Genomic DNA, 57,838 nt, shown 5'->3' on the forward strand with positions numbered 1-57,838 from the left:
TCGCGAAAATGTCAAATTGCTGCTGTAGAAAGGTCTTAACGCAAAATAAAGTAAACGCGAAAATAAGTTGGTTTACATGTATACCACATCTCCTTATTTTTATTTATGTTTACATCTGTGTACCAAAAGTTTATTTTTTCTCATATATATCTTATAGTTTTGTTTGTTTTTTGTTTGTTTGTGTGTTTTCTTGTTATGTTACTATTTCGTTGTCTTCGTGTCTTTGTAGCCTTGGCCAATGTAGGAGAATAAATAAATAGAATTGTTTTTCTTTTTTTCTATATGTGTACATAATTATGAAGTGTAATGTATTGAATAAATAAAGAAATCTTATGTTTTACTACACATAAAAATAGTTCCACACAATGTTGAACGGTTTGCTCTACTGTCAGTAAGTTGGGGTTAGACTATACATAGAAAAATATGAAAAAAACACTTTATAAATTTCATGCGTCCGAAGTATCTTTTTTTCATTTACCTTCAAAGCTGAATAGTTGAAAGCTCGGCTAAATAAATAAACATATATATACATGTAATAGAAAAATATTATATGTATTTAGAATGAATTTTAGGTTTATATTGATAATAAAAAAAAAATAATACAATTAAATATAATATATATTTTTCATCGCGTATGTTTCATAAAAATGTTTTATTTTTTAATAAAAATTGTACGCACGTTTCTGTCATGAACTTTAAATATATTAACTGATTTTAATTCAATAGAAGACAAAGTTACCTCAGGAACAAAGGAAAGAATTTACAATTTACATTTTTGGTATTTTATATTAAAATAAATATTTTATTGGGAACATTTGTATGCTTTAATCCTCCCAACAATATCCTGTTTGTTCGGTATTATTCTGTTACAAGAAAATTTACTTTGCGAATTGTCACTCATAATTATCTTCTAACCCTTCTCTTATTTTCATTCCTATGTGCGTGTGTGTTGCATCCTATTAGATTTTTTCCTTCAGAAATTCACTTTGTATTTTGTTTCCGATCTTGTTTAATTTTTTAGGAACAAAAGTGATTACAGGTCCGTGGTTGGTGTTTAAAGTAATAAGAATACATTTGTCATGGAAAAAATATGTTGACCCGGCAAAAACGGATCATCGCTATATTGATTCTTTCGAATTTTTAAGAAACGAATTTCTGGGATACTTCTTCTGAATATCGTATTTTCTTGCCTTTTTTTTAGCAACAACAAAAAGTAACATATGCCATGAATTTTATTCCCCAAATTTGCTAATTAAATCTTCTAGGCTATATTTATTTTCAGTAATCTGTCAAATAGGCTCAAATCACTTAGAACAATTCGCAGACGCCTTTTTGCAGTTGGATTTGAAGGAACCAAATTTTTCGGTTTGATGAAGTTTAATTATCTCTCTATATTAGAAGCTATAATTTCCCAGCTTCAGCTTGTTACCGATACAATTAAATTATATCTTTGAATGTAAAACACATCAAAACTTGACAACATACATGTGAACATTTTTACAGTCGAGTGAGCTCACTCGGAGATGGAATATTAACTTGACATGTCCTTGTCCAAGAGAACAAGACATACTTCTGCAAAATATTAGGTCCATTTTCTTCGTCTTAATTTGCAATTTTACAAATTGCTACGAAGAATAGATACAAAATTAGCGCCGATGGTCAATATGTTAATTTTTTACAAAAATTATAAGACTTGTCTGATGAAATTAACGACATTTTGAGGTACATGACAGCTGTATCGTCTTCAAATTTTCAATGCATTAAAATGTTGCGCTTTTTTGTATTTTACAGATTTTTATTTATTTTTGAACATTTATAAATTATTACTCCGTTATCAAAAATTAAATTAAAATTTTTTAAGTGTTGTCATTACCATCCCATTAAATAATTTAACTTATTGCAAACCTGTTACCAAAGTTCAAATCTGAGAATTAAAAAATGCCTGATATTCAACATAAAAGATAATTTAATTATAAAATGAGATAAAATATTTGGTCGCGGTCGCTTTTGACATGGGAGTCACCGATAATGTCCTCGTTAGAGGGATCTTTGCAGGAAATTACAGATATATCTCTGATAAGAACACGACAAAGTGTTGATAAGAATTTGAAGCAAGAAATTAAAGGGTCACAAAATGTCACCCTGCCTCAGAAAATTGCCTCCGTGTAATATTTATGTTGCACTGGCTGATAGTCATGGACATTATTTCTGTTGCATTACATATTGGTCATGGACAATATACAAAGGGAGATAACACACTTGTAATATCGTGGACGTTACTGTTGATAGATACGCTGGAGTTGTCTCTAATAGGCTTTAAAAAATATAATTTAATTTGTAAATAATAGACGATACTATAGAAAACAGAAATAACTTAATAGTCATTACTTCGGTACTGATATTATGTTTAACAACCCTTTTTTCAAAATTGTCCGTTTATAAATTTTGAATTTAGAAGAAACTAAGGTAGATAAATTTGGCTGTAAATCCAGGTTCAGTCAACCATTTTCTACATTTGAAAATGGCTGTACCAAGTCAGGAATATGACAGTTGTTGTCCATTCGTTTGATGTGTTTTATCATTTGATTTTGCCATTTGATTAGGGACTTTCCGTTTTTAATTTTCCTCGGAGTTCAGTATTTTTGTGATTTTACTTTTTTCTAGGTCCCTTTTTGGTCATATAGCTAGCTCTTCGCTTTCAAATATTCGGGCTTTGAGCATTCCTGATGAAAGTAAATCCAGAAAAGTGCTTGAATGCTCTTAATTTATAGGGAATACATGTTAATTAAATGAGAAAATACCATCGTAATGGATAATTTTAGTTTGATATTAGACATGGGCTGGTTTGCTTTGAAACAGTGTTAGAAATAATCTATAAGGAAATAGAAGTTTCTAAGTTATGGGGTTCATATGCTTCACAAACTTGCCAACATACACTTTTAGCTAATTTTAAAGAAAAGCCCAACACCCTTTCCCTTATCTTATCGATCGTTGTTAGAAAGCTTTTAAATAATAACCCCGAACTTTATGAAAATACACGTAATCGAATTGTGTCGCAAAAACTATAATCAGTTCAGGTAGATTAGTACTATTATATTGAATTCAAAGACAAAACCTCAAGCCAAACCATGGTTTGAGTCATTTAAAAGTAGACAACACTTACTAATGACAACATGACTTTCGAAATTTAAAGAAGATGTGGGTAAACATCAACGAGACAGCAACCAAACAAAACAATGACAAAAAGGCATCTCGATGACAAGTCAGTCTTCAACAATATACCCACGCTGTCTGAATAATACCACGTCTAAATCGCCATCATCAAAGATATGGAACTCGCACATCCATGCGGACAGTTGTATTCATTCACATGCACTATGGATTTTACAAGTGAAGCAGGAACTGCATGACTCTTCTGCAGCACACGCCTTCACTTCACCTCCACCCCCGCAAGTTTTCGCAAAAGCCAAACCGCATATTCAGCTATAGGTCCCGAAATTACAAATGTAAAACGAGAAAACGAACAACCTGATTATGAACAAAACACTGAACGAAAAGAGATATATGATATACAGCAGCAAACAACAACCACTACATTACAGGCTTCTCAGTTGGGACCGACACATATATATAATGTGATGGGGTTAACATGTTTAAAGGCACCAAGGTACAACTATCTCCCTGAAGTGGACAGTGGAGTTATAGTACAGCATAAGAACTGAGACGGTCAGTATAAAAATTAGTTGAAAAGGACTCAACTCCTTAGATCGATTCAATGCAGAAACACACACACACACACACACACAAGCGCGAAGACCGGACGTGGTATAGCGTATTTATACATTTCTAAAATAAAAGACACAACGTAGAGATCAGAGGCCGCATTTTAACAAATCGGGGTCTTTATCTCCTTCTCCTTCTCCTTCCTTGCTAAGGACTTAATTCTTTAAGGGAATGAAGTCCACTAGGCGGAGAATGAGACAGCAATTCTCCTGTAACTATTTATAAATAAAACGTTCCGAATATATACAATTTAAAGCTATGTACACTTGGCTGCTGTCTATGGTGTTGGTTTCTGATGTGCACTATTGTTGGCTAGTGCACTCTGGAACCTCTCTATTGTCAGAGCTTCAGTTGTAGCTGTTGGAAGGTGGTTCTACTCTTGCATAGTCCGTGGAAAGTATGAGTACTTATATACTCTCTGGTTTGCCAGTGGTTGATATAGGATTTAGATGGAACTGGCATCAATGTTCACTAGCTCATGCTGGATCTTGTAAAGCATGACGAGTCGATGGTTACTTCGTCTGTTAGCTAGTGGTTCCCATCTGTGTGTCTTAACCATACTTGTAACACATCCAGGTGTTTTATCAGTGTAGTTGTTTGTTACAAACCTGGCGGCCCTCCTTTGCATTTGTTCTAAGCGGTTTACGTCCTCAGTTGTATGAGGGTCCCATGCCGCACGAGGATTTTCTAGTGTTTGTCTGACCAGAGACATATAGGCTGCATTTCGTACATTCTTGTTGCATTCTCAAAGGTTACGCCTAAGTAATCTGATGGCTTTTTTGGAAGTGACGTCAACATGATGTTTCCATTGTAGGTCCTTTACTGAAATTTACTCCTAGACATTGCTGGTTGGTACAGTTTCGAGAGTGTGGCCATGTAATTTATGGTAAGTCTCTTTTTTGGATTTACTGTTGGTGCTAATGCGGATGACGGTGCATTTTTTCCAGTCTTCTAGTGCTGAAAGGTCCTGTTGTAGTTTGGCTTCGTCCTGGAAATTCTTGATATGGTGGAATAGGAGGCATTCGTCAGTGAATAGTTTGACAGTTGAATGTTGAACTGTTTCTGGTATATAAGTCGTTAATAAATACTAAGAAGAGTAAGGGTCCTAACACAGTCCCTTGTGGGACCCTTGAAAGTACGTCTCCTAGTGTTGACTTACAGCCCCCAACTACCACTTGTTGTTTCTTGTTTTCTAAGATCCATTTCAGGTTTTCGTCTCTAATGCCATAGTGGTTAAGTTTGTTGAGTAATCTGCAGTGTGTGACTTTGTCAAAAGCCTTTGCAAAGTCGAGTAAAATTACGTCCACTTGATCTTTCCCTGATTTCAGTTGTTTGGAAATTCCTTCTATCGTTGAAATTAGTTGTGTCTCACAGGATCTACGAGCTCTTAATCCATGCTGACTGTCTGTCAAGATGTGATGTTTTTCCAAAAATGTGATGACTGAGATCTGCGTATGGTGTGATCGAGAACTTTGCATGAAATAGAAGTTAGTGAAACTGGTCGATAATTTACTACAATATATTTTTCTTCTTTTTTGAATAGTGGGACTATTGTTGCTTCTTTCCAGTCGTTTGGTATTTCACCGTTGCCAATTGAGGTTTGGTGAAGTTTGGAACGCTTTTAAAGCTGACTATATATATATTATTATATGATATAGATTTTGCTTTTTGTTGAAGGCTTTATGGTGATCTTTAATTAGTTAAATCCACGTCATTTTGGACTGTTGGTAAGTTGTCTCATTGTCATTCATACAACATCTCTTTATTTATATCAAACCCATATAAAATGTATATGGTAAATAAGAAGATGTGGCATAATTGCCCATGCGACAACTCTTCACCAGAAACCACATTACATGGAAGTTAACACTAGTACATGTCTCAGTACGGCTTTCAACAATGAACAAAACCCAAGGTCATATTGCATAGTCAGCTATAAAAGGTCCCAAAAAATAACAAATGCAAAACAATTCAAACAGTGAAAAAACTTTGTGAATAAGTTTTTTTTATCCTTCATTGAACTTTTGATGTCGTCCCAAACTTTGACAGTGGTGTAACAGTACAACATAAGAACGCACTTTAAAAATAAGTTGAAAATGACTTACAAATGTACCTCATCAGATCGAAACAAAGGAGTCATACATTTATAACTGACTATGCGATATGGGCTTTGCTCATTGTTGAAGACCGTACGGTGACAAATAGTTGCAAATTGCTATGTCATTTGGTCACTTGTCGAGAGTTGTCTCATTGGCAATTATTACGCATCTTTTTTTTTAATATATATATCCAACAGTCCGGGCGTGTCAGGGTACTTATTCATTAAAACAACATAAAAGACACCAAATACTGATCAATTTGAGAGTACACGCAGTTACTGGCAGCTAGTTCAAAGCCAAAAACAACTAATACAAAAGCAGAGACATATATACAAAAAAAAATAATTAAAACTTGAAAAATATAAACATTTTTGAACAATATAAAAAAAGTAAAATCACAAAAATACTGAACTTCGAGAAAAATTCAAAACAAAAAGTCCCTAATCAAATGGCAAAATAAACCCAAACACATCAAACGAATGAATAACACCTGTCATATTCCTGACTTGGTACAGGCATTGTCTTTTGATTGGATTGAACAGCCTGGTTTTATAGCTAGCTAAACCTCTCACGTGTATGACAATACTAAAAAAGTTTGATCTATAATAAAAAAGATTACTTCAATATAATTAACAGACTTAAATTTCAAAAGGATGTTTTTTTTGTCTTAAAATAAATCATGCACCTTAGTTTTTGATAGTTTAACCTCTTAATGATGCTTGGTAAATATCTTTAAACAAACCGAAAAGGTAATCGATCATTCAGTGCAATAAGCTTTGTTGTTTGCTTAAATTTTGACAAAAGGATAGCCTAACGTAATAAGACGCGACTTCACTGTGTTTTTTTTTTAATGAGGTACGAGGTCGGGATTGGTTGGTAGTTTTAGCTTCTCGCGTGGGTTTCCGGTTCCGACGAACTGATGATGAAACGTTAAAAATGTAAACAACTCATATTTTCAGTGCTATCGTATCCTGAAGATAAAATGCCGTTGAAAGCAGTATTATGCGAGGATAATAGGAGTTTGTGCTATTTATGAAATGGCTGACGACTCTCTTCTTCAGCGTCAAGAAGAGGAATGGCAAGTTTTGCAAGCGGTTTACATGGATGATGTTGTCGATCTAAGAAAGAAGGTAGCATGGAAGGTATATTGTACACGACATGGGCTATGCATTATAATTCATACACGTATTTACTTATTGCAATTTAAAGTAGTTTTACTTACACAAATTTCTCCTGTGTCTGTCTAGGTCCTATGTTGTAAGAGTATGTACATTGTATGTATTAGTAAGTTCCTCTGTTATCCGAAGAACCTCTCAAGAGCTGCAAGGGTACAGTCGAATCCATGTACACTCCCTATCAGGATTAATGGAGATATGTCACTAATGTATTTACAATGTTCAATATTTAAAAGGACAATCCCCAAACCCAACACCAGGGAGTGTTAGGAGTCTAGGACATCAGACACTGGCCGAATCTTTTAATATGGTGGAGGAAGAAGTACTCTGAGAGAACCACTTGACTGCTCAGTGGAAACAGACAAACCGAAGAGATTTTTGGCAGATTGATCTCTAGGTCAAAGTAGGGAGCAAATTCGACCAAGTTGGCAACTAAGGCCCCATAGTACCCATTCTAGTTTTAACTCTGGTCTGGGTACCAGAGATGTGTGTGAAAGGGTCAAAAACACCCTTCTGATTGATGTACTGATATTTTAAGCATCCCAAGTGAAAATCGAACTCTAGACCTTCAGCATTGTAGCCATAGGTCTTAGACACTAGACCACAAACTCACACAAGTATTAAAAAACCAAAAGCAAAAATGCACAGTTAAAAAATTATGCAAATAGATATAAGAAGATGTGGTATAAGTGCCAATGAGAAAATTCTCCATCCAAGTCACAATTTATGAAAGTAAACCATTAAAGGTCAAAGTAGGTTTATCGTATTTCACTATGAATCACCATATTCAAAGTGAAAAATCACTACAAAATTGAAAAAGAAGAAATTTTGAGCAAAACAATGTACTAAAAGTTCCCTTTTATCGTCCAGTAATGTATACATATATTGTACATGTATATTAATCTGTGTTTCTGTGTTTTTTAAGGTTGAGAGACCTTTGCATATATGTTTGATACTGAAACAGCAGCAATCAGAAAGTGTAGCAGGGACGACAGACAGTGATAGTATGATTCACATGGTTATTAAATGTCCAAATAAATATCCTGATTTGTAAGTTTAAGAAAAAAGTATTATAGATAAATTTGTATGTGTACGGACTGATTTAAATGTAAATGTACACGATGCCCAGGGAAGACACTTGGAAAATAGAGAAACAACACATACATTTGTGTACAAGCAATTTAAGAGACTTTCATACATTTGATGGTGTTAAGGTAGCACAATTCAAATATTTTTCATCCCCAATCAGACATCTTTAAACTGATGTAATTCCACTCATCTTTCTTTAAATTTTATAAATGAGGTATCAAAAGAAAAAAGAAGGATCAATCTTTCAAATTGTAATAATTTCATTATGAAATAATTATTACATCATTGATTGTTATGTAATTAGTTGCCATATTGTGATGTCTATACTTGAATGAATTTAGCTTCTTTGTTCTTCATAGCATCCCAAAATATTTTATATATTCTTGTACAACACAGCTTGACCTCCAAAACTGTGTCTCAGTTCTTTTGGTACCTCATTTATAAAATATTAAGAAGGATGATCTGAATTACATCAGTTTAAAGTTGTCTGATTGGGAGTGACAAAATCTTTGTATTGTGCTACATGTACCTTAAACATAATAATTCACACCCATTTATTTTGGTAAATTGCAGTTTACTTTCATGAAAACAGCTGCAGATGTTGCCGTACCAGCAATGCAACAAAAGTAAGGGAACCAATTTGTGCAGAAAGTGTTCAGTATTCAAAATCACAAAATTTAAAACAAGTGTACATGTATGACATGAGTCCGAAGGAATGCAACCCAACAAAGAAATTAAACAAAACAAAACATTGCCATGTACAAATGTACAGACTTCTGTGAGCACAACTTTGTCCTTAACATTCAGTTGATATAATTGCTAGGAGAATTAAATGACAAAAGTTAGCACAGCAGTTAAAACAAAATAATAGCTCTACAATTTTTACACTTCTAAAGATTTGTTAACTATAGGTATTTTCATTACATGTGTATACAAGGGAGATAATTTTTTGATAAATAACATACATGACATATCTTCAAAGATGTAATACTGTTTAAGACTTTTCTTTTTAAAGGGTACCAGAAGTAAGTCTAGAAAATGCCAAAGGACTGTCTAATGAACAAATTGCTGTGTTGAATACAGAACTTATAGAGCGTGCCAAATCAATGGTTGGAGAGGTAACTTATGTGCAACATAAAATAACCTACATTTTGTACAATAGCCTGGTCATGTGACTACAATTATTTATTTAGATTGACATTTTTTTTAAACTAAAGAGACATAATACATTTTAGTTCATGCAATACCCAAACATTTACATCCCATGCACTCTAACATATATCCTGAACCAATTTAGAAATGTTACATAGGAGGAGGAGAGAACCTGTACAAAAAGGGATAACTCTGTTTCTTCACTTTAACTTTTATTTCTCTTTCTCTTGTCTTGTCTGGATTTTTTTTTGTTTAGATGCAGACTAAATACTGTACTAAAGTCTAAATCTTCATTTATCATGATCCAGATAAGAAGTTTTTATAAATTAATATTTGCCAGATTTGAAAAATATTGACATTAGTTTTCTTAGATTCTAGTTTAAGTGAATTGTAAAAAGGACATGCTTGCAAAAAATGCAGTACTTTTCCTATTAACTTTTGTGAATAGTTTTTACAGAGCATTTCACATCTGCATAGGAGATAAAGTTTTCCTGAAATTATTTTTTTCTTGTTCCTGTTCCTTTTTTTTAAGGGTCAAATTTACTCAATGTCTGTCACAGGGCATATTTTCATGAGTTTGTCTATTAGCGAAAATAAATTCCACATGAAAAATTTACCAATTTTTTACATGTTAATTCCATGTTAGACCTTTATAAATGATAGATTAACCCCATGGAAATATTGTACATTTTCATTTAAATTGTTTATCATCAGTATTAAAAGATTATGTGACCAACTGAAACAAATTTAAAACATCTCATTACTTAATATAATAGGCTATTATTTCAACTTGGAATAATTTTTAATTATTGAATTTACATAATTTCTTGTGCTTGAATTTTTAATAATTTCCATGTTTATTCTGTATTTTAATGTTCTATATGGCGCACAACATGTGCAACATTATCTATACAAAATACATTGTATGGAAGTGTTATGCAATTTAAAAGACAATATAAAGCAGAATAAGTTGAAATACTAGCCTGTTATATACAAATGTTTAAAATGTTGCAGAATTTGTTTTTTATAAAATTTTTCAGGTTATGGTTCTAGAACTAGCTCAACATGTACAGACATTTCTTTTTTATACCTTTTTCAGGTTATGGTTCTAGAACTAGCTCAACATGTACAGACATTTCTTATTTTATACCATTTTCAGGTTATGGTTCTAGAACTAGCTCAACATGTACAGACATTTCTTCGTGATAACTACAAAGGTCCACAGAAATCTTTTTATGAAGAAATGTTAAGTAACCAATTGAAACAACAAGAAAAACTAAAATTAGAACAACAGAAAAGACTTGATTTTCTGAAAAGAAAGGAAGAAAAAGAGGTATTCAGTGTTTTTGTTTGATTATTTCAGTGATTTGCCTTTGACCTTAAACCATATTATTTAAAACCATGAAGTTATTCTCAAATGAATTAGCACTAGGATTGTCAGTTTTCCTATCGAAGCTCAGTGGTTTTTTCTGGGCACTCAGGCTTCCTTCACAAATAAAAACTAGCCGCCTTGAAATAGCCCAAAAGCGGTGCTTCAAAGTAGCGTTAAAACACATAAAAACAAAACAAATCAAATGAATTAGCAATTGAAAAAAAGATTAAGTGACCAATTGCAACAAATTAAAACATCTATTTACTTTGTATTAAATTGTTTAAAATGATGTAACAAAATTGAGAACAACAGAAAAGACTTGATTTTCTGAAAAGAAAAGAAGAAAAGATGTATTTGATGTTTTTGATTGATTATAACATCGATTTACCCTTGGCCTTTGACCTTACATCATGTATTTCAAACCATGGAGTTATCCTCTTTTCAAAAGAATCAGAAATTAATAATATACCGGTATTCTGGAAAGACAGTGTTATCAAATATCACAATGGGATCATGGAAATAGTGATATCACAATGGGATCATGGAAATAGTGATATCACAATGGGATCATGGAAATAGTGATATCACAATGGGATCATGGAAATAGCGATATTTCCCTTAAATCATAGTTGATTTTATTATTAATTTTGCTTTTAAATCTATACAGAAAACTGCATGGTACATGTATATGTACCATTTGAGTGATCTTTTAATTTCAACTATTATTATTACTTTATTTAGATAAATAAAGTATATAAAATTCAAGGGAAATAACTCTAGCACAAAACTACAATATTTGCATTGGTGAGATCTTTTCCCCACTGACAGCCTAGATAAGAGTTCCAAATGAACTAATTAATAAGTATTATCAAAACTGTAAATAATACTTACTGCTACAGCTTTAACTGTAAGGTACCCTGAAATTGTAAGTATCTATAAGAACAGGGTTTCATATAGATAAGTATTATTTTCTTTTATTTCATGTTAGAATAGTATAATTGAATACAATGTTCAATAATAATATTATACACTGATCTGAAATTAATTATATACTTTTTTTTACAATTAAATACAATGTTCAATAATACTTATTAACATAGACTTAAAATCCCTTTTAGCATTTTATACTCTGCAATTTCTGCTAGACAACTGAGAATTTCATTGTGACATTCTAAGAATTTTTTCAATAACAACATTGTGCAACTCCTATAAATTTTGGATTGATTTAGTTAAATGTAGGACTTTTACATTTGTTACAACTTCTAGATCAATAAAATAGATTTTAGATATAGTTGTGAAAGATATTTGAGATTAGGGAGGGGATGGTAGTAAGTATCAATTTGCTAAAAAATAGATTTTCATGTTCTTTTATTTTGAGTTAATGTGAACATAGACATAGCCAAGGCTCCGTGTTGAAGGCCGTACTTTAACCTATAATGGTTTACTTTTTAAATTGTTATTTGTATGGAGAGTTGTCTCATTGGCACTCACACCACATCTTCCTATATCTATAGAAGTTGTTTACATGATGTTCAAGTATCTTCTGTTTATTGTGAAAACAAAACTTTCCAGCAGTGTTGATTAAAACAAGTTTGTAACATTTTGTGTACCTCATAAGATAAATAACTAACAAGACTTAGAAACAAAGATGAATTAATATATTATATGGGGATTCAATTGTTAAACTATTTGATCATTTAAGGAATGACTGTAATATTTTTTTCTGTCTATGAAGAAATAACATGAAAAATTTGGTGCACGCTGAATAACGCGTGTAGCGGGTTATTTAACAGTGTGCATCACATTTTTATGTTATTTCGAATAGACAGAAAAAATATTACAGTCATTTCTTATAATTTAATTCTAAATTCCATTTTAAACCGTAGAAAAACATGAAAAAAAGTTGATGACGTCACGGTCACATGACTAAATTATGTCTATGGGCTGATAACAAAATAACGTCAACCAATCAAAAAATGTGTTACATCCAAAATTAAATTATTGCAAAATAATTGTAAAATACTGAAAGTTCTATATTTAGAATAAATCAAATATCTCAATGATATGTCATATATTTATTGAAAGTAAAAGAATGGTACTGTATAAAAATAAGAAGATGTGGTATGATTGCCAATGAGATAAATATCAAACAGAGTTCAAGTGAAGTGGATGTAAGCCATTATAGGCAACTGTAAGACCTTCAACAATTAGAAAATCATACTGTACAGCTGGCTATAAAAAGCTTAGAGATGAAAAAATTCAATGGAGAAAGTTAACAGCCTAATTTATTTATAAGAAAACAGTTTACAAAAACAAATATTACAGACATTAACTAACAACAACCACTAAAATACAAGCTCCTGACATGGGACAGGTGCATAAAGCATGTGACAGGGTTAAAAAGGTTTGATGCACCAAATTCCATGTTCATTTTTTCTTTGAATTTAACTTCAGACACACACATGAATTTTATTCATTAACTTATAATCTTGTGCTTTGCCTGTTTCAGAGACAACTTCTAGAGGATGAAATACAGAAGAGACAACATGCTCTGAAAGAAGAAACAAAGAAAATAAAGGAGACCAAACAGGTACAATTCAAATGTTTATACTTTTTTAATATGTCTATCATAGAACTTCAGGGGCCGTATTATGTTTTCTGGTTTATGAATCTATCTGTTCTTCTCAATGTTATCAAAGTACAAATAATATTCACCTGATAAAATTTTCATATTAAATATTATTGAAATGTTTGCTGTTGGACATACAGTAGAACAGTCATTTAACCATCAATGTGTTTTACACTTTATATGCTTGACTGCAGAAAATAGATATCTTAAATGAATATAGCTACCCAATTTTATTTGCATAAATTAAAAAAAGTATTGCACTGAAACAAATCTTTTCGTAGCATGATCTTCCTAATATGATCTATATATTAATCTATTTATTTCTATAATTAGATATCTGATGAGAAACCAACAGAGCCAGAGAAAGCTGTACCAGCTACTCCTATTACTGAAGTTCCAACATGTTCCCCAATTGGTACCCCAAGTACTCCTAGAAGACCAAGAATGTCTCATTCACCCTCTCCCTTAATTGTACTTCCAAGTAATGAGAATAAATATAACCAGGATAAGAGAAGAAGGTATGTGGTTTTTATGTTTTTATTTTATGTCCATTTAAAAAAAGCAATGAAATTGAAATTAAATGGAGAAAATTTGGTTATATACATGTTTTTATTATATATTTATATACGCTTTATTAGAAAGGAGAAATTGAATAGAGTTAAGTTAGAGTCGTTAACAATGATAGTTCAAGAAGATTTATGTTCATCAATGTGGGTAACTACACTGCTTTGGCCTTGAAGTCATAAAACTTTTGAGTCAGTTTTAAGCACTCATACTCCAAAATCAACCAATCAAAATGTTGGATTTCATGTTTCGAGCATGATTTTTGTGCTCCAATAACTTAGCAAAGTTTTAAGACTTCAACGCCAGGTGTAATACCACAATTCATTTCTCCCTGTTAGTCTTTGTCACATTTGAACTTTTCAAAAAATTATGCTTAATTTATCTTTCTTTCAAATAAAGAAATACTTTGCTTGAGTAACTTTTTATCCTGTCTAGTACTATAGACAAAATTTCACATAATGTTCAGTGCATATGAGAAAATAAACCATAACTGGAAGTTAAACAATCATATTTTAACCATTTTTCTTCCTGTATACAAGCTTTAGTAACCATGTAACCTCAAGTTTCCAAAATGATCTATAGAAACAGCAAATAAAAAATAATTTTGCTTTGAAACACCCAAGATATATTTCTATGACACAGATTTTTTACTGCAATCTAATGTTGGATAAATTTCCTACCACTGTCAAATTCAAGATAATGTTTTTTTTAAACCCTTTTTCATTTTAATGTGACATACTTTGATTTGGTGGTATTACACCTACATACATATACTTGAACGTAAATTGTCATATTTCTCATATTTTCATTTGGTAGACCAAACACACTTCATGGATGCAGATTCAAAATATAGTTGTTAAAATATTATTTTTTTTCTATTTATGACAAGACAAGGAAAATATAGCTGCTTCACATACATGACGATGATGTAAGTCATGAACCTGATGTTCAGTGGTTGTTGTTTGTTGATGTGATTCATAGTGTTTCTTGTTTCTCATTTTAATAAGACTTGTATTTTCCGTTTGAATGATTTACACTAGTTATTTTTGGGGCCCTTTATAGCTTGCTGTTTGGTGTGAGAAAAGGATCTGTGTTAAAGACCTATAATGGTTTACTTTTACAAATTGTGACTTGGATGGAGAGTTGTCTCATTGGCACTCATACCACATCTTCTTATATCTATAAAAAATAATTTAATTGATTGCTCATAGTTTCCTTTTAATAAGAACTAGCAATGGAAGGTACAGAGATTTTGTAAGGAAATTATCTGAAACTATTTGCACAAGATTTGCACTTACACATTTATTTTGCTTCATATACATGTAAATAAAAATACCAATCTTATTTACACATATATACAATGGCAGATAACTGTTATATTTTAAAAAAACCTATTTTTAGACTTTGAGGAAGTGAAAACTTTTAAAATTACCAACTTTGAACATGAAAAAAAAATTCATGAATCTTCAAAATTGTCAGGCCTATTCCTTTCAAATGTATGTGGGAGGTTAGGAAGGGACTTTGAAAATATCCCTAAAACCAATAACCATTTTTTAGATAATTTTGCATAATAGTAATAGAAGCATACTGAAAAAAGACCCATGACCCACATTCAATAATTAAACTTCCCTTCCTACCCTCCCACCACAATTTTAATGGAATAGCCCTTAACAGATATTTTATATGATATGACCTCTACAAATCAAAGATTGTCAACAGTTTGTCATTGATTCATATGTAAATACATGTAGTATATCCTGCTTGCACTTTTTCAGTAACCATGCTGATATCCAAGTCAGTGATTTTGGAGCCTCAAGTTTATTTTATTTTAGATTTTCAATTTTGATATATTCAGGAGGACCAGTACCCCATTAAGAGATACTGATGATTCTGATCACCAATGTAAAGACCATACTGGTGGGATAGTAGTTATAGCCTTCAATACTAAATCAGAGAGAACAATACATAGAGGCACATGTTTAGGTAATGTTTTATAATACATCCCCAATGTAAAGACCATACTGGTGAGATAGTGGTTATAGCCTTCAATACTTGATCAGAGAGAACAATACATAGAGGCACATGTTTAGGTAATGTTTTATAATACATCCCCAATGTAAAGACCATACTGGTGGGATAGTGGTTATAGCCTTCAATACTTGATCAGAGAGAACAATACATAGAGGCACATGTTTATGTAATGTTTTATAATACATCTCCAATGTAAAGATCATACTGGAGGGATAGTGGTTATAGCCTTCAATACTAAATCAGAGAGAACAATACATAGAGGCACATGTTTAGGTAATGTTTTATAATACATCACCAATGTAAAGATCATACTGGAGGGATAGTGGTTATAGCCTTCAATACTAAATCAGAGAGAACAATACATAGAGGCACATGTTTAGGTAATGTTTTATAATACATCCCCAATGTAAAGATCATACTGGAGGGATAGTGGTTATAGCCTTCAATACTAAATCAGAGAGAACAATACATAGAGGCACATGTTTAGGTAATGTTTTATAATACATCCCCAATGTAAAGATCATACTGGAGGGATAGTGGTTATAGCCTTCAATACTAAATCAGAGAGAACAATACATAGAGGCACATGTTTAGGTAATGTTTTATAATACATCCCCAATGTTAAGACCATACTGGTGGGATAGTGGTTATAGCCTTCAATACTAAATCAGAGAGAACAATACATAGAGGCACATGTTTAGGTAATGTTTTATAATACATCCCCAATGTAAAGACCATACTGGAGGGATAGTGGTTGTAGCCTCCAATACTTAATCAGAGAGAACAATACATAGAGGCACATGTTTAGGTAATGTTTTATAATACATCCCCAATGTAAAGGCCATACTGGAGGGAAAGTGGTTAAAGACTTTAATACTAAATCAGAGAGAACAATACATAGAGGCACATGTTTAGGTAATGTTTTATAATACATCACCAATGTAAAGATCATACTGGAGGGATAGTGGTTATAGCCTTCAATACTAAATCAGAGAGAACAATACATAGAGGCACATGTTTAGGTAATGTTTTATAATACATCCCCAATGTAAAGGCCATACTGGAGGGAAAGTGGTTAAAGACTTTAATACTAAATCAGAGAGAACAATACATAGAGGCACATGTTTAGGTAATGTTTTATAATACATCCCCAATGTAAAGACCATACTGGAGGGAAAGTGGTTATAGCCTTCAATACTAAATCAGAGAGAACAATACATAGAGGCACATGTTTAGGTAATGTTTTATAATACATCCCTAATGTAAAGACCATACTGGAGGGATAGTGGTTATAGCCTTCAATACTAAATCAGAGAGAACAATACATAGAGGCACATGTTTAAGTAATGTTTTCACTTTGTCCATCTCATTGTTTAGAAGTGTAATATGGGTAAATGCATAATTTTTCATTATCAAATGTACAGAATTTGTCATCAAATATTTTATGGGAAAATATTTTTTTTTTCCTGGAAAGTATGATGAGATATTTCTGCAGGAAATGGTCTGTATATCAGTTGGCAAAATTTGGTACCTAACAGAAACCTTTGGTTTCACTGCTTCACTAGTTTAAACATATTTATTTATAGTGGATTGGGAAACAAGTTTTGCAACTTACATTAATTCCTTTCCACTTTGTGGGTACAAGTGCTTCCTTTTAGTGACATTAGCCTGCTCTTTTACGAAATCTACAAGGGTGTCTTTAACATGCAAGAGATATGGCTCTCTCTTAACACAGGTCACACATTTATCATCCCCTTCTGACAGACTATCATTGTTTCCTCAAAACCATACTTTCAAGGGAGAGCCGAAAATTCAGTTCCTGAAATTTTCATCTTGGAACAGGAATCGATCCAGGAACCTTTGTGTGAGTAGTCCGATGCACGGCTTCACTGTTTTTCTACAAAGCACAGGACAGTAAGGAGTGTTTTGAAACTGTTATTGTCTTTTGATGTTGAATGTTCATTCATCCATATTTATTTATTTTGTGTTAATGATTGGATTTATAATTGGCTCCTTGACAGTTAATATGCAAATGGATTTTAAGAGAACATATGTTTTTGTAGGTCATAGTGTCCATGGTAGTACAGTGTATGCTGGGATAGATACAGCAAGTGGAGAATTAGTAGCTATATCAGAATGGGTTTTAAAGTGGCGCCATATAAAACAGAAGAGAACTCAAAGAGTTGATTATGAAGATAAGGAGGGTGCTACTTATTTAAAACAGGTAAATGAATGAAATGATTCAAAACAAATAATTGGTAAATGTCATTGAGAGGACAACTTAAAGATGGGAAAACAACTTGAGACTAATAAGAAAACTAAGAGTAAAAACATGCCTTCAAGGTCTAAGTAGAATTTTTCTTGCGCTACAATTTTGTCATGAACATTCATCCACGTTTCAACTTTGTCGATTTGTTTTAAAATTATAGGCAATGATTTGAATTTAACAGACTAATGATCAAGTATAGGGTGTCAGTTGCAGGATATGTATATTTTTGAAAATATAAAATGTACTCGCTACGAAACAGGAGAAAAGCTTGGACAAATAAATTTTATATTGTCCAACAATATACATATATTGTATATATACAAGCTGAAGGACGCCTCCAGTGCATGAGTTTCTTGCTGCATTGAAGACCTATCGGTGACCTTCTGCTGTTGTCTGTTCTATGGACTGGTTGTTGTCTCTTTGACACATTCCCCATTTTCATTCTCAATTTTATGTCTCACTTATGACTAATTTACATTTAAAAATCAGAGTTATTTCCCTTTGAATATATTTTTTTGGTGTTTGCATATCTTTTGTGCAGTTGTCGGTAACTTTGTATAGATGAAATTTTTTACATTTGAATAAAAAGAAATGTGGGTATATGTAAATGAGACAACAACCCAATGACATAAATAACCAGAAAGAATAGAGAAGATGAAAACTAAAGAGACTTTAGAAAATTCAGAAAATAAAGGCATAGAAACAAACAACTTTCCACAAGGCCCCAGATAGAAGATTTTTAAGATTAAGCAATGACAATGAAACTCAGTAGGGGTGAACTCATGAGGGGCTGTGAAAGGGTAGGCAAGTTCTTGTTACAATACTGACACCAGAAGGTGTGGAAAAGTATGGTGTTTTATGTGATGTCATGTATTTTGTTGATGATTATCCACCTTATCCCTCTTTGTACATTAATAATTATGGCAAGGCAGAAATGTCTAAGAATTGAATTTATGACAGAAAATAGCTAATGATCTTAAGAAAAAGTGAGTGTTTTATGATGTCTAAAGTTCAAGTATTGTAGATGTCAAATTGGCAATACAAAGGAGTACGTCCGGTAAGGACCGATTTTGGCCTCAAATTTCAGGTTCATCTGACTAAAGACTTTGACCACTTTTTAAACACTTAAGTGTCTATTTTATATGAATTAATTAGTTTATGTGAAAGATTTTAACAGATTTAGTCATTAAAAATCACCCGATTCAAGCTCAAATATGAAAAATCTACCAAATATGCCGAAAAATGTCATTTTTCAGATGGTTTTTGGTAAAAATGAAAGTGGCCGCATCCGTGTTCATCCTCAACCTTTATATATGTTATGTATTATCATCAAATACAACTTACATTTTAAAATTAAGGATGAACACGAATGCGGCCACTTTTGTTTTACGCGAAAACCGTCTAAAATTTAACTAAAATGCTAGAATTATGAAGGTTTCAGTAATTTAGCATGACTTAATGGTGCTAGTACCGGCTATATGTGCATTGTATTGTCAAAAACAGCCCATATTTATGTCGCAGAAGCATTCTACTGTCCAATGAATAACTAACAGTTTACATTTTAACAATTTAATAAAACTGCTATATTTTGGGGCCAAAAAGGGGTCTTACTGAACCTACTCCTTTGGTATTAAAGTTATTGCTTTTTTATTCCAGATTACAAGCATTGAACAAGAAATACACAGCTTGATTCGATTACGACATAAAAATCTTATTCACTACTTAGCTATAAAATATATACAGGAAGCTGGGAAATGTACAGTTTATGTAAGTTAATATAAATAAAGATTTAAGCAATTTTTTGAGAAAAATTCATAAATGTCAGAATTTTTGTTGAAAATAAATTGTAACAGAACAATGTTGGAGATAGGACTCATTGGGGTCTAAGTGTAATGCGGGCTTGGTTAAATTTTTAACACATAAAAAAATCAAATGATTAAGCGTGAAAATGGGAAACGAAGACAGCCAGGACATGGGTAATTACATGTGCTATTTTGGCAATAAGAAGCGGGATACAGGATTCTCACTAAATAAGCAGGATCTGGGATCAGACTCCCAAATGAGACCTCCTTAGAGATCCTCATTTCTAGTGTAAATAAGAAGCAGATTCAGTATTTTCATATGTGCCACAGGAAATCCTGATCTATATGATTAGAATTACTGCATGTTAATCTCAATTATACTGCTAATAAGTATTTAGATGAACCTGTTATTAACTTGTAAAATCAGTTCAGCAGAATATGGAAAATATATAAGTGGAATGTACTTATGATACCCTTGAAATGCACTGTTCCTGTCAAATGCCAAACACAACAATTTTTATGCCCCATTTTTATGCCCCATTTATTATTCCCCGATTTATATGGGCATTATGTTTTCTGATCTGTGGGTCTGTTTGTCTGTCCGTTTGTCTGTCCATAAGTTAGTTTGTCCTGCTTCAGGTTAAAGTTTTTGGCCTCAAGTCTGTGCGTCAGCTCATTTTTGTTGGACTTTTTGGCGCCTGGAGTCTGGGCTTCTGTTTCTTTTTTGTGTCTCATATGCATTTTTTGGATCCTTGAGTCTGGGTGTCAGATCATTTTTCATGAATCATTTAAAAGCAAAGCTTTTTGAAATTGTCCAGTACAATACATCCCAATCTGATCACTGATGCCTACATTTTACAGTTGCCTCAGTTGTTCAATGTAACATGCCCAAATAAACTACTTGAGACCATGAATATCATTTCATGTATCACAAACTCATTTTTCTTTTGATTGTCAATTTTTTAGAAACATTCAGGATGAGATCCATTATTTTGTATATTTGTTATTGTGTAGCCTGACATCAAATCTAGCAACCTATAGAAATGAACTGACATTTTTTTTTATGTTTGTTTGATATCTATCAGTTATACAGTATATGAAGACTTTAAGTATGTTATTTATTTATTATGAATAAATGATATACTGTTAAGACACTTTCATGCTCCCACACTTGTCGATCACTCTATTATACAGTAAGTTTAGAATGTAATGTGTACATTTATCAATGTAAATCTTTGTCAGTTAACTTTTTTCTCCAGCAATTTTTTATAGCTAGTTTTCAGTCTCAGTGGATGAGTGGTCTAAGTAGTTCCCATCTACACTTGCCTATGAAGATTGAGGTTGTGAGTTTCAACTCCATTTGGCAAGGTGCTTTTGACTCAGATTTCAATTGACTAGAATGGAGTTTGCCTGCTTTAGGTTGGTGGGTCTCTGTTGTTACTCGTGTTTTCTTCACCAATAAAACTGATCACTGTAGTATAGCCAATTGTCAGAAAAGTGATGTTAGACACCAACAATCAATCAATCAATTAAATAACCAGTAATTGGTCGTTAGGTTTGTTTAGCTGTATTAGTACTCCTACTTTCTCCACCAATAAACTGAACAGAGCAAAAGGTGAAAGTTGTGTTAAACCCCAACTATCAATCAATCAAGCAACCAGTAATTAAGTGGATATTTAGGGTCTCTGTTGGTACTCCTGCTCCCTCAAGTATTAAAACTGATTACTTAATATAGCCAAAGGTGAAAGTTGTGTTAAACCCCAACGATCAATCAATCAAACATCCAGTAATTTGACAGATTTTTGGTTGGTCTCTGTGCTTTTTCACCAATAAAACTGATTACATAATATAGCCAAGTGTGAAGGTGGTGTTACAAGCCAACAATTAATCAATCAAGCAACCAGTAATTTGACAGATTTTCGGTTGGTTGCTGTTTGTGCTTTTTCACCAATAAAACTGATCACATAATATAGCCAAGTGTGAAGGTGGTGTTAAATGCCAACAATTAATCAATCAAACAACCAGTAATTGAGCATATTTTTCAGGGATCACTGTTGATACTCCTGCTTCCTCCACAAATAAAATCAATCAATTGATCAATATGAACTTTCATTTCTACCTGTGGCAACTGCTTAAGGGGGCTCGCAGGTATAAACCAAATTTTTTCCTTATATAGGATTTCCCTATATTTTTCTATAAATGAACTTCATCTTATACTTAATAGAAATATAGAATAAAAACATGGGGTCACCGTTCATTTAATCTCACAATCTGCCTTCGAGAGAAGCATACATTTTTGTAAAATTACTTTTTTTCTGTTGAACTAATAGGAGAAATAAAGATAACATCGATTAAAAAAAGAATGTAATTACAGAAATCACCCAAATTTTACAATAGAGTAGTTTAAGTACAGCTTATTTAAAAAACATAATAAAAAAATATAGGTCACCGATTAGTTAAAAAAGATAATTTAATTTTAATGCAAAAAAATGGCATTTTTGCACCTAAGGGAGATAATTTGGAGCTTTTTCGATGATATATACATTTTGAAAGTCATCTGGGGTCAAAAGGAATTGACTGTTTGGAATGATTTTTGCTGTTAAATAAAGTAACAACTAACAAAGTAAAAAAAAAATTGGAATGAAAACAAGAAAAAAAAAAAAAATCTGAAATATTTATAACCACAAGCCTCCTTAAAGAATAATTAACTCATCAATCATCAAATCAATCAATCAATTGATCAATATAAACTTCATTTCTACCTGTGATAACTGCTTAACTATTAATCCACTTATCAATCAACAAATCAATCAATCATTTGATCAATATAAACTTTCATTTCTAACTTTGATAACTGGGTAACGATAAACCAACCAACAAATATTTAGAAAATATCTTCAGATCTTGTTGGATGTTGGAACAACCAACAAAAATCAATCACCAACCAATCAACCAACCAAAAATTAATGTTAGTAAAGGCGGAGACGTCCATTGACAATTATTTCGACAAATGATTTTATTTTTTGATAGGGTTAATAATAATAATTCTGGTATATTCACTTATCATTGAAGACTGTTTGTTGATGCGTATATTTCTCTGGTTTAGATCTCTTTTTTTTTTTTAAGTTGCGGTCTTATTGTCAACACACTATGTCTCCTTTTATACATATTTGTCACTATCAATTAAGGTAATTTTTATTATGATCTTTGGCTTTAGTTGGAATCCATAGTATCCTTAAAAAGTAACATTTTGAATAAAAAGGAAAATAACTGTTATACAAGATATTGGTCTAATCAGTTCTGGTAAGTTCACTCGTAAGCTGTAAGTCCAGTTGTCATATGCATATGACATGAATATTGTTTGCCTTATACTATTTCACATATTTCTGTTTCATTAAAGTTTGAAAGTTTTAGAATCCGTCAATGTTTATTTCATATAACTTTGCTTCTTTAGTTTGACTACCTACATAATTAGTGCATCCTATATAAAGTTGTCCAGTTGTGTTGATGGCAAGAGAATATGGAAACACTATTCCTATATCCTTGGTATTGAAATATGAAATCAAATGACCATTGTCATTGAGGATGTGTAAGATTCGGGTAAACGCATCTATCACAACAACATTGTCACTTGGTGTTGTCACAATGTCTACTGGTTTGAATGGTTCACTCTTATTGATAGTTGGATGACCTGTATACTGGTTTATTGTATGTCCTTCTTGTTCTAAGATCACTACTTTACCACGGATATCATCTGAAATCATATCCACTACATGTATATTTCTATTACATGTAGTGGTTATATACCTTGCGTTATTAAATAAAGGTTGATTATGTTTATCATGTTCATATACAGTTTCCTTGTCTCCTTTCTTGTTCATTATGATCACAGCACTTCTTTTTAGTTTAATATTATAAGCTCCTACTATAAGTTTATTATCACTGATAACATGGATAGCAATGGGAAGTAAAGGTGTTACATCATAAACAGAATCAGTCAGTTCACCACTACTGCTAATGTGTTGTAACCTTGCTTCCCCAAAAACACACAGAAGGAGTTGATTAGATGGAGTAACTGCCATTCCACACACTTTAATGTTAAATTCAGACATCACCTTCAGATTGGTTCCTTCAGGTTTTACTCTCTGTAACATTTCGTGAATACCAGAACTTATCCAAATTGACTGGTCAAGGCATGGACTTATACATGCTATTGCTTCAAGTTCAGTCTGGTACTTATTATTGATGACTAGGGAGATGTTTATTTCTGCTGACAAGTTTCCATCATCTTGTAGGGATCCAATGTGAGATTGGTTCAAATTTCCTGGAACAAATGTTGGTGAAGAAGTATAGCTAGGCCTGGTTCGTGGTTCTTGAGTTTCAGTGAATTTCTCCATCTTCTTGACCTCTTTGAAGAATTCAGAAGCATTGGAAAGGTCAATACAGTTCTGGACTTCAGTGATTTTATCCTCTTTCTGGGTTGTGAATAATGATATAGCATTAAGATCAGATTTGACTGATGTTAAAACAGTTTCATGACTCTGCTCCAGTTTATTTTTGAGTTCTTTAAAATATTGTTCTACCTGCTCTTTTACAGTTTCCTCATGACTTCGAATATTTCTTTTTTCTTTGTTATACTTTATATTTTCAGCTGACACTAGTTTATTGAGCTGGTCTTTCTTTGCGTTGATTTTATAATTACTCTTCTGCATTTTACTTTGTCCTTTTTTTAATATGTTAACTTTGATATTGTATGCATCACTAATTTCGATTAAATGATGCTTCTTATGAACTTTAGTAACACAGGTTGGACACACAAGGATTTCACATTTACTACAGTAAAAACATGAGAATTGTCCAGTGTGTTCTGGACATTTAATGTTAGTAAAATCCATCTCTTCCCTATGCTTGCCTACATCCCGTAGACTGATGATCTTGTGATCATTTGCATTTTTGAATTTTGAATGTACATTGTCAGTGCAATAACCGCACATCAGTATACTGCAGTCCATGCATTTCCACTGTATTGTTCTATTTGTTTCACATAATTTACAATTAACAGGAACTTGACCTTTTTTAACCGACTGGGAGGACGCCATTTTTGTTAGATGTGTCTCAGATATTTCTATTCCTTCTATAATTTTTTTTCAACAAGTTAAAATGTTTAATACAAATGTTTACTTCCTTTAACTGGAAACTGAAACAAGATAACAGGAGTCATTAGATTAACTGATTGTGTGAAAGTAATGTCTATGATTGAGAAAAATATAATATTTTAAAAATTCATATCAGGCTTATGATTTGGAAAGCCAGATGTATGATATATATCGGTAAAATAAAGAGGATGTGATATGATTGCGAATGAGACAACTCTGCATAAGAGACCAACTGACACATAAATTTAACAACTATAGGTCACCGTACGGCCTTCAACAATCAGTGAAACACATACTCTATAGTCGGATATAATAGGCCCTTGAAATGACAAATGTAAACAACTTCAAACGAGAAAACCAATGGCCTCATTTATGTACAAAATAATGAATGAAAAACATAAGCGATATACAGCAACAAACTACAACCTCTGAATAACCTCATTTTCATGGTTCAGTGGTTATAGTCAAGTTTTTGTGTTTTTGTCTATTTTTCTTATACTGTATGCAACAGGTCTACTATATTTGGTGTATGGAATAATTGTATGTCTTACTGGCAGGTGTCATCTGACCTTGACCTCATTTTCATGGTTCAGTGGTCAAAGTTAAGTTTTTGGGTTTTGGTCTTTTTATCTAATACTATATGCAATAAGTCATCTATATTTTATGATCTATATATCAGTTGCTCAGGTTTTATTTTACCTTGTCTCATTTACACGGTTCATTGCTCAGTATTAAGTTTTTGTGTTTTGGTCTGTTTTTCTTAAGCTATAAGCAATAGGTCAACTATATTTGTTGTATGGAAGAATTGTAAACTGTTCATGTCTGCCAAGCATGGTTTATCTGACCTTGATCTCATTTTCATGGTTCATTGGTCAATTTTTACTTTTCTTGGTTAATGTAAAGTTTATGTGACAGTGTAATAAGACTTTATATTTAGGACTATCAACATCATGACATGATATCAATGATTAGTAAAGAAGGCGAGACATTTCAGCGTGTCCAATCTTGTTTACTGATAAATGGACTTCTAGTTAACATTAAATACAGTCTGCATTTAAAGTTTTTAAAACATTTGTAAGGTTCATAAATTTGCCTAGATTTTAACAAAACTTGGACTGAAGCTTCTAACAATCAAAAGATAGTATTGAGAGGAATATTTTTTTTTTTTTTTTCCTTATTTTTGTTGAGCTTACGATTAACAGCAAAAGAAGGTGAGACACTGGATTCTGCGGAACCCCTACAAATTTTTTTATTTGTATGCAACCAGATGTGATGTACTATGATTTGGTGGTATTACACCTGATAGGCTAACTTTTAAAGTACAAATAACTCAACTTTAAAATAAGTATCAACAATCTTTTATTCATGCTACTTGTCAGGCTCTGGAACAATTTAAACATAATAGCTATACAGAATTTAAATTCTATCCATACCTTTAAAGAGTCTTTGCAACAGAGGTTTAGATAGAATCATGATATACATATTGTTAACTTTTTTGACGCCCATCATGGCATGTGACTAAATGTTGTGGGGCATATTAATTAACCCATGTATCTGTCTTGTCTGTTCATACCTCCGTCCTTTCGTCTGTCCATCTAGATTTGGATACATTGTTTGTCTGGTATATCTCCTCATAGAGTTTTGGAGGTACAACTTCAATATTTTGTAGGATGTTCATACACATACATTTTTTTTGGTATTTGAGATGTGCATTGCTACAGGATTTTGATTTCTTTTAAATATTCTGAAAATTACAGGTAGTTATGGACTTAATAGAGAGAGCACAAAGAGATCATAGTTTCTCCGCCTATCTCCTCCTACAGTTTTGGAGACGCAGCTTTAATATTTTGTTGGATGTTTAAAAACATATTGGAGCAGTTCATTTGCCACAGGATCTTGATTTCTTTTTTTATATGCCAAAAATGACAGGTAGTTGGACTTGGACATTTTTTTGGTACAAGCTGCATATATAAAGAGTAACATTTTGTTGGATGTTTAAACACAAAATGCAGGTGTACATGGCTTTAGTATTTTGATTTTTTCCCCAAAAATTCTGAAAATGACAGTTAGTTGGACTTAGGCGTATTTTTGGTACAAGCTGCATAAAGAGATCATGGTTTGTCCTCCTACACTTTGAGAGACACAGCTTTAATATTTTGTTGGATGTTCAAACACTTAATGGATGTGTGCATGGCCATAGAATATTGATTTATAGATAGCTTAACAATCTCAAATCTAAAATATGTAAACTACACTCATGCATATGGGTTAGCAGTAAAAGGGGATAGGGGGAGGGGGTAGCATGGTCCATATCTATTTTTTTTTTAGTTTTGGAAGATTTTTGATTTAAAAGGAAGAATTTCAGTAAGATATAGATCATAAATATAATTTGTCTTTCGTTATATTATTTGAAAAATATTGACAAAAATCTTAATTTGCTTACGTTTGAAAATTTTCCTCTTTCCTGTTTTCAGAAATTTCTTGATAGAAATCTAAATTTTTGACTGCAGATAGTAATTTCTGTACATGAAAATTTTTCCGGTTTCCTGTTTTCAGAAATTTCTTGATAGAAATCTAAATTTTTGTCAGTATCCGTATATTATGATAACTATCATCTTTGTGATGTTCCAAATATAGTTACATCTGACAAATTTTCCGGTTTCCTTTTTCGAGGGATTTATGATATTAAAATCTTTGTTTTTGCTTAAATATACTAATTTCTGGTAAAGAAAATTGTTAGTTTCCGTATTCTATCATGTATGTGATGTTTCAAATAGAGTTACTTATGACAGATTTTTTGGTTTCCTATTTTCTTTTTTATAGTGGGTTACACTGAGTCATTTTTTTTAATGGAGATATTTTTATATTTTGCTATTACAGGAGCACCTAAAATTGACAATATAACTCCATTTAAAACATCACAAATCTGATTAAGGATCTGACAAAATTTCACAACCCATAATAAGAATTTTGAGGCAAAGACTAAGATTTTATCCAATATTCTTGTTTAGACTTCTTTCTTTATTGTACATTTTGGTTTCATCTGCCTATCTGGTTTTAGACCTTCATATTTTTTGGCTTTGAGCATCTTTGAAGTGTTGAGATATTTAAAAGTGCCAATCTTTGTAAGAATCAGGCATTTCAGTAGAATTTCAAAACATAGCCGAAAAAACACAACAGGAAAATAAACAAATGTTATATTAATCTCTCATTACAAATTTTAAACTAAAATCAATTCAAACTTCAGTGGGATTTTGTATGTTATGTTTTCACCATGGTCTTATTCTTGGGCAGATTGGCCCTGAATTTCAAAATGTGCCTCTGGTGCAATAAAATTTGCACTGTTTTTGTTACCAATTAAGATGGCAACAGAGCATTATAATTTTAGTGATTTCAGTGTCAACTCATTATAAAGGATATTTACCATTTGCAACAAATATTGGTCATGTACATTGTAACTAATAATGGTCTCAGTCAATATTTTGAGTTACTTAAAAATATATGTTGATGCATTTGTATCAATTATGCATATTAAAGTTTTTAGTTGAGGTAGTTTTTTATACAATTTTCTTTCTATATCTTATAATTGTTTTTATTTATATTTTTCAAACAGATTTTAATGGATTACTCTGGAGGTGCGAGTCTCAACATACATATAACAGAATCACGTCCATTGTCAGTAGATATCATCAAGGCTTACACAGAGGAGATTTTGTATGGATTAGAGTATTTACACAAAAAAGATGTGGTACATAAGTATCTAAGGGTAGGTAACTGATGTTTTTCAAATTCTATTTAAAGTGTATGCTTTTTTCAATTAAATATGATTAATGGGGGTGGGGGTGTTTGGGCGTTAATTATTGTCTATTCGTCAGCAAGCCAACAGCACAATAGACATCAAAAGCAATATTTTCAACATTCGACTAGTGATTTTTGGGTCAAAGCAATTTTTTTTTATCTGGATCAATAATATATAGTTTACAGAGACAAACATATAATTTAAATCATTTCAGAGGCAATACGAAATGAATTAATTCTGTATGTAACCAAGAATGCTTGCTTATCCTGCAAGCAAGCTCAAAGTAAGCCATCAGCTAATAAAGAGAGCATACCTTCGTCATACCTCTGCAATTGCATGAAAAACATTATCTTGTGCAATACTTTTAATTTGTATCAGAATCAAACTGATAAAATTAGAATGAAATTGATACTTAAAAAAAGACACAGTGATTTGACAGTAATCTTACATAAATAATTCTACTTGAAATAGATAAGTGATAAGCTAGAAAAAAACAGAGACAATCATGTTAAATCAAATTTAGTCCAGGAAACTAATTTTATTTTGATTTCATCAAAATTTTTATAATATATCCTGAAACCTGAATTGCTATGGTGTAAGTTCCCTAAATCTACAATTCAGTAATAAGTTTATCTTAGAAACATTGTATTCAGTACATAAATGAAGTCTTACTTGATGACATACACTATCTAGATAAAACCTTGATTAAATTTCAAAATATTTGAGTGAAAAATTGAATTTGTGGAAGAAAAAAATCCTCTGTAATCTGTAATGGCACCAATTTCATTATGCTGTAGTTTTCTTTTAAAAATATCTTGCTCATTCATCTATTGTAGGCTTCCAGTATTGTTGTTGATAAGAATGGTAGAATAAGGATTGGTGATTATAGTATTGATAAGAGGTAAGTCGTTTCATCTGATAGTAGATATATGTAATTCAGACATTGTTGCATGATTAAAGTAAGGTGTGGGATATTACTTGATATGAATAAGAAGATGTGGTATGAGAGCCAATGAGAGAACTCTGTATCCAGGTCAAAATGTATAAAAAATTAACAATTATAAGTCATTAGTACAGCCTTAAACACAGAGCCTTCGTTCATACTGAACAGCAAGGGTTGAGAGCTATAAAGGGATCCAAAATCACAAGTGTAAAACAATTCAAACAGGAAAATTTACGCTGATTTGTTATAAAAAATGACTAATAGGGCTCTGCTTACCTGAAACTCTGAATAATGTGTGAAGCACATGTTAATTTTTCTAGATCTATAATTGTATAATACAAAATTCTGATTTAAAAAAATTTTGAGAAAAATTATAAAATGAGCATAAAAGCGTATATTGTGTACTAATTTCTTTTAAGTAGTTATGTGCAATTACCGCAGTTATGAACCTGAAACCACAAAGTTGAAGTATACACAACAAAAGTTGTTGCAAATTTTCCACTTTTTCCATTTCTGTTTTTCAGGCTGTCTGATCTATATTATGCTGTGGAGTCCTCCCGACCTGGTGTCCATTTTTCAGGAGATAGAGAACTGATACCAGTTAGGGGAGGAAAGAAAGGAGACGTTTATCAATTGGTGAGGATCTTGATTTAAAGAGAAAAAAGGCCTTTTTTATGTTTAATTTGTATACGGCCGCAAAAATTATAAAATTTCAATGGTATATTGATATCACATTGTCTTCGTTGTTGTTGTCATTGTTATCATTAGCATCTTTCGAAGACAGATGGTTTCCGGATAATAACTTTGGTATAAGTATAAAATTTTAACACATGGTTTACAACCATTGAATTTGGTGGTAATGGTCCCACCTATTAGGGGCCAAAAAAGGGGCCCAAATAAGTATGTTTGCAGTTTCCAGACAATAACTGGTGTTAAAGTGTATGAATCTCTTTGAAATTATACCACACGTTTCCATACTACAAAGGGATGGTTAGAATTGACTTTATGACTCAAACTATTTAGGAATAAGTTGCAAAATAGGGGGTAAACAATGGTTTTTCTGGTTAAAGAGCAATTGAGACAGTACAAAAGCAGTGTAAGGATGGTAACCTAAATCAATTTGAAGAACAATGTTTGATTACCTCCCTGACACTGTTAGTAAATAATTTATTAAGAAATTATGATTTTATTGAGGTGATTAGTTGTCACAGTAATTACATGTAATATTAATTTCAGCAATGACTATGTAAGTCATTTTATATTTTAAAACTTTTATGATGCATTAAGTTGCAAACTCCATTAGAAATTTGAAATGAGATACTGACAATATCTTGAGGAAAGAATTTTTTTTTAAAAAAGGAGGGGGAGGTTAAAAAAATTGGAAGGGAGACAATTTTTCTTATTTCAGATTCCAGAAATTTAAAGAAAATTTGTTCAACTTTTTTTTTAGGGGGTGGGGAATGGGGGGTCAATTAGCAATAGCATAGTGTATTGCACAATAGCAAAAAAATGAATATAAATTCAATTCATATAACCAACTTGAAGTTCTTTAGCTACAGTTATTCTGTGTCAGAAATTTGATTACAATCCAATTTGGCCATTTGTCCATTTTGGCCCAAACTTTTCAGAGTGCGACATCTGCGGTTGTATCCAGCTGTGATTAGGGAAGCAATTTATTTTATTTATACTTGAATTAATAGATGGAAACATAAATGATTGTAAATGACATGTTTATATGGCATTTTCTTTTGTACTTTGTAGCTCAATTATATTTGTAAAATACCCCGTAAATAAATAATAAAAAAGTTCAAAAACCAAACAAAAAAAAAAACAAAAAAAAATAACCAAACCAACAACCTAGAAAAATCCAAGAAAACAGAAAATGGAAAATAGACAAATTGAATTCCAAACAGAGTTTATAAGAGTTATATATACATGTTGAGTGTCCTTCAACTTAAAAAAATGAAGCTATGAACATGAAAGATAAAGTCTCCAAAGTCACTTTTTTGAAAGAAGAAAATAAAATTAAAAAAAAAAGATAAATTATTAAAGCCTTTTATCATTCAATGAATTGTATTTTTCCAGGGTTTGATACTGTTATCTGTAGCTATTGGATTAGATGCTGATCCAGACAAGCCAGAAATACCACAAAATTTCCCTCCTGTGTTTCAAGATTTCTTAACAAAGTATGATTAGTGTTGTATGACTTATATATTCATTAGTCTGACTTAGAAGTAATACTTCGTCTAAGCACTCTGGTAATTATGGTACCCCCCTTTTTTGTATGAAAAGTGAGGCAGAACATACCAAAAAAAGGGGTATTCAAACTCATAAGTCAAAAAGGGAATGAAAATGCTATGGCAAAATGTATAACTTAAATTTAGTTTAAATAATTTAACTTTTTTACCATATCAGAATTATTGGCTTGAAAGGAAATCAAGAATGTATAAGTGTGAGCCAAGGATCCGTGTTGAAGACTGTACCTTGACCTATAATGGTTTACTTTTATAAATTGTGACTTCTATGAAGATTTATTTCTTTGACACTCATACTTCATCTTCCTATATCTAAAAGTTTAAAGCTTTTGACAGATGAAATCTAAAATCCATTTTCTTAAATAATGTCATTTGCAGTAGAAAACATTCTTAAATAATGTCATTTGCAATAGAAAACATTCTTAAATAATGTCATTTGCAATAGAAAATTTTCATACATATTTTGTTTTTTTTAAATGTTTTAGATGTTTGATGAAAGATGAGAGACATCGTTGGTCGGTCTATCAACTGTTGGACCATAGTTTTATTAAGGAAGAATTACAACACACCATTCATTATGCTCCTCACAAACAGGCTGCTACAGAAGAAAATGAGAAAAGTATGTTGTGTATTTGTTATATAAAAAAGAAGATGTGGTATGATTGACATTGAGACAACTCTCCACAAGAGACCAAAATGACACAGAAATTAACAGCCATAGGTCACCGTATGGCCTTCAACAATGAGCAAAGCCTATACCGCATAGTCAGCTATAAATGGCCCTGAAATGAGTATAGTTTAGTTGTACAATGAGGAGATAACAGTATTGTATTTAAAGCTTGGACAGCATCAATTATACACATTAAAACAATATTTTAAAGATTTCACTACTGTTTTAATTGATAACCATAAGTGTATTCAAAGGATCAATTAGATGAGTGTATATGGATTATATATAATTTTATTGGTTTTATAAACAATATCACCATAAAAGCCAACTATGACAAGCCTTTGAGCCAGAAATGGAATTTACATCAAAAAGAAAAATTAAAACATCAAATTAGGATTTAACTATGCATTTTTAAAAATCAATTATTTTTCAGACAAACGTCTTTCAAATATATGTACATTTCCCCAATGGCAAGCGAGATTAACCCAAAGTTTTATTTTTGTCAAATTTTATCACATTCTGGAGCGTTCAATAAAATTTTAAATTGTCTGATGAAGAAGTTTGACACTAGAACAGGACGTAGGATATCATACTGGTATGTGCAAAAGACTTGATCAATGAGTCACAAACTTTCTATTCAACATTAATAGAATTTTAACCACTTAAGAGAAATGAATTCAACAACTTGTGAGAATTGGATATTGCTTGATATCAACTCAAGATTGTCTTTTCATTTGAATAGTAATAATAAACTCACCTAAGATTCTGATTGTTTATAATTATTTTGAAATTAAATAGTTGTTATCAAGCAGCTTCAAAATCTCAATACTTACGAAACCTAAAAATCATAATTTAAAAAAAAGGAAAAATAACAGGATGAGTAATAGTATTTTTCTAATTATAGAACAAGACGTAAACAAAGACAATGATTCAGAAGATGATGACTTAGCAGATTTACCCTTCATCACAGCCTTGGAGGTCAGTGCAGTGGACAATCTCGTCTAACTAATGAATTTGAAGTCCTTAGGTCTCTAGGGAAAGGAGGATTTGGTGATGTCATTGAGGTAATTACATCCAGAATAGGCATTGTCATGTGACCTAGACTCCATTTTCTTGCTTAATTGAGCAGGTTTAATTAAACTCATCATAGATACCAGGATTGAAATTTTGTATTTGCACCAGACTCACATTTCATCTTCAAAAGACTCATCAGTAATGCTTGATTCAAAGAAGTTAAAAAAGCCGAATTAAGGGGAGTTAAAGGTCGGTGTGCCAATCTGGTCTTTAGTCTGTCTGTTGTTAGTTGGTCTTTCCTGTTTCAGTCACAATAATATTTGGTTAAAGAAAATTTACTTTAATTTGTGGTTGCAACTACTATAAACTTAGCACACATGTTCATTATAATGTGAAATTTGGAAAAGATATGCCAAATAAGGGTGTTGATCCCAATTTTGTGATTTGTTGTTTTTTTGCATGAAGTCTGGTGTCTAATCATCTGATGGTTCATTATTCCTTTTTGAAATTCAGGTTTTGATGCATTCAGTACTGAAACTAGTTGTTTTGATTACCAACGAGTTTGCCATTTCAAAATCTAAAGCATTCTGGGTAATATTGTCATAGATTTTCATCACATGTTTTGATAGGTTAACAACATCTTAAACAATGAATATTCAACCAATGACATATCATATTAATATTTTTAATTGCGGTACAAACATTGAAATTACCCCTTATGTTCTTAGTGGTGAACTAAAAAAAAAGAACTTTTACAGAACAGTTAAATTGCTGAAAATATAACACTGCATAAGCCAAAAAACTGTCTTAAGTGAACTCATCAATCAGAACTTTTAAGCTGATCACCTGTCTAATCCAAACTAAATCATCAGTTCCTGACAAGTTAGGTTTGACAAATTTCACTGCATTTAGATTGCATTGCACAATTGACAATTCTGTAGTCTAATCAGTCTAAGACATCTTTGTAATATATGTATATTCAGCCATCATGATTTTATTGCCATTGTAAACAAACATTTTACTCTATTTTACAGGCTAGAAATAAACTAGATAGAAGAAAGTATGCAATTAAAAGAATACTATTGAATCCTAAAAGTAAATACTTCAACAAGAAAATCACCAGGGAGGTCAAATTACTGTCTCGTCTCAATCATGAGAATGTTGTCAGGTAAGTAATTTTTTTTTAACTTATTTATGTTACTTGGGAGTCTTGTATCTCATGGATAACAATTTTCATAGAAAGCTTACATTTTTGTGGATATTTGTATCATTGTTTGATTGATATTACAAAAAATCTTTTAGAATTTCATAAAGAAAATTAGCTATTTGTTGAAAAATAAAAGTTTTGTTTCTCCTGAAATCATGATATCCAGGAAAATTGGTATCCAAAAAATAGTAACGAATCCACAGTACATTGTTGAAGACAATAATCATGTAAGATGAATTTTTGGATGTTTGTTTACTAAATAGAGAAAAATGGTCTTCAAAATGATCTGCAATGACCTAAAAATAAATAAAAATGTAATGCACAAACTGCAATTAATAAAATATCAAACTGAAGAGTCATATGAACTTGCAGTAAAGTGTGATCTGTGCATCATGTTGTTACTTTGAGATGAAGAACAGCAATTTAAGGGTTGTTCCTTGCTTTTAGTTTCTTTTGGTGATTTTTCATCATGAATTACTAAACTATATCACTTCGTTTAGATTTTCAACTACTACCATTTATTTATACGACAGGTATTATAATTCGTGGAGTTAAACTAGTGAGGATCCAGCACACAGTGACTCATCAACATCCTGCTCCACAACTACAGGTACTGGTACAACAGGTTAAACTCAATCAACCAGCGACAGCAGTTCCTTCATGAAGAACAGTCTGAATTTTATTAATTAAAACTCCATTAGTTGAAATGATTATTGGAAAGCAAGAAGTTACAAGTGTCTCAATGGCTAGCTGGTGTCCATTTTCTCCTAGTGAAGCCATGAAGTAGCCCATTTTATCATAACTAACAATGTAAGCTTAAATGTCTAAATCGGATTTGAGTTCTGACAGAACACATTAAAAGAAATTGGTATCAAATTGGGGATCCAAGTTTACGCTAAGGATTGCCATTGCTTTTTCAGTGTTACCATGAATTAATAACATTATACGTATGACTCTATAAAATTTATATCTAAATTACAGTTAAAATTTTCTAAAGAAACCGAAGTAGATATTTTATATATGGTATAAAATAAACAAGATATTTAGTAGGAGGGCATTTTTTTTTGGATTATATTGGGAGTTTGGACAAGATAATATTTAGATTTAATCAGCTTCCTCAAATTCATTAAGGCATTCTCCTACAAGTGTTGACTCTGAATCTGATTGTGTAAACACACAGTATTGACTTTGTTACAACCAGAAAGCAAGCAGTCTGTTTGCACATTAAGCAACGTTTAAATTGCCCTCTATGATACAATTAATCTGGAATGCAACATGCATAAGTTCAAAAGGCAAACTTTCACTGCTATTTGAGTAATTGCTTGATTTGTTTGATGTAATATGTATGGGTTATTAAATGAAGAAGATTCAACTTGTATCTGTGTAAAAATTTTGAAGATTTCAAATGGTTGTAGCTATTTTAGTAATTGGGGTATCTGTTTGAAGTCTTTGATATCTATCACATACAAATGAGCAGAGAATCAACTTGGGTGTGAAAAACTTCAAATCAACTTTGAAAATTTCAAAACATTTTGTAAACATGTGAGAAAGGTTTTTCTTCATAGTTAGACAAGATAGATAAAAATTTGTTAACGGTTGGAAAAAATGAGGAAGTGTAGGGACAATTTTTTTTTTTTTTAACAATTTTATGTTTTAGTTGAAAAAGTTTTTTGAATTTTCATGTGTTTGTTGTCTATTTCTTTTGAAATTTTAAGAATTTAGCATAAAAGTTTGGTGATTATTGAAAGTAGAACCATATGTGTAAATCAACCTTGCCTTATTACATATTAAAGTTACTAGTAGTGTTTGCTTTTGTATACAACATGTTACTTAGCAGTTTGTTCCCCATGAATTCTATATTTACATCTGGGAATTGGAATAATTAGCAAAAATAAATAAAAATGAGAAGAATAATATCATTAGGGTTGTCTGCAGGGTGATGAGGAATTCAATGGCATAGGAATCCGAAAGGCTCATCAACTTGTAACTTAATCTCATGAAAAACTTTTAATGGCTCTAAAGAAGTAATTTAGGGCAAAATATGTTTTCACCAGCCTTCTCCTCTGATCCATTTCATTTCTCAACAAACATTTATCATGAATTAAATGCATTTTTGAATGGTTTAAAGACTTTTGTCAACAATTTGAAGATACACTGTGAAATTTGGCTAAGTTTCGGCTGTAATTTAAAAGTAAATATCTGTACTGAGGTTGATAGGGGAGGTCAGAGGTCACCTTAGTAATGAGAATTTGTCTAAATCTTGGCAAATGATGATCTAGACTCTGGTTTTTGTGTGGCGCCTCACTTGTATATCAGTCATTAATCATTCCTTAGTGACAGTTTGTCCACAATTAGGCCAAAGTCAAATTATTTTGTTGATAATTAGAAAAGGCCAGTGCAAAAATAATATTGGTTAAAAAGTTAATTTTTATTTTTTTATTTACAGGTTTATTAATGCAAGGCGAAGAATAGTGCAACCAATGATTGACCAATCAAATAGAGCAGGTAAGAATATGAATATTTTTTTAATATTTGCCACTGGACACTTCAGGGGACAGCAATTAGTATATATTAATTCCCTTATACAAAAACTTGGTTTGTTTTTGCCAAATTTTATACTAATAACCTAAAAAAAAATCTAATTTGAAAAATTAATTTAAATTAAAACATAAAACTTTCCATGTATTTTTAACTATGCAAATTTACACTCCTCCCCCTTTCTGGATTCAAAACTTCTGGTATGGAAATACATCAAGCATTTCAATTTCAATCCAAATGGCCATTTAATTGCATAAGCTTTAAGGATTAAAAATTATTGTGACTTGCAGAATGCCAACTCGACAAAAGAATATGCAAAAAAAAAAAATAAACACGAAAATTATGATTTCCTTTTCTTAATTAAAATCTAATGTATATTGTTTAGTAGGTATAAAAATGACGGAAATGAAATGAAGACATTTGTCATTATAACCACATTACCATTGGTTTTTCTCTATAAAATTCATGACACGGTCATTTTGGCATGTTGCAAGTGAAACAATAAACCATTGTAGTCTTACATAATATTAAACCCATAAACCCATCAACTGTCAAAAATATGCAAATAAGAGATAGTATTAACTAAATTTACTTCCTTCTGCATGTTCCAGTTATATTTATTTAAAAACCTTAAAGATTTTATACATAATTCATAAAGCATTTAGTGCCTTCTAGTATAGTGCAATTTGATGCCTTTTATTGAGGAACAAAGTTTTTTATGTCGTAATAAAAATATTAATTTTTGTCGTCTTTGTTTCTGCGGTACTTCAACAATAAATTGCATAATAATAAGTAGCTGAGTGTTTTATAAATATATGCAAACTTGCTTTTTATTTTTCTTTCTATCATTTTCTCACTTGTCCGCTGATATTTTTTTTTATCTACAAGGCTATTTTCGCCCTGGTATCCTGATATTTTAAAAAGCTATTTAACACAAAATTGGCATATATCATCAGCAATTTAGTTTTCATCTGCGGGTTGTTGTTAATTAGCTCTCTGTAAGCAGTCTAAAGGTAAAACTCTGAGATGAAACTTTTATCTTTGGTGGCATGGCTCTTATGCAAATTGCATTTCTTTTAAGCTTGTTATTCTTGACAGAATCTCACATCTCCTGAGGAGCGAAAATCTTTCCAATTGAAATTCCTCTTCCCTCATAACGAGGGTCTGTAAGTGGGTACTAAATGGTTTTATGTGATCTAGATGTACCTCTAAGTGTTCCCTATCTGTTTTCAGTTTATACAAGGCCGCTCTTTGTTTCACATGCTGTTAGGAGTAAGATATTCTCTAAAAAAAACTATGTATATAAGCACTATTGTTCGGCAATAAAAGTATTTTTTTGTTAATAGCACTTTAGGTTCAAAACAGTAATATTAATTTTGTCGAAATTTCAAATGTCGAAAAGTATTAATACAATCGGTGAAGTTTCTAACCACAAATATTTGATCTGAATACAAAATAATTATACTGCATGTAAAAACAGATGTTTTATCAAGATAAATACTAAGACAAACATAATCATTGTCTTAATCTTTTCAGCACCAGGAGGTCATGGATATAGTCCAGAGAGTATGGGTTGGGATAGCCAGGCCATGGCACATATGAGTCCTCACAGTAAGTAGTTTAAACACCCCTGTACATATTTTGTGTTCTGATAAATTGAAAGATCAGATTAAGATGAATCTGTTAATCTCAGATTAGGCTTAATGGTTCATCAAAGGTTGAGTCAATTTGTTCACAGCTTAAGTGTAATTTGTTCACAATTTAAAAGTTAATGTGAAGCTTAATTGGTTCAAAGGATAAGCTCATAGAAAACAAACAATGTACAAATTGTTAAAGCACATGAAATCTTTCTGAATTAATATTGAGATTGAATGTGAAGGAGATATTGGGTATATACAAATGAGACAGCTACCTAATAACATGTAGAAGAAAAAATAAGACATTTTTTGAAGTTCTGTGTCATATTGGGCTTAAATAAGCAAAGCAAAAGTATATAGCAATGCATACTTATAAAGTGACAATTTAAGTTTTGAAAGAATTAATTACATGATAAAAAATTTAATATTATTTTTTTTTTAATTCCAGTGTTCCAAGGAAGACATGGTAGTGAAATGTATGATCAAATGAAGGGATATTCTCATATGGAAGGACAGAGATACGATATGCTTGGAGTTCAGGGTATGCATAGTAGTGACATGTTCGGAAGTACTGCTGTCACTGGCAGTAGTTCATACTCTCAGATGTCACAGTTACGACCACCAGTTCATTCGCAAGCAATGCTAATACCAGGGCATCGGCATCATATGATGATGGGACACGGAGCCCACGGCATGAGTCCCATGTCGATGGGATCTGCTCAAAGTCCTCCATTACATGGCAGCTTGGACAGTATGGGTGCACACATTCAGGATATTCATGCTGGATAAATATCAGGAGTAAAAACTTTGTGCTTTAAAAAGAACAAGGACATTTGGCTTGGCCTGCGAACATAATTAAGCCAAGGAATAAAGCGTGACTTACAAGTATTTGTGGGTACGGTAGTTTAAAACTACGGCCTATTTTATTACAATCACGGTGATCTCTCAATCATTTAGCAGTCACTCATTGTGTGGAATCTAATTCCTAACGGTTGCAGGCTAGCCAAGGGAAGTAACTGGTGTGCTAGTCAATCTAACAGAGTAAGGGAGTCGACAACTGACTGCAGTTTTAAAACTAGTCTTCACAACTTGTTATAATGGGATATGGGGAAAACTACGCAAAAGTATTATTAAAAAAAAAACGCAGTTCATGTTGACAATGAGTTGCCAAGTATTATATATGTATTTTGTTGTCTCTGGACAAGAAACACGTCTTGGTCACATATGTGCCGCATACCTCATGATGATCAAAATAAATGTACATTTGAATGGCCATGACTTTGTAAAGCATTCCACGTCGAAGTATGTTCTGTCAAACATCAACTCTTCAGTTGAAGGAATATGTTTTTGTGCCATGGAATATTTGAACTTTTTGTCACATGACATTGTTAAACCAATCAGAAGAGTTGCCCTGTAGTGGAGTGACCAATTAAATTAAAGCTTTAAGATTTACCTCATTATTATTCCTTTGTAATTATAGCCAGTTCCATTGTGTTGGAAGTGGACATTTTATTTAATGGTGCATGTTAAAAAAAGTATTTGGTGCAAATTATTTGTATAGTAAAGATGTTTGTTGAATGTATGTTTATATATGTTATTGTGTATGAAAGTGAAAAATCATTATTTGGAGAGTTTTTTCTTTGTGTGACATTTTTATACTTTCTGGCCAGGCTGTTTAGATCTACTTGCAGTTTAATTTGTAAATGTTTTGTTGTTTTTGTTGAAGATTGTTTGAATATTTTTTTTAGATTGAACAAATTTTAAGCTTGATATTTATTCGATCTGCCAGATTTTATTTTTTTTGATAATTAACCAATTTGTTTTTGGTTTGTGATTTGTTACAGAATGATTTTTTTTAGTTTTTTTCTTTTATCTAAAAACAAGTACTAAGTTATTTCTAAGTGCTGACCATTTATTTATGATGTTTTAAAAAAAATGTTAAAGTGCAGATTTTAAACTGGCATGTAATTACTACATGTGTATTTAATTGTAAAGTAATATTATTGTCAGAGACTGCTGAAATCTTTCCTTTATCTTTTTGTACTGATTTTAACTAGAGAAAGACATATTTATATGTATATCTGTAGCAATTATTTTAGATTGTTTCAAGATGTCCGATATTACATTTCTTAACTATACTTCTTTTATGATTCCCCAATAAATATATATTTACATTTTTTATCATTTCAATGCCAGAATGAACAAAAAATAACTGAAAAAGATGTATCAAATTTTCAGAAAATCTTAGACAATCATGCACGAGGTTTACCAAAAATACACTGAAATTGATTATTGTCTGAATGTGTCTGACTATGAGGAAATGAACGATTGCAATGATGTGTGTGGTGAAGTGTGGAGCTGAGCTTGATGCTTAGGGACTTGTGAAAAATTTTAGGGAATTTTAATACGAGATTGTCAAATATTTTGAGCAAAATTCCAGAGAAATAAAAATTGTTGTAATAAACTAATTGCTTGTGTTTTATTATATTTGTTTGTCCAGTATGTACCTGTTATTAAATGAGGTGGACGATATCAAAGGGCCATTCATTCTAAACTTGTAAGTCAAAGGAAGGATTTGTATCTTGCTATCAAATCCTTGGTAGAAGAAAAGCTGACAACACAATGGCAAAAAAAAACAACAAGAAATAACTAGCTTAAATACAAACATGTCAATAAAAAAATGGATAGAAAAATTCATTTGCCTTTAGTATCAAAATCATACCTGATTGAAATACAAAAGTGTCAACAAAAAACTTCATAGAAATATACATTGGACTGTAGAACCAAACTCCTACTTGGTTAAAATACAAAAATGTCAACAAAAAACTTCATAGAAATATACATTGGCCCTTAGTATCAAAATCATACTTTGTTAAAATACAAAAATGTCAACAACAAAAATCATAGAAAAATACATTGGCCCTTAGTATCAAAATCATACTTTGTTAAAATACAAAAATGTCAACAACAAAACTTCATAGAAAAATACATTGGCCTTTAGTATCAAAATTATACTTGATTGAAATACAAAAGTGTCAACAAAAAAATATCATAAAAAAATACATTGGCCTTTAGTATCAAAATCATACTTGGTTAAAATACAAAAATGTCAACAAAAAACTTAATTAAAAAATATATCTTTAGTATCAAAATCATACTGTACAAAATGTATTAAAATACAAAAATGACAACAAAAAACTTCATAGAAAAATACATTGCCCTTAAGTATCAAAAATACTTGGTTGAAATGAAAAGGAAAAAGAATTCATATCTCAAATTTTCCTTCAAAGATAAAATTTCAAATCATAAAAAAAAGAAGATTTGCACTTGTTGAAACTGAAGATTGAAGATTTAAAAGATGATAAAAATGATCAGTCAAATATTTGATTTTTCCATGATTCCTATGGTACCAAAACTAGTTCAGTTAAAACCTTCTGATTAGATATAAGAAGATGTGTTATGAGACAAGTCTCCATCCAAGTCAAGGTCTTCAACAAGGAGCCCTGGCTCACACCAAACGCAAGCTATAAAGAGCCCCCAAAATAAAAAGTTTCATTTTTATGCCCCACCTAAGATAGTAGAGGGGCATCATGTTTTTTGGTCTGTGTGTCTGCCCACCTACAATAGTAGAGGGCATTATGTTCTGGTCTGTGTGTCTGTTCGTCTGTTCGTTTGTCTGTCCTGCTTCAGGTTAAAGTTTTTGGTCAAGGTAGTTTTGGATTAAGTTGAAGTCCAATCAACTTGAAACTTTGTATAGCCTATGATACGATCTTTCTAATTTTAATGCCAAATTTGATTTTTTGACCCAAATTTCACTGTCCATTGAACATAGAAAGGATAGTGCAAGTTTCAGGTTAAAGTTTTTGGTCTAGGTAGTTTTTGATTGAATTGAGGTCCAATCAACTTGAAACTTAGTACACATGTTTCCTATGACTTGATCTTTCTAATTTTAATGCCAGATTAGATTTTCCACCCAAATTTCACAGTCCACTAAACATTGAAAATGATAATGCAAGTGGGGCATCCGTGTACTATGGACACATTCTTGTTCTTCATGTCTTTTATCATATAGATATATAAAGCAGAAAATATGAAATAAAGTGTCCAAAATTTTTCTCCTACTGAATTTCAATGTCCATTTTCAGGAATCTTTTGCCTGAAATGCATGACAAATTTATTAAGATCTATTTCTTTAACAGTCATTCATAAATAAAGTATGTAAATTTATATATTCAAATTTTTTTGAATATGTTGACATGAATTCACCTTCATTTTCATTTCAACTAAGTTACGTTTGATTTTTGATTTTTTTATAATGAACAATTTTACGTTGAGAAATTAAGATAGAAAAAGTACTGTGAAAGTTTTCTTATTTGTTTAGTATCAGTTTTTGATGATTTAATTTTCCCTTCTATTAACGAAAATGAAATACATATTTTTATTGCGTCAAAAAGCGCTCATTTTACATCTACAAATTTAAAACATCACAAACCAACATTGATTACACATACCAAAAAATGTTATCAAAGAAGAAACGCCTCTACCTAGAAAGCTCCCAACAACAATTTTATATAGAAGAATATCTGAAATGCAACAAAATGAAGGAAAAAATAATATATAAATAGAAAAATAACAAAAAATCTTGATTGACCATTATGAACCAGCCACTTACTATCTAAGGAGGAATAATCAAGAACAAGATTGCAAATATCAAATATGAATAGAAGATCAAAAGAGCATTTCCCAAAAACCAACTGACATCAAATGTAAAACTATTAAATAGGTAGTAACCTAGTGTTATCAGGTTGTCAGTATTAACTATAGTGTTGTCAGTATCCACGATATTAATATCAGAGTTGTCAGTATCCACTGTAATGTTATCAGAGTTGTCATTATCCACTGTAATGATATCAGAGTTGTCAGTTTCCACTGTAATGTTATCAGAGTTGTCAGTTTCCACTCTAATGTTATCAGAGTTGTCAGTATCCACTCTAATGTTATCAGAGTTGTCAGTATCCACTCTAATGTTATCAGAGTTGTCTGTATCCACTGTAATGTTATCAGAGTTGTCAGTATACACTATAATGTATCAGAGTTGTCAATATCCATGGTAGTGGTCTCAGAGTTTTGAGTATCTACTTTTGTGTTATTATGGTTGTCAGTATCCACTATAGAGTTATCAGATTTGTCGGTATCAACTATAGTGTTATCAGAAATGTAAGTACCAACTTTCGTGTAATCAAAGTTGTCAGTATCCAGTAATATGTTATCAAAGTTGTCAGAATCCACTGTAGTGTTATCAAAGTTGTCAGAATCCACTCTAGTGTTATCAAAGTGGTCAGAATCCTCTGTAGTGTTATCAAAGTTGTCAGAATCCACTAGTGTTATCATAGTTGTCAGCATCCACTGTTGTGTTATAAGAGGTATCAGTATCTACTGCAGTTTTAACAGAGTTGTCAATATCTACGGTAATGTTATCAAAGATGTTGGTATCTACTGTAGTGTTATCAGATTTGTCAGTATCTAACGTCAGTTATCAAAGTTGTCCGTATCTACTGTAGTGTTATCAGAGTCGTTAGTATCTAACGTCATGATATCAAAGCTGTCCGTATTTACGGTACACAAAGTGTTATCAGAGTTGTTTGTATCTACTGTAGTGTTATCAGAGTCGTCAGTATCTATTGTAGTGTTATCAGAGTTGTTAGTATCTAACGTCATGATATCAAAGTTGTCCGTATCTACTGTAGTGTTATCAGAGTTGTTAGTATCTAACGTCATGATATCAAAGTTGTCCGTATCTACTGTAGTGTTATCAGAGTCGTTAGTATCTAACGTGATGATATCAAAGTTGTCCGTATCTACTGTACACAAAGCGTTATCAGAGTTGTTAGTATCTACTGTAGTGTTGTCAAAGTCGTCAGTATCTACTGTAGTGTTATCATAGTTGTTAGTATCTAACGTCATGATATCAAAGTTATCCGTATCTACTGTAGTGTTATCAGAGCCGTTAGTATCTAACGTCATGATATCAAAGTTGTCCGTATCTACTGTAGTGTTATCAGAGTCGTTAGTATCTAACTTGATGATATCAAAGTTGTCCGTATCTACTGTAGTGTTATCATAGTTGTTAGTATCTAACGTCATGATATCAAAGTTGTCCGTATCTACTGTAGTGTTATCATAGTTGTTAGTATCTAACGTCATGATATCAAAGTTGTCCGTATCTACTGTAGTGTTATCATAGTTGTTAGTATCTAACGTCATGATATCAAAGTTATCCGTATCTACTGTAGTGTTATCAGAGTTGTTAGTATCTAACGTCATGATATCAAAGTTGTCCGTATCTACTGTAGTGTTATCAGAGTCGTTAGTATCTAACGTCATGATATCAAAGTTGTCCGTATCTACTGTAGTGTTATCAGAGTTGTTAGTATCTAACGTCATGATATCAAAGTTGTCCGTATCTACTGTAGTGTTATCAGAGTCGTTAGTATCTAACGTCATGATACCAAAGTTGTCCGTATCTACTGTAGTGTTATCAGAGCCGTTAGTATCTAACGTCATGATATCAAAGTTGTACGTATCTACTGTACACAAATCGTTATCAGAGTTGTTTGTATCTACTGTAGTGTTATCATAGTCGTTAGTATCTAACGTCATGATATCAAAGTTATCCGTATCTACTGTAGTGTTATCAGAGCCGTTAGTATCTAACGTCATGGTATCAAAGTTGTCCGTATCTACTGTAGTGTTATCAGAGTCGTTAGTATCTAACGTGATGATATCAAAGTTGTCCGTATCTACTGTAGTGTTATCATAGTTGTTAGTATATAACGTCATGATATCAAAGTTATCCGTATCTACTGTAGTGTTATCATAGTTGTTAGTATCTAACGTCATGATATCAAAGTTGTCCGTATCTACTGTAGTGTTATCATAGTTGTTAGTATCTAACGTCATGATATCAAAGTTGTCCGTATCTACTGTAGTGTTATCAGAGCCGTTAGTATCTAACGTCATGATATCAAAGTTGTCCGTATCTACTGTAGTGTTATCAGAGTTGTTAGTATCTAACGTCATGATATCAAAGTTATCCATATCTACTGTAGTGTTATCAGAGTTGTTAGTATCTAACGTCATGATATCAAAGTTATCCGTATCTACTGTAGTGTTATCATAGTTGTTAGTATCTAACGTCATGATATCAAAGTTATCCGTATCTACTGTAGTGTTATCAGAGCCGTTAGTATCTAACGTCATGATACCAAAGTTGTCCGTATCTACTGAACACAAAGTGTTATCAGAGTTGTAAGTATCTACTGTAGTGTTATCAGAGTCGTTAGTATCTAATGTCATGCCAAGAGAGTTGTCAGTATCTACAGTATTCACTGTATTGTAATAAGAGTTGTCAGTACCCACTGTAGTGTTACAAGAGTTGTCAGTATCCACTGTAGCGTTATCGTAGTTATCACTATATGCTGTAATGTTTTCAAGGTTGTCAGTATCTATTGAAGTGTTAACATAGTTGTCAGTATCCACTGTAGTGTTATCAGAGTTGTCAGTATCCACTGTAATGTTATCAGAGTTGTAAGTTTCCACTCTAATGTTATCAGAGTTGTCAGTATCCACTGTAATGTTGTCAGAGTTGTTCGTATCTACTGTAGTGTTATCAGAGTTGTCAGTATCTAACGTCAGTTATCAAAGTTGTCCGTATCTACTGTAGTGTTATCAGAGTCGTTAGTATCTAACGTCATGATATCAAAGCTGTCCGTATTTACGGTACACAAAGTGTTATCAGAGTTGTTTGTATCTACTGTAGTGTTATCAGAGTCGTCAATATCTATTGTAGTGTTATCAGAGTTGTTAGTATCTAACGTCATGATATCAAAGTTGTCTGTATCTACTGTAGTGTTATCAGAGTTGTTAGTATCTAACGTCATGATATCAAAGTTGTCCGTATCTACTGTAGTGTTATCAGAGTCGTTAGTATCTAACGTGATGATATCAAAGTTGTCCGTATCTACTGTACACAAAGCGTTATCAGAGTTGTTAGTATCTACTGTAGTGTTATCGAAGTCGTCAGTATCTACTGTAGTGTTGTCATTGTTGTTAGTATCTAACGTCATGATATCAAAGTTATCCGTATCTACTGTAGTGTTATCAGAGCCGTTAGTATCTAACGTCATGATATCAAAGTTGTCCGTATCTACTGTAGTGTTATCAGAGTCGTTAGTATCTAACGTGATGATATCAAAGTTGTCCGTATCTACTGTAGTGTTATCATAGTTGTTAGTATCTAACGTGATGATATCAAAGTTGTACGTATCTACTGTAGTGTTATCAGAGTTGTTAGTATCTAACGTCATGATATCAAAGTTGTCCGTATCTACTGTAGTGTTATCATAGTTGTTAGTATCTAACGTCATGATATCAAAGTTATCCGTATCTACTGTAGTGTTATCATAGTTGTTAGTATCTAACGTCATGATATCAAAGTTGTCCGTATCTACTGTAGTGTTGTCAGAGTCGTTAGTATCTAACGTCATGATACCAAAGTTGTCCGTATCTACTGTACACAAAGCGTTATCAGAGTTGTTAGTATCTACTGTAGTATTATCAAAGTCGTCAGTATCTACTGTAGTGTTATCATAGTTGTTAGTATCTAACGTCATGATATCAAAGTTATCCGTATCTACTGTAGTGTTATCAGAGTTGTTAGTATCTAACGTCATGATATCAAAGTTATCCGTATCTACTGTAGTGTTATCAGAGTTGTTAGTATCTAACGTCATGATATCAAAGTTATCCGTATCTACTGTTGTGTTATCATAGTTGTTAGTATCTAACGTCAATGAGTGTTATCATAGTTGTTAGTATCTAACGTCATGATATCAAAGTTATCCGTATCTACTGTAGTGTTATCAGAGCCGTTAGTATCTAACGTCATGATACCAAAGTTGTCCGTATCTACTGAACACAAAGTGTTATCAGAGTTGTAAGTATCTACTGTAGTGTTATCAGAGTCGTTAGTATCTAATGTCATGCCAAGAGAGTTGTCAGTATCTACAGTATTCACTGTATTGTAATAAGAGTTGTCAGTACCCACTGTAGTGTTACAAGAGTTGTCAGTATCCACTGTAGCGTTATCTTAGTTATCACTATATACTGTAGTGTTTTCAAGGTTGTCAGTATCTATTGAAGTGTTAACATAGTTGTCAGTATCCACTGTAGTGTTATCAGAGTTGTCAGTATCCACTGTAATGTTATCAGAGTTGTAAGTTTCCACTCTAATGTTATCAGAGTTGTCAGTATCCACTGTAATGTTATCAGAGTTGTCAGTTTCCACTCTAATGTTATCAGAGTTGTCAGTATACACTGTAATGTATCAGAGTTGTCAGTATCCATGGTAGTGGTCTTAGAGTTTTGAGGATCTTCTGTAGTGTTATCATGGTTGTCAGTATCAACTACAGTGTTATCAGAAATGTAAGTATCAACTGTCGTATAATCAAAGTTGTCAGTATCCAGTAATATGTTATCAAAGTTATCAGAATCCACTGTGGTGTTATTAGAGTTGTAAGAATCCACTGTAGTGTTATCAAAGTTATCAGTGTCCACTGACTGTCGTATTATCAGAGTTGTCAGTTGTCTCTTAATTGATATCAGAGTTGTGTCCAGTCATAGTATCAGATTTGTCACACGTTTAACCAACTTTTAAGTCTGAACGACTTTCTAATATGTATATATTTATATATCAAATATGAATAGCTACAAATAAACTCAAAGGGATAACCATAGAAAATAATAAATGTATCCACAGATAATATTCGTAGATAATAGTGTTCTTTTCTTTTATATTCAGCATTGTTTATTTTGTTATCACAATGAAATAAATCTTATATCTTTAATTATTGTATTGCTGTAATATTACATATTTGTAGGTATTAATTTTTGTCATACTAGTATCTTTATTTCGTCTTTTGTGTTATTTTCAGAAATAAAGTCGGTTGTATTTACTTTGTTAGCCAGATCTGTAATGAGTCAACCAGTTTTTGGTCAGATGTTTTGTTATCGTGTTTTTGGGTTATTGTTATTACCTTGATATTTTGTTGAGTAAATGTTAAATCTTCCAAATCAGTGTTATTGGCATATCTATCGCTTTTCATCATGATTCGTCACAGTGCTATTATCAGATATCTCGTTCGTCAAAACGTTATTGTTAAAATCATGATTAGTCGGTTTATAATTGTTAGAATCAATGTGTTACTGACAAAAGTATGTTTGATTTTAAGTCATTGTTATAATCTTAATAACAATAATTTTAATAACAATAATGTGTTAAATATTAGTCAATGTGTTATTGTTAGAATCATGATATTAGTCAATGTGTTATTGTTACAATCATGATATTAGTCAATGTGTTATTGTTACAATCATAATATTAGTCAATGTGTTATTGTTACAATCATGATATTAGTCAATGTGTTATTGTTAGAATCATGATATTAGTCAATGTGTTATTGTTAGAATCATGATATTAGTCAATGTGTTATTGTTACAACCATGATATTAGTTTTTATCATATATTTAGTAGTAAATACAGTAGTTTTGAATATATGATAAATAGCCTGCTATTTAATCCATATCGCGCAACATTAATACGCACCCTTTATCGCATGGCTATCCTTTATCGCACCCCTACTCGGATTTACAATAAGTCAATGTGTTATTGTTAAATCATGATATTATTAGTCAATATGTTATTGTTAGAACCATGATATTAGTCAATGTGTTATTGTTTTAATCATGATATTAGTCAAATGTTATTGAAAGATATGTTGTTCGCCATGATATTATTGTTAGACTCATTATTAGTTCATGTGTAATCGTTAAAAATCATTATTAGTAAATGTTTCATCGTTTTATTGTTAGATTTGTTGTTAAGTAATATATTATTTGTTATAACCATGATTCTAGTCAATGTGTTATTGTTAGAATCATAATATTAGTCAATGTGTTATTGTTTTAATCATAATATTAGTCAATGTGTTATTGTTAGAATCATAATATTAGTCAATCTGTTATTGTTAGAATCATAATATCAGTCAATGTGTTATTGTTACAATCATAATATTAGTCAATGTGTTATTGTTAGAATCATAATATTAGTCAATGTATTATTGTTTTAGTCATAATATTAGTCAATTTATTATTGTTAGAATCATAATATTAGTCAATGTGTTGTTGTTAGAATCATAATATTAGTCAATGTTTTATTGTTAGAATCATAATATTAGTCAATGTGTTATTGTTTTAATCATAATATTAGTCAATGTATTATTGTTAGAATCATAATATTAGTAAATGTGTTGTTGTTAGAATCATAATATTAGTCAATGTTTTATTGTTAGAATCATAATATTAGTCAATGTGTTATTGCTAGAATCATGATATTAGTCAATGTGTTATTGTTTTAATCATAATATTAGTCAATGTATTATTGTTAAAATCATAATATTAGTCAATGTGTTATTGTTAGAATCATAATATTAGTCAATGTGTTATTGTTAGAATCATAATATTAGTCAATGTATTATTGTTAGAATCATGATATTAGTCAATGTGTTATTGTTTTAATCATAATATTAGTCAATCTGTTATTGTTAGAATCATAATATTAGTCAATGTGTTATTGTTAGAATCATAATAATAGTCAATGTGTTATTGTTAAATCATGATATTATTAGTCAATCTGTTATTGTTAGAATCATAATATTAGTCAATGTGTTATTGTTAGAATCATAATATTAGTCAATGTGTTATTGTTAGAATCATAATATTAGTCAATGTGTTATTGTTTTAATCATAATATTAGTCAATGTGTTATTGTTAGAATTATAATATTAGTCAATGTGTTATTGTTAGAATCATAATATTAGTCAATGTGTTATTGTTAGAATCATAATATTAGTCAATGTGTTATTGTTAGAATCATAATATTAGTCAATGTGTTATTGTTAGAATCATAATATTAGTCAATGTGTTATTGTTAGAATCATAATATTAGTCAATCTGTTATTGTTAGAATCATAATATTAGTCAATGTGTTGTTGTTAGAATCATAATATTAGTCAATGTGTTATTGTTAGAATCATAATATTAGTCAATGTGTTATTGTTAGAATCATAATATTAGTCAATGTGTTATTGTTAGAATCATAATATTAGTCAATATGTTGTTGTTAGAATCATGATATTAGTCAATGTGTTATTGTTAGAATCATAATATTAGTCAATGTGTTATTGTTTTAATCATAATATTAGTCAATGTATTATTGTTAGAATCATAATATTAGTCAATATGTTGTTGTTAGAATCATGATATTAGTCAATGTGTTATTGTTACAATCATAATATTAGTCAATGTGTTATTGTTAGAATCATAATATAAGTCAATGTGTTATTGTTTTAATCATGATATCATTGACATATATATTGTTCGACATCATATTATTGTTAGACTCGTTATTGATCCACGTGTTATTAGTTCATGTGTTATGGTTGAAATCATGATTAGTAATAGTTTTATCGTGTTATTGTTAGATGTGTCATTAGTCATTATGTTATTGTTAAAATCGTGATATTAGTCGATGTGTTATTGATAGAATGATAATGTTCTTCATACCGTTTTTGTTAAAATCATGATAAGTCATTATGTTAGTATTTGAATCAAGATAAGGTTATCATTTTGTCCCTGTGATAGTTATAGCTTCTTGATGTTTGTTCCGTTAAAGTATTTGTTGTGTTACTTAATATGTTATGAATTCGTATTCCATGTATCATTTGTCATTTTTTGTTGTTGCTCATAGTATTTCATTTCATTACATTTTGTACTATGAATTAATATGATTATCAAATTTCAATTATCGGTAAACATTTTGTTCAAGTTAGTATCAGTGGTTATCGGATTTATCATTAGTCATTGGGTAACTGGAAGACAAATAGATAGTTGTCGCGTTTTTGTGACTATTCTGTAGTTGTTAGTACATCGATTGTCATTACACTTTGTTGTCAAATTAGTCATTTTGTTATTGTCAAATTATTCGTTTTGTTATTGTCAAATTCGTCGTTTTGTTATTGTCAGATTTGTAACGCGCGGCAAAATGCAAGATGGCTCGTTATTCATGTTCTTATTAACAAATGTATATTGGTATAACCATATAATCGATCATTAATTATAAGTTGTTGGTAGATTATCGCCAGCCATTTTATATATCTATCAATTATTTCACATTCAACACACTGGTCAAAGCGTTATTTTAAAGTTATCAAAAAATAGTTGACCATTATAGATGAGGAAAGATTCATCGGTCATTGTCAGACTTGCTATTGATACTTATATATCAGATTTAGAATTAACGATGTGTTAACTACGGTTAAAATAATGGTATTTTCATATTATCGAATTACTTATAACCTGTTTTAGTTTTGTAACGTTATAATCATTATCAGCAAGGTTAAGATGTTACTTTTAGATCTAGCGTTGGCCATTCTGTTATTGTCATATTCATAACTGATTATAGCCTTATTATCACATTTTTGTTACTGATTATCGTCCTTGTTGTCAGAATTGTCAGTTTTCTTTATGTTATTGTTAGATTTATACTTAAGTATTTATCGTGGGTTAGTGTAATACTGGCAGGTATATCGTTCGTCAATATACTTGTATTAATGTCAGAATAAGAACTGGACATAATGCGTTTGTCCGATTAATAATCCCTCACTATATTGTTGTTAAATTTATTTTGATATGGCACATACATTGTTGGTCAAATTTTTGTTGTCAGATATATCGCTGGCCTAAATGTGCTATTGTCAGATTTGTAGCAGGTTATTGTACTTCTATCAGAATTATAACCACTTTTTCATGCTAATTGATTACTAGTATATATTCTTTTGTATTTTGATACGTCCTTTATCAGTTGTGGGTTCGTACTTTTATTAGATATATCGATCATTGACTATTTTAAAGTATGTTTAATATCAGTCATTATCGCATTGACATATTTAAGTTAGTCATTGTGTTAATGGCAGCTTTACGTTAGTCATTGTGTGAATTCTCTAGGTTTGTCATTGTGTTAATGTCAGAATTAAGTTGGTCATTGTGTTAATGTCAGAATTAAGTTGGTCATTGTGTTAATGTCAGATTTGAAATGATAATTGTATCAATGTTTTGAGATGCTCATGGCGATATGGCAGCTTTAAGTTGTTCATTGTGTTAATGTTTTAAGTTTGTCATTATGTTAATGATAAACCTTTCTGATTGACATATAGTTGCATTTTGTTTTTGACTGCTTCCGTTTACAACTGCACCATTGTTCTGTTTGCGACTGTTGCATTGCCCGTTGTTTAATAGCAGCTTTAATGTTGCTCATTGTGTTGTTTGCAGCTGTGGCATTGCCCATTTTTTGTTGGCTGCATTATCATTTATCATAGTGCTTTTTGCATTTGTATCTCTACTCATTGTGTGTCGGGAAATTGATCACTGCTTATTGGGTTGTTTGCAGCTGTTCCATTGCTCATTTTGTGTAGGCAGCATTTTAGTTGTTCATTGTGTTGTTTGCAGCTGTACTGTTGTGTAATGGCAGCTTTTACGTTGCTCATTGTCTTTGCACCTTCACCATTGTTCATGTTACGTTGGCATAATTATCTTTGCTTATGTTTTGCAGCTGTATCATTGCTCTTGCTTATCATATTAAATGCATGTGTTCCGTTGTTTGTATTCACAGCTTCATCATTATTCTTTGTTTTGTGTGTAGCAGTGCCATTACTCGTTTTGTATAGGTCGTTAATTGTTTCATTGTTCGTTTCGTGTTCGCAGCTATACCATTGTTTATTGTTTTGTTTGCAATGCCCTATTGCTCATTTGGTGTTAGCAGCATAATCATTGTGTTGTTAACAGCTATATATATCATTTCCCATTTGTTGGTGTCTATATTATTGATCGTCGTACATTGTGTTGTTTGCAGCTATATATATATATATATATATACCATTGCTAATTTTGAATTGGCAGTATTGTCATAGCTAATTGTGTTGTTTCCAGCTTTACCATTACTCACTTTGTGTTGTTAGATTTTTTATTGTTCGTTTTGTTGTGCCTGATCTTCCATCGATCATTTTATTTTGGCAGCCTTATCATTGTGCAATGTGTTGTATGCAGCTGTGTCAATTCTGATTATGTAATGGCAGCTTTACCATTGTTCAATGTGTCGTTTGCAGTTGTCAGCTGTTTCAAATCTCATCTTGTTTGAGACATCAATATAGTTGATCATTGTGTTGTTGGTAACTACAACAATGTTAATTGCTTGATAGCTGATTATTGGTTCGTTTATCTGCTATAATATTGTTCGTTGTGCTTTTTTGCAATTTTTCATTGCAAATGATAAATAAAGGCAACAGTAGTATACCAACGTTAAATAGTCATAAATCGATTGAGAGAAAACAAATCCGGGTTCCAAGCTAAAATAGAGGGAAACGCATCAACTATAAGAGGAAAACAACGAAACAACAGAAACATTGAAATGCAACAACAAACAAACGACAATGCAAAACACACAGACACGAACTATAAGATAACAAATGTCATTTTCCTGACTTGGTACAGGACATTTTTATAACAAAATGGTGGTTTAAACCTCGTTGTGTTGCTAGCCCAACCTGGCGCTTTTATGGCAGTGTTAAATATACCACTAAAATGACAGCATTACATGACAGGATTACAGTACAAATAAATGCAAAAACAATCAGGACAGAATAATACACAAATAAACAATATAATAGAACATTTCGACATGGTCCACAGAATAATAAGGAATACGCAAAACAACCTAGGACAGCACACAAATAACTGAACCACGAACTGTCCGTCATACATCTGTATCAACACCACAAAAGTGACCTTACATGATATTTAAAAAAAAGGAAAGGATATAAATCAAGATTAGGTTTGTAATTATGTTATTTGATGTATTTTATAACAATCGCAATGTACAAGAATATTTAATATAGAATTGTGTTAGTAATAAGTTAATTAACTGTATTAAATAGCTATGTTCGTATTTTTTCTAAATCAAACTGTAAAACAAATAACACCTTTATCATATATGCATGGCTCGTTGTTCTTTTTTTTTATATAATTATAGTCGTGCTCATTGAGACGTCATTATGTTTCTAGCAAATATAACAAACATATCAAACTAATTTTGCTGGTTTAGTGTACCATTATCTACCTTAGGAAATGTCTGTATCAAGCCAGAACTATGACAGTTATTTTACATTAGTTTGATGAGTTTGAAAATTTGATTTTGCAAGTTGATGAGGATCTTTCATTTTTGAATTTTCCTTAGAGTTTGGTATTTTTGTTATTTACTTTTGTTAGTAGTTCTATGATTGGTCGTTGTGTTATTTTTGTTATTTACTCTTGTTAGTAGTTCTATGATTGGTCGTTGTGTTATTTTTGTTATTTACTTTTGTTAGAAGTTCTATGATTGGTCGTTGTGTTATTTTTGTTATTTACTCTTGTTAGTAGTTCTATGATTGGTCGTTGTGTTATTTTTGTTATTTAGTTTTGTTAGTAGTTCTATGATTGGTCGTTTTGTTATTTTTGTTATTTTACTCTTGTTAGTAGTTCTATGATTGGTCGTTGTGTTATTTTTGTTATTTACTTTTGTTAGTAGTTCTATGATTGGTCGTTGTGTTGAGTTTGCTGCATCATTGAAGTGTTATTACTGCTCACAATTTCTTTTGCGTGTTGTTCTATCCTCCTTGGTGCAACATTTCCTAATAAAGTGTTGTCAGTTTTGTATTCACTGAAATCATGCATTGTATATTCGGTTTTTAGGGTACGGTGCATCTTTGAACGTTACTCGTCTGATATACAAATCGACTCCTTCTGTTTTAGAAGGTTAGTTATCATTCATCTTTTATTTTTCGACGTATCTTTGCTTATTGTATTGTTAGCAAATTTGTCTTTGTTCGTTTGATATTTTGGCAGATTCTGTTTTGTTCGCTGAGTAATTAGCAGATTTATCTTTCTTCAGTAAGTTGTTAGCAGATTAATCACTGCTTCAATGATATTGGCAGAACTACGCGAGTTCATTGTTCATTGTGTTGCTTGTATGTTCACACATTAACCGTTGTTTTAAGGAGTTATCCATATAAAGATAGGATGATGTGGTATGATAGTCCATATGACAACTATCCACTTGGGTTATACAGTGCACTCTACAAGATAACAACACCACGCACAAACAGCCATTTTGACACAACTATCCACCATTTTGTTCCTTTCTTGCCGATTGTTTTTTTTTTTACGAAATAATGAAATGAATAAAAGGAAAATGTGTTTGTTAAAGGGCCAATTGAAGGCGCAGCATTTTCTCATTGGTGTCCTTCTGTCCTTGTGTTCTGTTCTTTGGTCGGGTTGTTGTCTCTTTTATACATTCCCTGTTTCTGTTCTCATTTTTATTGGACTGCAAAAAGAATCGTACATTATATTAGAAGATTCAATAACTGGTTTTTTTTTTTTTTTTTGTAGAACCATTGTTTTCACGTTGCCATTAAAACATAATCTAAGCTTACGGATCCCGAGCAAATTTGCCATTTCTTGTGTTGCTATGCATATAGATCCGTTTTCTTTACATTTTTCCTCTTGTCATAGGCGGAGTGTATTTCATTGCTTTCAAATAGTTGAAATGATTTTAGTTTGATTAATTTATTTACACAATCATAAAAAATACTTTTATTTGAAGGGTGGACGTAACTTGGAGCAAAACCTCTGTTATCCAGGGCCGGTTTTTGATAGTGTGCTGATCGTCATTGGATATTTTTGTAGACTTCAATGATTCATATATTTATCAACCAAATTATACGGCATTGGAAGACTAGAATTCCTCAAACTAAATCAACAAATAAGACATAAGACAAGAAATGCAAAAGCAAACTAATAAATAATGAACAGAAAGATTGCGAAATAACAACCTCAGGTTCTTGTGAGACAAACTTCGCTTACTGAGACCAATCCGTCCACTTTATCAAAACTTCCCTATCAAACTAAGAACTTTGTCATGGCAATTAATTGGAAGTTATTATTGGCTATTTTGATGTTTCTATATTATTTAAGCGGCTTTGACTTGTTCTTTCGCATTTGCTATAGCCCGCAGATTTTCTGTAGCACTATAGGTAGAGCTAATATGTATACTCAAAATTTGTTTTTAACGGGCCTATTGTCCAACTGGGAGCTCTATATCTTGCTATCGTATTAAATCTTTAGATACGCGCTTTCTTGTTCGTCTTTACCTAAGCTTTGGTTGATATGAGGTCAGGCTTGTGCCTCGGTCTAAAATGAGGTCGTCTACTAGAATTGGTTTAGTTTTTTATGGACCAACGTTTTCAGCTATAGTCAGTGATGCCAGTGATGTTGCTTCGCATCACACACAAGTCAGCTCCTTCTGTTCTGAAATTCAAGTTTTTAGCATAAAAAATAGATACATTTTGTGACCTGTTTTATTTATCTATTTAAGAAAATATTTATCTAATAAATTATTTATTTATTTATTGTCTTTTTTCATTCTTTTTTTTTCTTCTACTTTTTTTC

The 57,838-nt window shown here is 31.5% G+C and overlaps 3 protein-coding genes across 3 annotated transcripts; 1 reads left to right on the forward strand and 2 right to left on the reverse strand.

Annotated features, from left to right (window-relative positions):
• The first annotated feature begins 6,791 nt into the window (after nt 1-6,791).
• LOC139516241 (eIF-2-alpha kinase GCN2-like) lies at nt 6,792-37,469 on the forward strand. The gene is made up of 18 exons (XM_071306235.1): nt 6,792-7,024; nt 7,983-8,107; nt 9,162-9,264; nt 10,458-10,631; nt 13,180-13,260; nt 13,633-13,817; nt 15,719-15,846; nt 17,958-18,118; nt 19,820-19,930; nt 28,735-28,887; nt 29,757-29,821; nt 30,388-30,499; nt 31,949-32,049; nt 32,604-32,737; nt 33,693-33,852; nt 34,837-34,970; nt 35,543-35,634; nt 37,456-37,469. Exons 1-15 carry the CDS (start codon nt 6,920-6,922, stop codon nt 33,791-33,793), a joined length of 1,839 nt encoding a protein of 612 aa, XP_071162336.1. The 5' UTR covers nt 6,792-6,919; the 3' UTR covers nt 33,794-33,852; nt 34,837-34,970; nt 35,543-35,634; nt 37,456-37,469.
• On the reverse strand, nt 23,145-25,089 carry LOC139516234 (uncharacterized). The gene has a single exon (XM_071306224.1). It carries the CDS (start codon nt 25,062-25,064, stop codon nt 23,376-23,378), a length of 1,689 nt encoding a protein of 562 aa, XP_071162325.1. The 5' UTR covers nt 25,065-25,089; the 3' UTR covers nt 23,145-23,375.
• Nucleotides 37,470-46,875: 9,406 nt separating the features above from the next.
• On the reverse strand, nt 46,876-47,550 carry LOC139515190 (mucin-22-like). The gene has a single exon (XM_071304753.1). It carries the CDS (start codon nt 47,548-47,550, stop codon nt 46,876-46,878), a length of 675 nt encoding a protein of 224 aa, XP_071160854.1.
• Between the last annotated feature and the right edge of the window lie 10,288 nt (nt 47,551-57,838).

Source organism: Mytilus edulis, chromosome 3, assembly GCF_963676685.1.
Source record: "Mytilus edulis chromosome 3, xbMytEdul2.2, whole genome shotgun sequence".
Classification (NCBI taxonomy): domain Eukaryota; kingdom Metazoa; phylum Mollusca; class Bivalvia; order Mytilida; family Mytilidae; genus Mytilus; species Mytilus edulis.

Excerpts from the sequence above, each read along its gene's own strand:
- LOC139516234 (XM_071306224.1), bottom strand. The coding sequence starts at position 25,064 with ATGGCGTCCTCCCAGTCGGTTAAAAAAGGTCAAGTTCCTGTTAATTGT.
- LOC139515190 (XM_071304753.1), bottom strand. The coding sequence starts at position 47,550 with ATGACGTTAGATACTAACAACTCTGATAACACTACAGTAGATACGTAC.
- LOC139516241 (XM_071306235.1), top strand. The coding sequence starts at position 6,920 with ATGGCTGACGACTCTCTTCTTCAGCGTCAAGAAGAGGAATGGCAAGTT. Across the intron at positions 13,818-15,718 it reads AACCAGGATAAGAGAAGAAG|GAGGACCAGTACCCCATTAA; the intron begins GTATGTGGTTTT and ends TGATATATTCAG. Across the intron at positions 19,931-28,734 it reads CTGGGAAATGTACAGTTTAT|ATTTTAATGGATTACTCTGG; the intron begins GTAAGTTAATAT and ends TTTTTCAAACAG.